Source organism: Argiope bruennichi, chromosome 11 (assembly GCF_947563725.1).
Source record: "Argiope bruennichi chromosome 11, qqArgBrue1.1, whole genome shotgun sequence".
Classification (NCBI taxonomy): Eukaryota; Metazoa; Arthropoda; class Arachnida; order Araneae; family Araneidae; genus Argiope; species Argiope bruennichi.
Genome location: NC_079161.1, coordinates 72,996,493 through 73,068,581, shown reverse-complemented (window position 1 = coordinate 73,068,581; position 72,089 = coordinate 72,996,493). Strand labels below are relative to the sequence as shown.

The 72,089-nt window shown below is 34.0% G+C and overlaps 3 protein-coding genes and 1 long non-coding RNA gene across 5 annotated transcripts; all 4 read left to right on the top strand.

Annotated features, from left to right (window-relative positions):
- The first annotated feature begins 17,338 nt into the window (after positions 1–17,338).
- On the top strand, positions 17,339–18,100 carry LOC129956662 (uncharacterized). The gene has a single exon (XM_056068593.1). It carries the CDS (start codon positions 17,339–17,341, stop codon positions 18,098–18,100), a length of 762 nt encoding a protein of 253 aa, XP_055924568.1.
- Positions 18,101–37,670: 19,570 nt separating this feature from the next.
- LOC129956661 (uncharacterized) lies at positions 37,671–38,930 on the top strand. The gene has a single exon (XM_056068592.1). It carries the CDS (start codon positions 37,671–37,673, stop codon positions 38,928–38,930), a length of 1,260 nt encoding a protein of 419 aa, XP_055924567.1.
- A 12,375-nt stretch (positions 38,931–51,305) lies between these two features.
- On the top strand, positions 51,306–52,577 carry LOC129956660 (uncharacterized). Its single transcript, XM_056068591.1, has one exon. It carries the CDS (start codon positions 51,306–51,308, stop codon positions 52,575–52,577), a length of 1,272 nt encoding a protein of 423 aa, XP_055924566.1.
- Positions 52,578–58,311: 5,734 nt separating this feature from the next.
- LOC129957607 (uncharacterized) lies at positions 58,312–62,585 on the top strand. Of its 2 annotated transcripts, none has more exons than XR_008782791.1 (3): positions 58,312–59,601; positions 61,956–62,152; positions 62,251–62,585. It is a non-coding gene; the product is annotated as an uncharacterized LOC129957607 (long non-coding RNA). The 2 variants fall into 2 exon arrangements; XR_008782792.1 differs by having other exon boundaries at positions 58,312–59,687.
- Positions 62,586–72,089: the final 9,504 nt, after the last annotated feature.

Below are 72,089 nucleotides of genomic sequence, written 5' to 3'. Positions count from 1 at the left end.
CAGAAAAACAAGAGTTAAATTTTAATTCTCAGACTACGTTGCCCTACAACTGCGATCTAACATTTTTGGAATTGCAATCATGTTTATCTAGTGTCCACAACTCTTCTCCAGGACCGGACAATATTAGCTACTCCATGATCAAACATTTAATAGTCGAGTCTCAAAAAGCCTTATTACTTTTCTACAATCGTATATGGCGCGAACAATACTTTCCTACTATTTGGCGAAACGCAATAATAATTCCTTTGTTGAAACCAGGAAAAGATCCTCAGAATCCATCAAACTATCGTCCCATTGCTTTAACCTGTTGCCTCTGTAAATTACTTGAGCGGATGATTAATCGCAGACTAATCTATTACCTGGAAAACAATAATATTCTTCATCCATCTCAGAGTGGATTTCGGAGGGGTCGTAGCACCACCGATAATCTTCTGGCACTTGAAACAGACATCCGCCTCTCTTTTTTACAAAGAAAACACTTAGTAGCCATATTTTTCGACATCGAAAAGGCATATGATTGGACCTGGCGATACGGGATTTTGAAAGATTTGCATGATCATGGACTAAGAGGAAACCTACCTATTTTTATAAGGAATTTTTTGAAACTCAGGAAATTTCAAGTTAAAGTGCATTCCGAATTTTCAGACTTCTTCATCCAAGAGGAAGGTGTCCCTCAGGGCAGCGTTTTAAGTGTGACGCTTTTCATTTTAAAAATGAATAGTATTCTAAGACAACTATCGCCTACTGTGAAGGGCCATTTATACGTTGACGACCTCTACATTTCATGTACGGGGATAAATATGAATTTTATACAACGACAGTTGCAGATTGCAGTTAATAGTATCACAGAATGGTGCAATAATAATGGTTTTAATATTTCTACATCAAAAACTGCGGGAGTTCACTTTTGCCGTAAAAGAAATTTACACTCTAACCCAGAAATCAAATTAAATGAGGAAATCATTCCATTTTTAGACGAGATCCGCTTCTTAGGTGTAATCTTTGACAAAAAGCTAACCTTTCTCCCTCATGTAAAATCATTACGGAAAAAATGCGAAAAATCTTTGAATATTGTAAAAGTCTTGTCATCTACATCTTGGGGAGCCGATAGAGACTCTTTGATAAAAATATATAAAGCCACGGTGCTGTCTAAGTTGGATTACGGCAGCGAAATTTATGGATCTGCCAGAAAAAGTGTTTTAATTAAACTGGACCCTGTTCATCACACAGCACTCAGACTTTGTTCTGGAGCATTTAGGACATCCCCTGTGAAAAGCCTTTATATCGAATGTTACGAACCTTCCCTTGATGTAAGAAGACGAATGCTGTCTTTGAATTATTATTTTAGAATTCAGTCAAACATGAATCATCCATTTTATGATTTTAAACTTCGCCCTTACTTAGTTAGACTGCAAGAGGCTAGAAAGTCGTCCGTACCAGTGTTTTTTACAAGAGTCCAAAACTTCCTTTCAGAAAATCTACTTAACCTACACGTTACCCCACAGATGGTAAACGACTTTCCACCTTGGAAAAATCTTAATATGCAATTTTTAAACCCATTCAACACTTTTAGCAAATCTGAGACAACAGAAGTTATTTATCAGCAAATTTTCCTTGAACACAGACAGCAATACAAAGACTTTCTTCCAATTTATACCGATGGGTCAAAATCGTCTAATCATGTCTCTTTCGCTGTTGTCTTACCAGATACAGTCATTTCTTTTACACTTCATTCCTTTTGTTCAATTTTTACGGCAGAAATAACTGCGGTTTTATATGCATTAGAAGAAATTTCAGAGAGACAAGCAAAAAAGTTTATTATTTATACCGACTCTCTATGTGTGTTACAATCGCTAAAATCATTTTATCTTCATCGTCATAATCATCCTTTGGTTTTCAAAATTCTAGATATTTTTAACAAACTGACTTCTCGGGATTTTATTATTCTATTCTGTTGGGTACCCTCTCATGTAGGAATTCTGGGCAATGAGGAGGCAGACAAGGCTGCTAAATTGGCAAGTATTCCAGCGGTCAAATCTATTCCTGTAAGCGACTTAAATAAACACACTAAAAGGCTTCTTTATTCCAAATGGCAAGCTCAGTGGGACCTTGAAACTAACAATAAACTACATACTATTAAACCTCATGTACAACCGTGGCCTTCATTACCTAATCGAAAAGCAGACACGGTATTAACTCGTTTACGCATTGGACATACGAGATTCACCCATCTCCACTTGTTACTAGGTGAACAACCACCTCTATGTTCCCAGTGTGACTGTCAAATGTCTGTCCAACATATATTGTCGGAATGTCCAAATTTCAATGCTCAACGATTGCACTTCTTTCAAAATACGAATACTCCATTACCTTTCTTGCTTGGTAAGACTCCACATGTTCAAATTTTTGCATTTTTGAAATCAATAGGTTTTTATCCACATATTTAAGTTTTCTTCATCTTTCTCAAAAGTTGTTTTTTTATAGCTGAAATTTTATAATTTAATCCTGAAAAACACAGTTTGGCGCAGTATAGCCAATATCATGGCTCTTGTGCCAATAAAATCCACAAAATCCACAAATCCAAGTGAAATTCTCAACACCAGGAACAAGTTGCTGCACATGGTTAGATATCAAATAGAACATTTTTTTGTTTCTATACTGACTTGATGGCCCATCACTCAACATATGAACATATTTAGGTTTCTTTGTAAATTTTTGAAGAATCCACTCAAAAATTGGTTTGAGATGTGCCCATATTGATGCTGAATCATGTCTGAGTGAAGGACTTATTGTAGCAAAGGGGTATGAAATTACATCATCATTTTCTTTGTTGTAGTAAACACCTGTATGAATTGTAACTTGTTGCCGACCACTTCCAAAATGAACTGACTGAACTTCTTGGTTATATTTGCACACATAATTTTCGCTAAAATCGATGTGTACTAATATCGAGTCTGTTGATAAATTGTTTTTCAAATTTTTCATTGCTTGATACTGATGTGATATGTTTGAAATGTGAGTCAGATATTTTGGTAAGCTGCCTTCTAATTCTTTAATTAAATCAGATGTAGTAGCTTCAACTTCTACCTTCACTGGTTTATTAGAAATTTTTGTTTGATTTTTAACAACATATGTATTTTTTTCAAAGATCCATTTTTTGTACTTCAGTGTTTCTTTCTCATCATGCACATTATACACAGGTAATTTGTTCTTACAGTCCTGGCATTTCCTTGACAAACAATCTTCGCTCTTGGAATCACAAGTTAGTGCTTTTATTAAACATGTAGGTGACTTGTAATCAGATACATTAACCTCATACAGCTTTGAGATGATCATCTCCATATTTGCATGTATTATACATTTACATGTATCTCTATCTTGAATTTTAGGTTGCTTAACCCAAAATGGACGCATTCTACAAAATGTGGAATAACTCATTCGGTAATTTGGATTTTCATTTAAAAATTTTCTATAAAGGTTTTTTAATGTATCAGTAAGCACTCTCTTTTGTTTCTTTATCTTTTCTTTTGTAATACATTCTTTTTTGCCAGCACACATTCTAGATACATCATCAGATTCAAAGAAAGCTACCACATCTTTTGATACAGTTTCAGAAATTAATTTGAATTTTTTCATATTTGATTCGCTTGACTCTTTAATTTTCTGATACTTCATAAACCGTTTTGCATAACACAATGCCCCTCAGGGGCTCACCTACTATAGGTGAGTACGGGTGTCCCAATCCCGAGGTTCCCAGGGACCTTTACTCCATTTATGTTTAATCTCCTCTACACCTTCTGCTGTCTGCTGTATCTCTTCTATCCCTCGACGGCAAGCGAGGGAGCTCTCCATGAGAAGCTGTCGCCACTCTGTTTGCCTCTTGCTTCTCATGGACAGCCAAAACCCCACGTGTTGGCCGTGCGTGGCGACCCATTAGACGGGTGGTACAATTTGGTCCCCGGTGTATCAATCGGCCGGTATCCTAGACATATGACTGGGCTGCTCAAGGGGATCAAGCGAAGGGGTCACTCCTTGGGCTTGGCGTTAAGGGTGGTCACTGTCCCCGGGGGTGACTCCGAGCGTATAGGTTCCGGCTAGCATTATGGCAAGTGCCGAGGTTGGGATTTTCCAGAGCCGGTAACTGCCATCCCTTGTTGGGCTCCGTGGTGGGCGATGCCGTCGGGCCCGAAATCTTATCTATATCGTATGGGTACTAATGTTCTTCACCACAGTAATGCATTTTTAAAATTTTTTGTTATTAATTCGGAAATATCTTCTTTAAAATTTGTGTCACCGATTCTGATTCATAAATCTGTACTTGGCGTTGTCGGCGAAGTCCAAAATATCAAAAAGTTAAATAACGGAAGCCTGCTTATTGAAGTAAAAAATAACCAACAGTCACAAAATATTACAAAATTAAAAAAGATAGGGGACATCGATGTCACTGTTTCTGCTCACCGTTTCCTTAACTACTCCAGAGGTGTCGTATCTGAAAAAGAATTTCAGAGAGATCTTGAAGAGGACCTGTTAGAAAATCTAAAAGATCAAAAAGTAATAGCAGTTCGCAGGATTACAATTAAAAAAAATAATCAAAATCTGCCTACTAAACATTTAATTCTAACATTCAATACTCCAGTTCTACCTAAATCAGTAAAAATAGCTTATATCAATTGCCCAGTTAAACCATACATTCCAGAACCACTCCGCTGCTTTAAATGCCAAAAATTTGGTCATTCTATTACAGCTTGCAGGGGAGATAAAGAAATTTGCGCTCGATGCTCCCTCCCGGACCACAATAGTAAAAACTGTACATCCACCACACCAAAATGTTATAACTGTCAAGGCGATCACCCATCTTACTTCCGTTCTTGCCCACGCTACAAACAAGAAAAAGAAATTCAAACCATAAAAATAACAAAAGGTATTTCCTTTTCAGAAGCACGCAAAATAGTAAGCGAAAGAACACCAAAACCAAATTTCTCATATTCATCAGCATTAAATTCAGCCGTTTCAACTTCAGAACCACGCAATTCACAAAACGAACCATTAAAAAATATAGAAACAAATTCCCCTGCAATCCGCACAGCAGATCCTGACACCATAACTATAAAAAAAACTGACTACCTTGCACTTCTGGAAATAAAAAAATCTTGGGAAGAAACTTCTTCCTCTTCTCTAAAAAAGCCAAAACGAAAAAAAGTTTTAATGAAGGAAAAAATGCTCAAAGACAAAAAGACACCCAGAACAAAAGAAACAAATAAAACTGAAGAAAAAGAAGAACATTTTAAAATTCATCCATCTGACGATAGCATAAGTGATATGGATGAGGACAGAGTGGATTCTGATCCCACTAATATTTCATCTGAATATTTTAAATCAAAATTTTTTAAAAAGCCTAAAGGTTGATGTTCTCTCACCTTCATCTTTTCTATTTACTAAAGGCAATCTCCTTTTTCCCTTGCTCTTTTTTTTTAATCTTTATGTCTACATTCGTCTCTTGGAACTGCCGAGGATATATGAATAAATCTTCAGAATTGAGAGACATTATAAACAAATACCATCCTGCCTGCATTGCACTCCAGGAAACCTACCTTAAAACCGACAAGCAGAATATACGGCATTACAAAAATTTCAGCAAGCACAATATTCAAAACCGATTTTCTGGGGGCGTAGCAATTCTTGTCGCTACGGATATTCCATCAATGCAAGTAAATCTGAACACTAATTTGCAAGCTGTAGCTGTACGAATTCAGATGAAAAATTTAATAACCGTATGTAGCCTCTATTTACCACCTAAACAACAAATCAGTCAAACGGACCTAAATAACTTGGTTTGCCAATTGCCTTCTCCATTCATTATTTTGGGAGATCTTAATGGTCATAGTCCTTTTTGGGGAAGCTCTGAATCAAATTCACGTGGTAAGCAAATTGAACAATTTCTTGCAGATCATAATTTATGCATTTTAAATTCTGACGAAAAAACGCATTTTCATTTACCAACACGAACTTTTCATTCTGTTGATCTCGCTATTTGCTCTCCGTCTTTATTGCCTTTTTTCAGTTTAACTGTGGACAACGATCTTTATAATAGCGACCATTTTCCTTTAATTTTGACCGACAGTAGGCACAATGCAGCTAGTTCTTTCCGACCATCCAAATATGTTTTAAATGCAGCGAACTGGCAAAAATTCACCTCTCTGGCTAATATCAATTCAGAAATAGTTAAATCTTCCACTATTGACGAAGCTCTGAAACATATTGTCAGTATTATAATTGAGGCAGCAGATAACACTATTCCAAAGAAATCTGGACTTCGTAGGAAGCAAAACAAGCCATGGTGGGATGCTAATTGCCAACAAGCATATAAAAAACAAAAAAAGGCGTGGAATATTTTTCGCCGTTATCCCTCTACTGAAAATTTTATCAAATTTAAAAAATCTAGAGCAGAATCCAGAAAAATCCAACGACGTAGTAGAAGAATTTCTTGGCAAAAATTTGTTTCTGGTATCACTTCAACAATATCTAGCCATCATTTGTGGAATAAAGTTAAAAAAGCTTCAGGTGCTTCTCATTCTAAGAATGTTTCAATCTTAATTGATAAAGGAAACACCATATCATCCACAAAAGATATTGCAAATTCCATAGCTTCAACATTAGCTCATACGTCCAGCAGTAAAAATTATCCTCCTGCGTTTTTGAAATACAAAGAGGAAGCAGAAAAGCAAAAACTAAATTTTAATTCTCAAACTAATCGGCCCTACAACAGCGATTTTACGTTTTTAGAACTCCAATCCTGTCTTGCCATTGTCCATGATTCTTCTCCCGGTCCTGACAACATTAGTTACGCTATGATAAAAAACTTAACAACAGAGTCGAAAAAAAACTTATTATATCTATATAACCGTATCTGGCAAGAACAATATTTTCCTACTTTCTGGCGACAAGCTATAATAATTCCTTTACTAAAACCAGGCAAAGATCCAACAAATCCATCAAATTATCGACCCATAGCTTTGACCTGTTGTCTTTGTAAATTGCTAGAAAAAATGATAAATCGAAGGCTAATTTTTTATCTGGAGACAAATAACTTACTTCACCTGTCGCAGAGTGGATTTCGAAGAGGGCGAAGCACTCTTGATAATCTTCTTGCTCTCGAATCCGACATTCGCCTCGCATTTTTACAAAGAAAGCACTTAGTTGCCATATTTTTCGACATCGAAAAGGCATACGACCGAACTTGGAGATATGGAATTTTAAAAGATTTATATGATCTAGGACTAAGAGGAAATCTTCCTGTTTTTATTCGAAATTTTCTAAATCTTAGGGAATTCCGTGTTAAGGTTGAATCTGAACTTTCAGATTCTTTTATACAAGAGGAAGGTGTTCCCCAAGGCAGCGTTTTAAGCGTCACTCTTTTTATTTTAAAAATAAATAACATTTTAAAACTACTTCCAATTTCTGTGAAGGGCTTTTTATATGTTGACGACCTGTATATCTCTTGTACAGGGATGCATATGAATTTTATACAAAGACAATTGCAGATCGCAATCAATAATATTACCCAATGGACGAACACTAATGGTTTTACCATCTCAACATTGAAAACGGCTGGTGTGCACTTCTGTCGGAAACGTAACCTTCATTTTGATCCTGATCTGAAACTGTATGAGCAGCCAGTACCATTTTTAAATGAAATTCGCTTTCTGGGCATTATATTTGATAAAAAACTCACCTTTCAGTCGCATATAAAACTTTTACGTAAAAAGTGTGAAAACTCTTTAAACATTTTAAAAGTCTTATCAACTACAGCATGGGGAGCCGACAGAAATTCTATGATGAAAATATACAAGGCCGTTGTACTTTCCAAGCTGGATTATGGATCCTCAATATACGGTTCTGCTAGGAAAAGCATTTTGCAAAAACTGGATCCTATTCACCACATAGCTCTCCGTCTTTGTTCAGGTGCTTTCAGGACATCCCCTGTTAAAAGCTTGTATGTTGAAACCTGTGAACCAGCCCTTGAATTAAGAAGACAATTTTCATCTCTTAATTATTATTTTAAAATTCAGTCGAACATTAATCATCCATTTTATGATTTTAAACTTCGCCCCTTTTTAGTTCGCTTGCAAGATGCCCGAAAATCATTCATCCCTGTCTTTTTTACGAGAGTTCATAATATTCTTTTAGACCTTAATGTACTGTATCTACATGCAGCTCCTCAACCAGAAAATACTTTTCCACCTTGGAAAATCCCTGAAGTACAATATTTAAATCCTTTTGAAACTTTTATCAAGTCTGATACAGCAAATATCATCTTTCAAAAAATTTTCTTAGAACACAGACAACAATATCAAAATTTTATTCCAGTTTTTACAGACGGGTCAAAATCAGCTGCTCATGTCTCTTTTGCGGTTGTTTTCCCTCACACAGTTTCTTCGTTTAAACTTCACCCTTCCTGTTCAGTTTTTACTGCAGAAATAAGTGCTCTTTTATATGCTTTAGAAGAAATTTCTAATAGCCGGGACAAAAACTTTATCATCTATACGGATTCTCTGAGTGTTTTAAATTCTCTAAAATCATGTAATCCTCATCCTTTGGTATTAAAAATCTTAGATACTCTTGATCAACTAACTTCTCGTAGTTACACAATTTTATTCTGTTGGGTACCCTCCCATGTGGGAATTTTGGGTAATGAAGAGGCAGATAAGGCTGCCAAATTGGCGACTACTTCAATGGCTACTAATATTCCTGTGAACGACATAAAGAAACATATTAAAAAGCTTCTATATTCTGGTTGGCAAAGACAGTGGGATCTGGAAACAAACAACAAACTTCATGTTATCAAACCCCATGTGCAACCCTGGCCCTCATTAGCGAACAGAAAAGCGGACACTGTCTTAACGCGATTACGAATTGGACACACTCGATTCACTCATATTCATTTGTTGTTAGGTGAACAACCACCACTGTGTTCACGATGCCATTGTCAAATGTCTGTTCAACATATTTTGTCAGAATGCCCAAATTTCAATGCTCAGCGTTTACAGTTTTTTCAAAAGTCCTGCCCTTCATTATCTTCCCTGCTTGATAAGACACCTCATGTCCAAATTTTTGCTTTTTTAAAGTCCATAAAGTTTTATCCGTTGATTTAAATCTTGTATACTTTTTAGCCTCTCATATTCCATTCGATTACTGGTTTAAATGATATAATTTTACCTATTGTTTGGCGCAGTATGGTCAAAATCATGGCCCTTGCGCCATAAAACCTCAAACAAACTCAAACTCAAACGCATAACACAATGCTCTATACTTCTTTAGAATTTTTCCATGCAATAGTCTATGAAACATCTGCTTTTCCCTGTGTGTCTTTCCTAAGGTTTTGAAATTACTACCTACTTGTAAACGCAGTGCTTCTCCAAATACCAACCTTTTGCGAACTGAGGGTGATACTATTTCTTTGCCTAAAAATTTATTTATTTGACTTCTTGGTGACATTCTGTTTTGGTTTTGGTTTTTAATTCTATAAAATCTCTTCTTGTAGCGTTCAGCTCGAGTTTTTTGGACAGAGATCTCATGTTCAAGATCCTTTATCTTTTTTTGCATTTTTGCTCTATTTTTGGAACGTATTTTCTTACCAATTTCTTTCCTTGAATTCTGAACTTCAGACAAAGACACGTTTTGTTTACTTGACTGTCCTGGAACATTCTCAGTTGATGGTGGCTCATTAGCATCATTTTCAATTGATTCTGTTGCAGCTTGTTTCTTCAATCTGTAGTTCCTAGAGTTATTCTTCCACTGCTTCCTCTTTATCCTTAAATTACGGTTGGTCATTTCAGAGACAGTTTTCACTTGCCCCTTTTCCTTTTTTCTTAAGTATTTCATTCGCTCTTTCTCCTTTAATATTAAACATGACTCTGGATTCATCTTGAGTCGTTCCCTTCTTTTCCGATCATATTCTTTTTTCTTTAAACGAGCTTCTTCTTTAGTCTTCCCCATAACAAAAATATCTGGACGATAAAAAAATAATATTATATAATGTTCTTAAAGCATACATTCTAAATTTACTAATTAGATTTTTACTTTGGTGAAAACTGCTTTTTATCTCTTGATTAATTTTATACCATAAAAAATTCATAAACAAATTAAATTTTAATATTTAAATTCACAAAATAATATACAAGTTTTATTAATTAGCACTGCTTAAAAAATAATATTGTTTATGGCTTCTCTAAACAGGATATAACTTCTTATAACATTCATAGAAATTAACCATATTTAATTCAAAAATCAGTTTAAGTTATATTTTATTACACTTAATTTCATTGGGTAGTATTAGATTTTACATATAATTGTATTTCATTACCAAATTCAGAATCAATCTTAAAAATAGACCAAAAACAGACTATTTATATTAAATGGAAAAAAGAACAAAATATAAAAATTAAGAACAAAAACACCAAAATGTATTTAAAATTAGAGAAGAAACTCATTTTTTGAATATTTAATACTTAAGAATCATTCCCTCACATTAGCATCATTCCCTCACTTTATACTTTGGTGAGGGAATGACAAATTTATTAAAATTTGTTAATGGTAGTTAGGCTTAACTACTGTCTGAGTTCCATCATGTACAAATGCATTCAAACAAGAAAGTAAATTATAATTATCCTCAATTTAGATATTATTTTGTTTTATTTTATTTTATAAAAAGACATGAGGGAATGATATATGTAAAAAAAATTACCTGTTTTGATGTATTCGAGTGGATTCCAGAGCCAAAGCTTCAGTAAGTTGAAGATGAAAACATGCTGCAATGTTGCTGGGTGTTGTCAATAATAAATCACTAAACTTTTTCTCAAAAATTTTTTACTCCATGATGACTGTGATAAATAAATGTACTGTTGTGAGGGAATGATGCAACACACTGGAGACAAACTTTAAAATAGTGCTGTGTCAATATTTATTGCTGAAATTAAATTTAAAATGGATTTTCTCCATTCTACATTTCATTATCCTGAAATAAAATATGCAACTCCATGAACTTCTTTCTTGTTTATCTAGAAACATTTTTTGTTTATTTTTGATCAGTAGTGGGGACAAGTGAGGGAATGATATTTTGGTACATTTAAGTTATATAAATTATATAAAAAATAAAAATTTAAAATTTTAATTTTGTTTTCATGTTAAACTGCATTCTTTAAGATATTCTATCCCCCCAAAATTTGTATAAATAAAATAAAAAATGATAAATTATAGTGGGGACATGAAAATGACTGTTTTCGTGAGAATGACCCATAAATAACATTATAATGTTTATGTTTTCAAAATAAATTTTTTTCTGAGAATCGCCAGTATTTCTTTTTTAATTCATACTCCTCTTGCTGTATTTTGATGCTCAGTAAATGCAATTCTTGTTGCTGGGTCATTTTTGCTTCATGTTCTGTCTTCATTTGTTCCACTAATAAAGCACTTTGAAGCTGACACTATTCTGCTTTGATTTTTTTGTTCTTCAGCAATTGCCATATCATCCATTGTAGTTGATGGTGTTCTTGCTCTATTTCTTGTAAGTTTCCATCTAGAAGTTGGCGTTTTGTTTTCGGTTGGTGCTTCAGTCATAACTTGATCATCTGAAGGACCTTCTTCTTCATTGACCAGAAATTTAAAGAAATATAAATATTTAAATTTTATTGTCAGAACAAATTATAAGACATATTTTTTTTCTACTGTTTATCAGTTGACCAAGTTAAAAAGGTGGATTATAGAAACTTAAGTTAAATTTCTGAAGAATAACTACTAAAAAAATTCTCCGTGGCAGCAATAAGTTCATTTTTATTAGCAGAAACATATTGAATGTGTTTGCACATATTCCACCTTATACTATTATCCATTTAAATAATATAAACATAATTTTTTTGTAAAAAATTATATAATATACGAGCTTTTATCTATAATATCCATATGGAAGTGGCGAATAATCCTAATGGTGTCCTAAACCATTCTGTAAATCATAGTTTCTTTATTATCTTCATTCTTTTGGAGGATTTTGAAGGTGAATTGTTCTTTTGTAATCTATATTACGAATTAATGCTTTCCTGGATTCAAAATTAATTTTTGTATACTTTTGAAATTTAAAGTGAAATCTGTGACTCGTACTTGATAGTAACTTGAACTCGTAGATTGTGTGAACATAGTTCGACTGCGTTCGGGAAGCTTTCATTATCTATCTGTTGAAAAAAAAATTAATATCAGTTTCAAAAAAAATACTCTGATGGTTCTTCATTTGAAAACAACAATAATGATTTAAAGCAAGTTTCGCAACTTGTCTTCGACGTGTATTTTTAGAAATATTTTGAGAATCCAATCTTCTTTATCTTCAGCAGATTCCTTATTCTTCTTCTTATTCCTGAACTTGTACTAAAGAAGAACAGAACGCCGCATAATTACTGGGTTATCCACTACGCTGTAGTTCAATTTTCAGAAAGATATCTATATACGTTCTAAACAGAGAGCTGGAAATTCTGGGGAAATTATATACCTCGTACAACTAAAAGTAAAAAAAAAAAAAAAAAAAAAAAAACCCAGATAGTACAGAAATTAAATTTTACGAATTTCGTATTTTTAAAATAGAAAACATAATTAAGCTTACATAAATAATACGATATCCTTTTTTCGCTAATTTTAACTCTTTACAGACCCATGTTACAACCATTGCTCTCTCGTTCTCGGTTTGAAAGCATTTCGTACAGTGGAAATATGAGTTTCTTTTATCATCTATAGCGGGATCGGGGAGAAACGAACCAAGCGGAGGTATAACTAAGAAGCGGATGATACCAAAATAGTTCTCGATCTCTCCATACTATTCTGTTATAATATGAGGATGTGCAGTTGGGTGCAAACAATAGTTGTTGACCTATAAGATGAAAGTGTCTATGAACTGAAAAAGGAAGTTATCAAAATGACCTTGTTTTGAATGAATGTAAAACATATGCTTATGGATAGAATTGAAATGAACATATCTGGAGTTCTCCTCGTGATGGAGTTTTATTGCATTTGTACGTCCCTCAAAGAATGAATCTCTATGATTCAAACGATCCTGCAATGAATGGGAAGTTTGGAAAGCAGTGATAATGGAATATTACTATTCATATATAAGATCATTCTTGATTTAAAGAAAGAAAGAAAGTACTTCATACAAGTTGTTTTCTTTCTTACTAATATATTTTAATTTATGCATCACATCTATATTTAAAAATAGCTAACTAGCTCATTTTCATAAGACATTTTTATGCTATTGTATACATATCAATGAGTTTTATCTTATACTTTTTATATTACAAAAGATGGTGGGAAATATATGAAACATTTCAATTTTAACTAAATGATGTATTTTACCAAAAAAAACTTGAATTATTAAAATAAACCACAAAAATACAAAAAACAAACCAGCAATTTAATAGTTGCATATTTCTCCCTTTTCATTCTCTATGCAAAAAACCATTCTGAAATTTTATTGATTTAAACAGATGCATAGACAACTTATAAGAAAATAACTAAAAAATCTGGGTTTTTTCTCCATGAAAAGTAAAATTTTATTCAGAAACAATTATAATAAATGCATTAAAAACTTTAGCATCATCAATAATCAACTGCTTTTTTTTTTTCAGACCTCAGACAATTTCTAGATAAAGAATATACATTTTTATCATAAAACTATGCATCATTATTTAATAGTTAGTAGTATGAAATTCATACACAATCTAGTGCATTAACTTTAAAGTCATTTCTGTTTAAAATAATTGTTTATGTGAAACAAAAGTTTGCATGACAAAAAATACAAAAGAGTGCTTTATTTGGAAATAAGTTGTACAGCATTTTTTTAAAAATGTTTTAGTGTTAGAAACATCAATCCCAGGCCGGAACATGGGTTTGCACTCTGATAAATAAGCAGGAGAGTATTTCTCTGATATCAATCAAAGGACAGAAGACTGGTTTCCACTGATAATATAAAGATATAACATGTGTAAATAATCTTTTAATAGTGAAATGAAATGGGATGAAAAATAAGCTATGATCATGAGCCATTTACACATGTTACGCAACGGTTTGTCAGTAGGTTTTAAAGCCTGCACCATCTGATATCTGTACGGCTTGAATTGGAGACGCTTCCGTAAAACACGCCACACCGTTGTCTGAGGGACAGCCAGTTCTGTACCTGCACGTCGCGTTGATTTTGAGGGATTCCGTAAAAACGAATCACGAATTCTTCAACCACTTTTAGTTTTGTTTCTTTTCGTCCTGGGCTTTTGTTCTTGCATAAGCAGCCGGTATACTGGAACTACTTTACCCACCTGCTCATGTTATGCCGATGCGGTGGGTCTTTACAAAATTCCGTGCGAAAATGTCCTTGCACAACAATTACCGAGGAGGTTTTGGCAGATTCGAAAACGCAGTACACTTTATCCTGCGTGGACGACATTTTGTTTAACAGCTACTCTAGCGGCGAGTTCGTCATTCGATGATTTTTCCCTTTTGCCACATAAAACTTGTATAATTGTAGTTGCATAAAAAATCCATTTTACCGTTTGATTGGCGCAGTATAACCAAATATGGTTCTTGTGCCATAAAACAACAAGCAAACAAACAAACAAGCAGAATGAATCCATTATGGCAGTCACACTGCGCTATTCTTTTAGGCCCATTCATTATGAATCACCCGGTATTATTTATTCCGTCTGGTCCTGGTGCTTTACCCTTATGCAACGTTTTAATTATTGTAACTATTTCTTATAGAACGGGCTGTCATCTGGTGCTACTGAAGTGATTGTAGGGAGATCCCCATTTTCTTCGGAGTTGAGGAAAATCTCTTCTAGGAGCTTCTCAGCAGTTTTCAATTGACCTACTGTTGGATCTTTATTTTTGAGGGTTATTAATTGGACTGGTGGAATTGTTTTTCTGAAGGCGGCCTTATATTGCTTGCCAAATAGATAGGAAGCATTTCTACGGAATACGGAATTTGTTGCAAAACGGAAGCAAATGAAATAAAAATTATTGTTAGTTTTATTCTACTTGCCATTTAGGTTTAAAATGTTTTTTTATTTTTTTTTATTTTGCTATAAGCTTTTATGATGTTTTTTTCCTCGGTGGATCAAATACATCTAAAGTTAGGAAAAAAAAAGTCTAAAACGATGAGTTGAGTGGGCCTAAAAACGATGAATTGACGAAATAGAATACAATACTATAAATAATGCAAAAAAAAAAAGGATAAAGATACAGATTTTGTGATAAGTTTATAGACTATAAAAGTGAGGCAAATAGTAGCCTGGTTCATAAACACAGCAGTCAGCACAATTCGAATTAGAATCCATTATAATCTAGATGCACGAGAGTTGTTCTTCAAAACCGTAAGAACTCTCAAAAAAGGGGAAACTGAAAATGTTACTCGAAATTTCGATCCCTCAGAAATGTAAATATAAATCTTTCGCAGCCTGGTGAATGGGCAGAAACACAGGTGGCCTCTGCTTTAGGATCGTTTGGTTTTGAAAGTCAGTAAATGACTTTCATTAGTTCTCTTCATATATTTTCCAAGAGGAGAAGAATTTTTTTTAATTGTCTGTTAAAGTAAGTTCAAGTTTTTTTCTGGAAACTATGGCCTTCCACCAGAAATTTTTTTGAAAGGTTTACTATTGTCATCTAATTTCTCATAACCCTTTTCGAGGGCGTTTTATTCCACCATTTGTTGATTATTTCAGTGAACGCAATGGTTCATCGTAAGCCAAGTCATTCAATCTTTAAAGCTTTTGCATTTTTTTAAATATAAATAAAAATTTTACCTCTCAATATTACCTGGATATAAGGATTTAAAAGTTTAATTTTTTAGCATATTTTATAACGGATTGTGACTTTTTTTTTCTTTGTAAATTTCTCTTTGATGCCCTCAAGATGCATGTTTAATTTTACCAAAATTATTAAAAGAGGAAAATTGAAAAATACTACTTGCTGTTTGCTGGTTTAGCCAATTATTTCAAATGCACTTGATAATATGCACCGAATCAAATTAAATAAAAAAAAATATTTCATTCTTAAGATATGAATTGGGTATGCAGCATTTTAATTCTCCTCCACTTAGACTGGTGAGCATATTTTTTTTTATTATCTGAAATAATTGATATTTTATATCCACATTCTTGTATTAATAAAACAAATGAAATCATAAATGTTTGCATACTTGAAGCTTTTTCTAATCTTCTCTTTACACTCAATCCAGTTAGTGAGTTCGAATGATATCTATTGTGTGGTCTGATTATTATTTCATGTAGAAGCAAGTTTACAGTCCTTTCAAGTACACTCGGCTTCAAGCATTTTTCTGATTTTTTTTTTTTTTTTGTATTCTGTACATTTCTTACTTGCCTTTAAAGATTATAGAGAAGATATAATTGGGCGAAGGCAACTGAGATTTAATTAATTTTCTTGCTTCTGAAAATAAAATCTGTTTTTTAACTTTGATGGCAATAACTTCCTTTTCGAGTACATTAGGTGCCTTCATGACCCTTTTCTACACAGCGGGCGAAAGTGAGTTTCTTGCAGCAGGCAGCTTTAGAGTGTCCGAAGTGCTGCCATTGATAGCATCAAAGATAATTTCTGTATATATTCTCCGACTGAGCCGCGAATTTATTCAATTTTTACAAATAATGATAATTTGGATGAGCTGAAAATTAAATTTAGGTACTTATTGTTTAAGAGTTGAGCATCTTTACATAAAGTTGACTATAGTTACATACATCGGATCACTCTCTGTTCACGGAAATCTTCAGTAATTTGCTCGCCCCTGAGGGGCTCACCTACTATAGATGAGTACGTGTGTCCCAATCCCGAGGTACCCAGGGATCTATGCTCCTTTTATGTTTCCACTCCCCTACGCCTTCTGCTGTCTGCTTAATTTTTTCTTTTCCTCGACGGCAAGCGAGGGAGCTCTCCATGAGAAGCTGTCGCCGCTCTGTTTGCTTCTTGCTTCGCGCTTCTCATGGACAGCCAAAACCCCCACGTGTTGGCCGTGCGTGGTGACCCATTAGACGGGCGGTGCACTGTGGTCCCCGGTGTATCAATCGGCTGGTACCTAGTCACCTGAATGGCTAGTCAGCTAGGGATCAAGCGAAGGGGTTACTCCTTGGGCTTGGCGTTAAGGGTGGTCACTGTCCCCGGGGGTAACTCCGAGTGTATAGGTTCCGGCTAGCACCAAGGTAAGCAACGAGGCTGGGAATGGCCAGAGCCGGTGGCTGCCTTCCCTTGTTGATCTCCGTGGTGGGCGGTGCCGTCGGGCCCGAATCTTATGTAATGTCGTATGGCTCCTCCCAAGAAGGGTCCCTTCAGTGGGCATCGTAAAGTACAACTGCAATCTGTTGAAAAACCATTTGATCATTTTTTTGTCGTACAGCGTGTTTCCGATACAAAAGAAAACTTTCATAATGTGTCTCCTTTTCTTGTTGAAAAGGCTTTCGTTGCAACGATTGGTGATGTCTCATCTATTCGTAAACTTCGCTCCGGCGATTTGGTAGTGGAGGTTAGTTCCCGCCAACAAGCACAGAAAATTCTGAAACTTAAAGCCTTAGCAACTATTCCCATCACTGTTAGTGCTCATAAATCTCTGAATTCCTCCAAGGGTGTAATCACTTGCGGAGAGTTATATAATGTCCCTATTGAGATTATTACAAAAGAATTGAGCGGTCAAGGAGTGACTCAAGTACGTGAAATAACAATTAGACGGAACGGGGAACTTCTAAATACTAAATACTATATTTTAACATTCAATAACCCAAAACTGCCAGAATCTATTAAAGCTGGGTATATAAATTTACCTGTCCGTCCTTATATACCAAACCCTCTACGTTGTTTTCAGTGCCATTGTTTTGGACATGCAAAATCAAACTGCCGTGGAACTCTAACTTGCGCACGTTGTTCGGAAAAGGGCCAAGACAGTCAGCAGTGTGCCGCATCTGAAAAGTGCATTAACTGCAGTGGCGATCACACTGCATATTCTCGACTCTGCCCACGTTGGCAATTAGAAAAACAAATTGTAACTGTTAAATGGGGTCAATTCATGTGACGTAAAAGTCACATGTCATGAGCTATCCGCGCATGGCATTTAAGTTTCATCCGCACCGCTTTCGTCGATTAGTCTGCCATTAACGTTCTCCGCCGAGTATGAAGCGGATTTTTTTTTGTTTACATTAGAAGGTATAATTTTTGAGTCATTTTCTTTCCTCTTATTATGTGTTAAAAGAGGAAATACTGGTGTGCTGATGGATGCATGCTTTGATACGAAACACAAGAGTGACTGTCATGATAAAATGTTTTCTTATTTTCCTTTCAACAATCCTGACTAGGTTTGGTACCTTTGGTATAGATTTTTTCAAGCCTTCGAAGTCGGTGATAAGCTTCGATCATTTTGAAGAATTCATTCAGTGTGTGTTCATTTATTAAATCATAAATGGAATTCGAGTAATCTCAAATGTTTCAGTAATTTTTTAGAAAAATTCTTCGAAAAAAAAATTTGGTAAGCGATTTACCAACAAAAACGATCAAACAAAATCGTGAGAGCATTTCTAATTCACTTTATTCACATTTGATGAAATTTCTGATAATTTTGAATATGCTTAGAAGGTTTTAAAATGTTTACATGAATATTACATTGCATTTTCTAAAAAATCTTATCTAAATTTAATTAATGTAAGTAAACAAACTCCTGCTTCAAAAATAACAACTGCTATAATGCTAAATTTAGGTGGAAGTGAATAAATTTCTTAAAGATTTATTTAATAAGTGAAATCTTTACTAACTACTGAAAATTGAATTTTCTTACTGACTGTTATAATATATATATAATTGATGTATTTTATTAAATGTGCTCTTAATTTAATAAATTAAATGCTATATATAAGAAATATATATATATATAAAGTTTTGAAAACACATGTCATTTAATTAAGTATATAAATTAGTTAAGTATAAAAAGTATTAATTAACGTCAAATAATTTTTGCATTTAATTTTTAGTTTTTGGCATTATAATAAAATGCATTATGAGGTTTTACTTTTTTATTATGAACCTTAAAGTTTTCTTTATCTTTTAGTAATTCATGTTATTCAGTTATTGCTGGGTAATAATGTCTAATAACAAAATGGATGGCTCCAGAAAGCATTATTACTAGTTTTCTAATTACATTTGCAGATTTGTGATAGATTCAAAGTGAATTTATATCAAACAACTTTTCTATTGTTAAAAATGAAATGTCAATAGTTTATTGTATTTAAACTGAAATTGACTGTTATCATAATATCATGTTATACCATTGTGCACCTCAGTGCTTTCTGTTTTAATAATTACAGGTCTTTTCATTGAAAATCAATTTCCATATCAGCATTTATTATATAATTTTGTCCAAAGTAAAGTTTAAGGTACGGCGCCAAATTTCAATTTTGAAATAAAATTCTGTAAAAGCATAAAAGTGTTTCTTCTAACTCATCTTTATATCCCTATTTAACTTCTCTCTCTCTCTCTCTCTCTCTGTATATATATATATATATACACAAAAGTATTAGAATCAAGTTAATAGGAAAAACAAAAATCAAATAAATATTAAACCAAAAAAATTATTAAAAAAATATATAAAAATATAAAAAAAGAATCCGGCCTGAAGACTTTTTCAAGGGTCACCCTCAGGCAGGGATTCAAAGAAAGGGATTTTTTCTGTGAGGACATACAGACATTGTCTAATAATGATTCCTCGTGACCCGAAAATCCCCTGAAATTATGCTCAAGAGAAATACCATTTTAACAGAAAGGAAATACAAAATACCAAATTAGAAGAAAATAACCACAACAAAGTAAAAATACATTTTTGGTCTTAGAAATAATAAAATGAAATGGTTTTTAAATAATAAATTCGGGGAATTAGAGTTTGAAAATTCGTACACTAAATGTATTATTCTAGATCTTATTAAATGTAAACTTAACATTGGAAAAAACGATTTACTTTTTAATAATAAAAATAATGTTTACAAAGAATACTGTGTGATTAAATTCTTGGATATTTACTTCGAATATCTAAAATTACCCAAAATTATACATAATAATAATATATTTTTTCCTCTTGCAGATAAAACTACTGTATCAATAGCGTTTAGTTACACTTCAACTTTAAAGAAAAAAATTTGTAATTATAATTACTATAGCAAAAATTTAGATAAAATAAATAAAACAGATTGTTACTGTAACAAAGAAAAATATAAAGATTTTATAGATATTGATAAAGGTCATATTATTACAGGTAATTTAAAAATTATTGAATCCAACTCTTTAAGAGATTTGATGGGAAGAGGAACAAAATTTAGATTAAGAGAAAAAATAAACCATAACAAAATTTTGATTTCTATTGGTAATGATTTGGATGTTTTTATTGCCAAATTATCTAAAAAATACCATTGGCCTGCGGAAGGTTTCGGGGAATAGAAAGGGAGAATTTTAAAGGAAATTAAAATAAAAATGAATACTGATTTTGACAGATCTAAAGAACGTGGGATTTATTTTAGTAAAACATTAAAAAACGAAATAAAAAATTTAAAAGAAAAATTTGTTATTACAGTAATAGATAAATCAGAAATAATTTCTGTTTAATTTGTAAATATTATTATAAAGAACTGTTAATTAATGAATATAGTTCTAATGCAACTTATATGTTAAAGAACACCGGGAAAAAGGAATTAGATAAAAGAATGCTAGCTTTCGCAAAAAAAAACCAAAACTAAGACTTGCTCTCTTAACTATCCTTATTTAGTCCCAACAGTTAAATTTCATAAAAATCCATTAAAATTCAGATTCGTAACCTGTAGCACTGGCAGTTATAATTACTATACGGGTAAACATTTCTTTAAATACTTAAAAATTATCCTGGACAAAATAAAAAATGAAGACAAATTTATTATTTCTAGTAACAAAGAAGTATTGGATTTTCTTAAAGATGTTCTCACATTAATAAACTTAATACTTTTGATTTCGAAAATTTATACACTAATCTACCTCATGAAAAATTAATAAAGGTCTGCACTTTTATATATGACGAATATTTAAATGAAAATATCATTCCTAAAAATAACTGGCTTGAGTTATGCAATTTTAATATTACTGAAAATTACGTGTTTAATGGTATTAATTTTTATAAACAAGTCAAGGGCATTCCAATGGGAACAGCTTTCTCAAGTGCTTTAGCTAATATTTTCCTGCATTACTATGAGAAAAAATAATTAAATATAATTTAATAAACGGGTGGAGATATATTGATGACCTACTTTTGATTAACTTCGACAATACTAATATTATTACTAATTGCTATCCAAAAGATTTAATTCTAAAAGATACAAATAAAAATCAACTTGAGGCTACCTTTCTGGATTTAAAAATCGAAATTGCTAATGATAAAACAATAGTTGGTATACAAGATAAAAGGGATGATTTCAACTTTAAAATAACAAAACTATGTAACTACCATTCCAATCTAAACTCTAAAATTTTCAAAAATCTAATTTTCTCAGAAGTTAACAGGATCAAAAGGGTTTGCAATAATAAAAATTCTTATATTGAAGCATCAAACATCCTCCTTAAAAATTTAATTAAAAATGAATTTCCTAGAAATTATTGTAATGTCAATTTTTTAATTAAACAATGTATGGTTTGGGATTAATCCTTTGGCTTAAATAAAAATAGAACTTTCCTTGCATATTGGATCACTCAATAGATGGCGCTGGGAGCCTACCTCTGTTTACATAATTTACCGTTAAATTTTTTAAAAACAGGGAATCACAATCGATTGTTTAAAGTTTCCTTGACTGTTGGATGGTATGTACTGGCCTTTTCGTTTTTAATTTTAATTTTAGTGCTAGTTTTTGTTTTTATTGTTATTTTTGTTATTGTATTTTTACTTTGTTGTGGTTATTTTCTTCTAATTTGGTATTTTGTATTTTCTTTCTGTTAAAATGGTATATCTCTTGAGCATAATTTCTGGGGATTTTCGGGTCACGAGGAATCATTTTTAGACAATGTCTGTATGTCCTCACAGAAAAAATCCCTTTCTTTCAATCCCTGCCTGAGGGGTGACCCTTGAAAAAGTCTTCAGGCCGGATTCTTTTTTTTATATTTTTTTAATAATTTTTTTGGTTTAATTTTTATTTGATTTTTGTTTTTCCTATTAACCTGATTCTAATACTTTTGTATCAATTCATCTGTATTTTAGAAGTAGCTGCAATTGCGCTCTCTAAATACTATGAAGTTGTTTTTTGGTTTTAGTTTAAATAGGTAATAAATTTTAGTTGCGATTTCGAAACTGTTTTGTTTCGTTTTCATTTTAGTTTCGTTTTCAAACTTTTTCTTACTTTAGATTGGTTATATATATATATATATGTAGTGTACGGAGCGTCTCCCTGGCGGCGTTAGCGGTACGGAGCGTCATCCTAGCGGCGTTCGCGGTACGGAGTGTCATCCTAACGGCGCTCGCGTCGTCTCTCAACAGCCAATAAGAAGCTATCTGATTCCCGCTCTAAGAACTGTGTTCGGTACTGTACTAGCGTCCCTCGATGTAAAGCGGTCCAGCCGTTCGTCTAGTTCATTAAATTTGTTTATGTTTAATTAGTGTGTGATTCTCTTAATATGAGCCATCTCTACGCATTAATCTCAATCGGGCTTTCCCCTAGGGCCCGTGAGAGATATTTAATTTGATATATTATCCGATTAGTAGAGGCATGTTTTTCGAGCCAGAGTTAACATACCTCTACATTATATATATATATATATATATATATATATATATATATATATATATATATATATATATATATATATATATATATATATATATATATATATATATATATATATGTAGGATCGTGTCCTCAATCGAAAGAAGACTGCACGTTTGTCTTTTCCATATTTTAATAAACGAACACAGGACTACACGAACATTAAGCAAAAGAACAAAAGTATAGGGTTGATTGCAGTTCAGGCGAACATAGCATGGCTATTATCCTTCAACTTAGAAGCTCACACACTCTCGCACCCCGTGTCTTTCTTCTGCCGTTTGCCTCACTTATACTTCTAGTTGGAACACTACTGCCATCTGCCGGCGAGGTACAGGGAGTAGCATAGGGGCTCATACTACAGGCCGTCCTGACACTTCCAGCTGCCCACAGCGGAGAGGGAATTTGAAGAAAAACCTGAAAGGAACAAAAAAAAACCAAAACAGACAAAGTACGTAGACAATAACATGGAGAAAAAAAAACACAAATGCTTCTTGTTTAGTGCAGTAAGTCGGTGTTTCAAGTGTCTCTGCACCAAATTTTCATGTTGTCGGCTGCAGTGGAGGTAGAGTTTGGTCCGTCGTGCTGACCAACTTTTTTAACATCATAGCGGTCATTAGGCTTGACTTGTAGCACTTCATACGGGCCAAAAAACTTTGGTCGCAGTTTTAAGCCAGTACCAAACTGGGTCCTTCGTATTGCCACCAAATCACCTTTTTTATACTGATGAGCAGTTTTTCGGTTCTTATTGTAAGTACGTCGATTCTCCTCTTGAATTTTTAGGATGTTCTTTTTGGCTTCATCTCGGATATTCTCACGATCAGTTATAAAAGCGTTGATGTTCTCCTGTTCGAGAAGCTCAAGGATTTGTAAATCTTGTTTGGTTCTGAGCTTTACTCCTGTTAAAAGCTCAAAAGGTGTTCTTTGTGTACTCCTTGAAACTGTGGAGTTAAGTGTCTTTTGGACTGCGGGGACGAATTTGAACCATTTGGTGGGGTCATCAATAGAAAGTTTGGCTAAAACTGGAATAATTGTACCATGAATTTTTTCCACTTGTCCATTACCGCGGGGAATTCCGGTTGTAATACTTAAATGTTGGATTTTTTCAGTGTCACAATATTCTTGAAACTCTTTAGATGTGAATGCACTGCCTTTATCTGTTATGATCCGATTTGGGTTTCCGAATGTTATTTCTTGTTGTTTGAGTTTCTCTATGGCGTTTTGTGAAGATGTAGATTTAACAGGATAGATCCAAGTAAATTTTGTGAATGCATCGACTACTGTAAGAATGTGGTTGTATTTTTTATTAGTCGAAGGCAGGGGTCCTAAAAAGTCAACGTGGTATGTACTGAAAGGTACATCGTCTTTTGGAATGGGGTTTAATAATCCTTCACTTTTACCTCGCTTTTTGTTCACGAGAATACATTCAATGCAATTCGATATGACATCTTCTTTAGAAGTCAAGTCATCATGTATTATCATCATAATAGGATATCGGCTTAAACAATCTACATGCTTCATTTGCTTCCCTGGGCGATGTACAATTTCATAATGAAAATCTTCCAAAAACAATGCCCATCTAGCAATTTTGGGTGTGAGCTGTGCTTTGCTCATAGTTTTTTGAAAAGCTGAACAGTCTGTTACAATTTTAAATTTAGTGCCTATCAAATAGTTGCGGAATTTTTTTAAAGCTTCAATAATCGCCAAAACTTCAAGTTCGTAACTTGAGTTAGTTTCTTCTTGGGGGGATGTTTTTTTGCTCATATAGTGAATTGGGTGAAACTTATTATCGTCAGATCGCTGCAAGAGAATTGCGCCGTAGCCAAATTTACTTGCGTCAGTATGCAATTCTAATTCTGCACCCTGTCTGTAAATATGCAATACAGGATTTTCAGAAAGCTTTTGCTTTAAAGTTATGAATGCTGATTGTTGTTCGGGACCAAAATAGAATACTGTGTTGGCGCGAAGTAAGTCGCTTAATGGCTTGGCTATTAGTGCGTAATCTTTGATAAATTTTCGGAAGTAGCCAGTGAGTCCGAGAAAACTTTGAATTTGTTTGACGTTTTTGGGCTGTGGAAAATTTTGAACAGCGGCGGTTTTATCCAAAGAGGGAGTGATTTTGCCGTTTTCTATTATATAGCCAAGGAAGTCAATTTTTGATTTTAAGAATTTACATTTCTTCAAATTTAGTTCCAATCCATATTCAGATGCAGTTTTTAATACCATGGCTAAGTGCTGTATACCTTCCAACTCATTGGAACTGGGTATAATGATGTCATCCATAAAGATAATAACAATGCCTTCCTTAAGGAGATCACGGAACACATTGTTAATGTATCTTTGAAAAATACTTGGGCTGTTGCAAAGGCCAAATGGTACTTTGTTAAATTCGTACTGACCATCATGTGTGACAAATGAGGTATATTTCTTACTGTCTTCCTCCATTTCCACGTGGAAGAATCCATTTTTTAGATCAATGGTGGAGAAAAATTTTCCGGCATGTAATTGATCAAGAACTTCCTCAATCAACGGTAACGGATACCTATCTTTAATTGTTTTAGCATTCAATTTACGATAATCTATGCACAATCTTAAGTTGCCATCCTTTTTTTTACATAACACTAGTGGAGAACAGTAATCGGAACAACTGTTCCTAATAATTCCTTTATCTAACCATTCGGTGATTTGTTCGTTTACCTTTTGTTTTTCAGGGAAAGAGAGTCGCCTAGCCCTTTGACAAACGGGAATGTCATCTTGCAAAACAATTTTCATTTTCAATTTAGTGTCCTTAATTTTGTTAGGTTTGTAACTATTTATCAAGTTTTGAACATCATCACGAATTTTGTTATTAATAATGTGGGAAAGATCAACAACAGATGCTGAATCTTCATAGACATTAGCGATAGCAATTAACATGTCATCCGTACTCTTGTTACATAGACGTATGCCCTGTTTACCAAATGTAAACTCGGTTTGTTGCAAAAAGTCCATGCCAATGATGACATCAAGGGGAATTGAAGTGTCGCTAACAACATAAATTTTGGCAGGGAGTGTTGTGTCTTCAATTGTAATAAAATCTTGAAAAAATCCAATGCTGTGTATTTTGTCTCGACCAATTCCTGAGAATGTTATGTATGAAGGATGCAATGGTGGGGATCCAATGCTTCGATATGTTTTGTCGTTAATTATAGTGGCTTGTGAACCGGTGTCACAAAGAGCAGTAAATTGAATTTTGGCAAGAGTTATGGGAATATGCATCGGATTTGCGGAAATTTGTCCAGACGATTCAGAAATTGGGTGAACAGTTCTATCCGAAGGGGTGGAGGTGTTGCGATTAGCTGTTGATATAGAATTGGTAGAATTTTTGGGGCAATTAGCATGTATATGGCCGAAGTTTTTGCATCCATAACATTTCTTACCACGTTCTTTATTTGTGCACGAGGTACTTTTGTGACCTTTAAGTCCACATGAGTAACAAGTGGGTTGTGGTTGCGTGATACGTTTGTGGTCAAGCCTTGCATCATGTGTGTGATCATCATTTTTCCTATCTACATGTTGTTTAAAAGTTTTTGAAGCATAAAAGAGTTTTTCATAAATTTTCAATTTTTCTTTAAATTCAGAAATGGATTTACAGCCATATAAAATAATTTTGTTGTTTGAAGAATCAGGAATGCCATTTATAACATAATCTATTAAGGACGATTCATCAAGAGAGCCTTTATGTGCTAAATCTCTCATGGCCAAAAAGTATTCCTGCAAAGTTTCGGTAGGTTTCAAACGTCTAGCTTGCATCAAATTATGTAATTGAAGACCATTAATTTTTTGAGAAAATTCTTCTATCAAGTGTTTTTTCATTTGTTCCCAATTATTAATTCCGCGAATAGACCTTATTAGAGTTAAAGCTGGGCCAGTTAAGCATTTCTTTACAAAAATAACTTGATGAATTGGATTTTTTATTTGGTATAAATCAAAAATATCCTCCACATCAGAAATGAAAGTTTCCACACTATAGTTATCACGAGACGAAAAAGGTTTTATTAATTCGACAATATCTTTCAAGCTAAAAGCAGAAAAAGTGTTGTTAGTTTTTTCGGAATAACTCTCAGAAGTATTCAAGGAAAGGGGAAAGTTCTGAGTCAGCGCATCTAAATCAATCGGCGATTTCCGGTGTTCAGAGTGAAGTTCTTTCGATGCATCAGGAATTTCGTTATGGCTAGGATTTTGTTGTGGCTCCGTTTCAAGGTCATTGTCAGTGCTCAAATCGGAAACTTCCGTTTTCAGCAATGAGATATCACATAAATTAGTAAGGATAACATCACAACATTTTTCCAAATCAGTAAAGAATTCTAAATGGAGTATATTACAAATCGCGATTAAATCTTTAAGGGAGAAATCTTGGAGTATTTTTTGTTTTGTTTCCTCTAGATTGAAAGGAGTTGGAAATCCCGAAAATTTTCTTAATCTTGATCGATTTTGTCTATCGCCGTCTTCACCAAAAACGAGACGATGCAGAAGTTTTATGTTATTCGTACTACTAGTTTTTAAAGACTTTGCAATTTGTGGATAATCGTTAAGAGTAGCCATTATTCTATGTTTTTAGACAATTTTCACAGAATTATTCAAAAATTTATGCGATTCCTATACACTCAAAATGAAGACACCAAATATTCAATCAGAATATGCTATCAACAAATGTTAAGAAAATATGCAAGATAAATTCAAAAATGAAAAAATAATATTTTGATGCAATGTATTAATTCGAAATTTCGTTCAAAGAATATTCATTCCAGTAATCTTAAGAAATGAATTCAAATAAGCATCAACTTCATTATAAGCAGCAATATTATTTTAAATATTCTAGAAAACTTTTTAATTAATCATCACATAGTAATTCTAAATTTGTTACGAAATCTTCCAATTATAAATTCACAATTTTCTTCTAAACAAATTTTTTAATACAACATCAAATAGTAATTCAAAATTTGTTAGGAAATCTTCAAATTAGTAATTCAAAATTATCTTCAAAAATGAAATAACCGTGGAAGAAAACAGAAGAATTAAATTCAGCATCAAAGGAACATCAAATAGGCGATTAATATCAACAAATTTCTTCAAAGAACATTTGTTTCTTCAATATCAAATAACTTCACGAATTATTCCTCAATTTTCCTACACTTGTAATTTTCATCAAATTTAAGAGTTTGTATTACATCAAAATTCTAGATTAAGCATCAAATATTTTTTTTCGAATAAAATGATCAATTAAAGTTTTACTCACAGTTTGCCGTTGTGGAAGATACTACTTTTGTATGATCATCATCCTTGTCTAGGGTATTGAGTGGCCAAAATCCAACCGGCCAGAGCTCCCATGTAGGATCGTGTCCTCAATCGAAAGAAGACTGCACGTTTGTCTTTTCCATATTTTAATAAACGAACACAGGACTACACGAACATTAAGCAAAAGAACAAAAGTATAGGGTTGATTGCAGTTCAGGCGAACATAGCATGGCTATTATCCTTCAACTTAGAAGCTCACACACTCTCGCACCCCGTGTCTTTCTTCTGCCGTTTGCCTCACTTATACTTCTAGTTGGAACACTACTGCCATCTGCCGGCGAGGTACAGGGAGTAGCATAGGGGCTCATACTACATATATATTATTTGTTGTGAAGCATGATGCAGTTTGAAGACAATGAAAATACTTTTAATTTTGTGACGTCGTTTTATTTCATTTTGAAGAAGCAAGCATATGTACAAGCGACGAGCACACAGAACGACACAGAAAGGAATGAGGGAAGAGCTCTGGGACATTTTATCCCTGGTCTTATATACCCTATGATTTTGATAGGGAAAATACTTCTTCACAGCGCTAATGTATTATGAGATTTCGATAGGGATTTTCATTACAGGCGCGGAGGAGGTAGGGGAAACACAGGGAGATTTTAAAAAAGAATTTGCATGATCAGCGGTATGTTATCTCTTCACGCGTAGTGTGGGAAAGTTAGATTTTAGCTGATTCAACAATTTAACAAAGCTTCTCTTGAATTAATTAAGTAGAGACAGTGGAATTGGATCACGAAATAAGAGAATATTTTAGAATGAAGTTACTATGGGCTAAATTAAGATGAAGTTACTATGAAAATTAATTAAATTGAAATTAGAGTTAAAATATCATTACAATTTTCCCCCCACTGCAAGACGCAGAAGTATGCCGGGGCCCTCGACATACAGCCTTACCTTACAGTGGTGGTCAAGTAGGAAACTAAAATTTAAAAGTCAAAATCAAAAATTGGTCCAGTAAGAAACTAGAATTTAAAAGCATATTAAAAGTGATACCCGAGTTTCCCTTACCTTTACAATAATATAAAAATGATTTTTAACAAGATTATATAAAGCACAAAAAAGATAATATGATATCTGTGAATATATTGGATAATATTCAACAACACCAAAAATAATAATATTAAAATATGCAATATACAAATGATTTTCTGCAGAAACTCAGTCTATTGTCTCTCAATCTGTAAGATTGTCTCTATTTGATGAGGAATGCCTCTAAAGAATGTTTGCATACAGTGTTCTTTAAATAGTAGAAGGCTCACCAAAATTATCAGATTGAATGTAAAATTTTGGAATAACAAATTGAACTTATATAATAGTAATATATCAACACTGTTCTAATTTTTGTATATAACACTTGAATCTGAAAATAATAATATGAGATTCAGAATATTCTTATTATAGCATAAATATTTAAAACAAATGACATAAAAATGTGTATTTATGAAAGAAAAACTTTAACCCACTAGTTAGCCAATTAGTGGTGAATAGTAAAACCTTGTCCACCAATTTCTAGTAGTGGGTGAAACTTAATGACCCAAAAGTAGGACATCAAGAAAAGGGGACGTAATTCTTATTCTCTCTCTACTCTCATCCAGGAATATTTATTTCCAAAGTGGAGAACAACATATCCAGGATAAAAACAGAAAAAGATAGAAATTAATTGTAAGGTTGACCCTATACTCACATCTCAATAAGACTGAGGTATTTGAATGTATGTTGTGATGGCGCCTATCACATCATCATCATGAAGAAAAGAAAAACTAACTCTTACGAGTGGAGACAACGGGCCAACCTAAGTGGGGTTATGTGGAAGAAACATGAGAAATAAAAGGATTTTTTTTTTAATTTAAATTATTTTTCATGACTTAATTTTTCTGGTGGATAATATGTTCTTAATTTTGATACATGGACAATATCAGTAGCTTTGTTTGTTAATGCGTTTGGTTTAGTTATTTCATAATTTACATCTGAAATTTTAGTTACTATTTCATATGGACCTGAAAATACTGGAGATAATTTTCTACGATTTGGATAATTAAATTCCTCATACATTACAATGTCACCAGGTTTGAATGGAGAATCTATAAATCTAGCATTATATCTTATTTTATTTTTATCATGATATTTTGTTGTATTATCTTTAGCTAATTTCCTGGCTTCTTCTATTGGAGGATAGAATTGATTTTGAGTTAAGGGAGGAGGATAAGGTAAAGTGCCAAATAACAAATATGCAGGAGGAAATTTTGTAACTGAATGGGGTGTTAAATTATATTCATTGATTACTTGTTCCAAAAGTTTAGTCCAAGGAATTTTAGTAGAAGAAGAATTAACTTTGCACTTTAATTTAGTGACTATTGATTGGTTAACTCTTTCACATTTCCCATTAGTTTGTGGATGATGTGAAGATGTTAACAGATGCTTGACACTGTAATTTCTGAGGAAATGTTTGAATTTAGATGAGGTAAAAGCACCATTTCTATCAGTTAATAATTTGGAAGGAACCTGAATTTGGAAAACTTGCTTTAATATATTAATATAAGTTTCAGAATTTTCATTTTTGGAAGGAAAGGCCCAAACATATCTAGTCGTATGATCAATTACTATATGAAGAAATTTTTTAGTTGAATTATAATAGTTAAATCCACCAACAGTATCGACAGAAAGACATTCAAAAGGACGATCTGTGGGGGGCACAGCCTGTAAAAGAACAAATCTTTTTTGCTTTTTTTTTATTTAATTGACAAATATCACAATGTTTAACAAAAAGTGCAATATCTTTAGTAATATGGGGCCAATAATACTGAGGAGTAATTAAATTTATCATTTTTTGAGTGCCTGGATGCCCAAATTGTTCATGAGCTGTTTGCAAAACTTTTCTCCTAAGAGAAAAAGGTACAACTATTTTAAATAAATTTTTCTTTTTAACTACAAGTACATCATTAATATTCTTATATTTAGTATCATCTAAATTGTCTAAACTTTGATAGTATTTTATCTCATCTAATTCCAATAAATGCACAGAATGTTGGAGATATTGAGCAGTAGGATGCCTTGATAACATATCAGCTTCAACATTAGCTGTTCCCTTTAAATATTTAACTTCATAATCAAACATGCTTAGTTTTAAAGACCAACGAAATAATCTTCCCCTTAAATTTTTTACATTTTTAAGCCAAACAAGAGCAGCATGATCAGTATGAATTATAAATTTTTTCCCATGTAAATAATAATAAAATTTATCAAGGGCATCTACTATTGCTAAACATTCCAACTCAGTTATACAATAATTTTTTTCATAAGATCGTAAAGTTCTTGAATGATAAGATACAGGATGTAATTTACCAGAACAGTCAGGTTGTTTTAGAACAGCTCCAATGGCTACCTGAGATGCATCACAAAAAACATGAAGAGGTAAATTAGGGTTATATAGTTGTAGCACTGGTTTAGTTATCTATTTATTTTTTAACATTTCAAAAGCTTTTTGACAGTCTTCTGTTCATTGACATGATGTATCTTTTTTAAGGAGATTATTTAAGGGTTCTCTTATTTTAGCATAAGAATCAATAAACTTATTATAAACATTTACAGAGCCAAGAAAACCTTGAAGTTGCTTGATATTTTTTGGAGGTTGTAATTTTTTAATACTTTCAATATTATGATTATCAGGAGAAATGCATCCTTCTTTGACTTCATACCCCAAGAAATTAATTTTATCTTGAGCAAACACACATTTAGAAAATTTTAATTTAATGTTTTCTTTTTCACACATTTGAAAAATCTGTTTTAAATGATCATAGTGTTCCTCTAATGAGTTAGAGAAAACTACTATGTCATCAAAATAGTGACATGCAAAATTTGAAAATTTATGTTTATTTAAAATTCTACGAATAGTTCTATTGAATATTGCAGGTGCATTTTTAAAGCCAAAAGGTAGGACTTGAAATTCATATAAACCTTCAGTAGTTACAAATGCCAATTTATGTTTATCTTGTTCATGCAAGGGTATGTGCCAATATCCAGATGCAAGATCCAAAGTTGAAAAAACTTTAGCAGTACTTAATTTATCTAATAAGGTATCTATTCTAGGGAGAGGCTCTGCCTCAGATTTACAAAGGGAATTAATTTTACGATAATCAATACAAAGTCTACTTTTTCTATTTTCATCTCTTTTATATGCTAATGTTACAGGGGAGGAATAATTACTAGTAGATTCTTTTATTAAACCTGCATCTAACAAATTTTTAATTTGCTTGTTTATTTCAATTTCATCAGTAGCAGAGGTTCTATAAGCCCTTTGTGAAACTGGTAAATCAGATGTTAAATTTATTCTAGGAGGTTCCATTCTTATTTTACCAACATCATATTTATTTTTTGCAAACACATGAGAATATTCTGACACCAGAGACAATACAGGTTCAGATAGTTTATTTACAGTCAGAGGTGGGAAAATTTCCTCTGAGGTATTCACTACCCTGACCTTATTATCACTAGTGTTATCATTTTCAACAATATGTAAAGACATATAATTATTATTGGTATGCAAATTGGTAATAATTTGTCCATTTTGAAATATTTTATTTTTGTCACAATCTATAATTAATTTATATAAACTACAATCTGGTAGTCCTAAGATAATATATGGTAAAGGATTGTCCATAATATATAATTTGATTTTCTTATTTATTTCGCCAATTTTTAAATATATGTCACAAATTTGGGTTAATTGGAACGTTCCATGGGCTTGTTTGACTCGAATAGGGTATACATCTTTTCTTTTCAAATGAAGTTTTTTTACAGTATCTGCAGATATAATTGAAAGAGTGGATCCTGTGTCAATAACAACATTTATATTACTATGTGGGTTATAAACATTGTCCAAGTTAGCTAGACTTGGTCAAGTTGAGATGTGTCCGGACACTAATAATTGTAACTGTGCTGGGCGAGGGGCCTCCTTAGAAGAATTTGGTCTCCTTTGAGAATTTTGTAAACAGCCAAGAGGGACTTCTGTGCACGGGGAAGTCACATTGACTGTTATTGGAGTATTGGTCATTAAGTGAGGTTGATAAAAAGGACATGCTTGTGTCCAATGATAAACATTTGGAATACCTATTTCAGTGCAAATTCTACAGGGAGAAGGTGGTAATCTTTGTTGAAAATGCAAAGTATGATTATAGTTATTGTAATTGGGATGTGGCCTTATTGAATTATGAAAATTTTGTCTAAAATTATTGGGAGCTTGAGGAGTAAAAGAATTTCGAAATTTATAATTAAAGTTATGCCTAGGTGTAAAAGGTTCTGGTTGTCTTATTCTGATTTTAGTTTCATCACACCTGCCTGGGTTTGGTTCTGAAGATTCTTCCATTTTTAATAGTTTAGCTGTTATTGCAAGCCATTCTATTGGGGTATTAGGAGCTTTTATGCTAACTAATTGTTTTAGTTGAGTTGGCAGCCCATCAGTAAGACCTTCTGAAATCAGTTGTGGATTAAGGCCTAAATGTCTGCCATAATTTAATTTTTGATGAAAATAATCAACTAATTTACCATTTTTTGAATTAAATTTCAGTTGTGAAAAATCAGAAAAATTAACAATATTGGGTTGGATAAATTGTTCAGTTAATATACAATATAAATCATCAAAATTATCAATATTTAAACAACTATTTATATAATGTGTTAAAGCTGACCCTTTTAGAAATTTAGCTATATTTTTAATTTTCCACAAATCATTTTTGTTATTCTCTTGACAAATTTTGTTAAAATATCCCAACCATAAATCCACTTTCATCCCATTTTCAGGATCAAAAGGGATTATGGAGGGTTCTTGGGCTATTTGATCATTTTCTTTATCAATTTTATTTTCTTTACTTTGAGGGCTAGACACATTTATTTTTTCTGGGTCAGTCATTTTTCCAGCTCTTAACACATTAAAGTATTTTTCAAATAAAAAACATTATAAATTTATGCATAAAATTTTAAAAAATAGGCTTCATAAAAGACTAAAAATTCAATATTTTAAATAATACTATAAAAATATAACTTGCAATAATTCTAAAATTCAAAAATGAAAATCAAAAGAAAAGAAAAACACACAATATAAATCTTGATTTTTCACTGTTGAGTCGGGAAACACTAAACACTTTTTTGATGAAATTTCACTTTTTAATTAATCACAAAAATGCAATTTTGAGCACTGGAACTGGTGACTGAAGACTACGGCAGGTGACTATTATTTTGGTGATGACGTAAAGCACAAGTTATATTTTGAAAATCTGGTTGATTCAATTTAGCACTGGAGACCACTGGCGAGTATTATATTGTGGTGATGATATAAAATGGAAATGACGTCGAGATCGGGATTATTCAGCACAGGTAAGGAGCAAGAAAATTTTTATGATGACAAGGAGCCCCAACTTCTTGAGGATATAAGGAGCACTCACATGACGATATGGAGCACAAACACAAGCAGTGTCGGATGAAGTCACTGGTTGTGGAAGGCATAGGATTCGGTTTGTGTGAACTACGGTTTGGCCGGCGGCAGCCGAAGGAGACGGCGGTTAAAACATCGCAGCTGGGCGAACCTGGACCGAAGTCATCTTTGGAGCACGGCGAGCGCATTGCAACGTTGAAATCTGGCCAGCGAATTTAATTTTAATTCTTTTAGTTCATTTCATAATTTTTCACAGGAAACTATCCTTGTCGACTTTTTAATATGTAATATTATTTGTTGTGAAGCATGATGCAGTTTGAAGACAATGAAGATACTTTTAATTTTGTGACGTCGTTTTATTTCATTTTGAAGAAGCAAGCATATGTACAAGCGACGAGCACACAGAACGACACAGAAAGGAATGAGGGAAGAGCTCTCGGACATTTTATCCCTGGTCTTATATACCCTATGATTTTGATAGGGAAAATACTTCTTCACAGCGCTAATGTATTATGAGATTTCGATAGGGATTTTCATTACAGGCGCGGAGGAGGTAGGGGAAACACAGGGAGATTTTAAAAAAGAATTTGCATGATCAGCGGTATGTTATCTTCAGCAGATTCATATAGTCCTGCTTTCATAGCGACTAAGAATCGTGTAGAAAATTTACGTTTGGATTTTTTTGCTCAAAATTTTCTTTCTTATAATACAGAATTTAGGTTGAATGAATTCAAAAATGCTTTATCTAAGACACACGATACCAGTCCCGGTCCAGATGGAATCGCTTACAGCATGCTTCGCCACTTAAATGCTGCATCGCTCTCCAACCTGTTATGTTTATTTAATAGAATATGGATTGAGCATCAATTCCCTTCTCAGTGGCAAGAAGCTCTGGTGATTCCAATATTAAAGCCTGGTAAGGATACATCTAATCCTCTTAGCTATCGACCTATTGCACTGACGAGTTGTTTATGCAAAACGCTCGAGCGCATGGTAAATGCTCGCTTGGTCTACGAACTGGAGAAACAAGGCTGCATACCGCAATTGCAGAGTGGTTTCCGTAGAGGAAGATCAACCTCTGATAATATAATCCTACTGGAAACCGAAATTCGTAATGCTTTCGTTCATCGTAACCACCTTGTCTCCATTTTCTTTGATTTGGAAAAGGCTTATGATCGCACATCTTGCTATGGCATTATCCAAATGCTTTTTAATCTTAATTTTAGAGGCCATTTACCTATATTTTTAAAGAACTTTTTATCCTTTCGAACATTTCGTGTTCGTTTGGGAAATTGTTATTCTGATTATTTTAATCAAGCTGAGGGTGTTCCGCAGGGAAGCGTCCTTAACTTAACTCTTTTTATCGTTTATCTTAGCCAAATACTACATCAGTTACCATCATCTGTTAGAGGAACCTTATACGTTGATGACTTACAAATATCCTGCCTAGGATCTGATATGAACTTTATTGAGCAGCAGTTGCAAAACGCAGTGGATAAGCTAATAGCGTGGTGCGAGGATAATGGACACACATTTTCTCCTGAGAAAAGTCGTTGTGTGCACTTCTGCAGGAAGCGAAATCTGCACCCAGATCCAATTATCTATATTAAAAACATTACCATTCCGGTGGTGAATGACGTGAAGTTTTTGGGAATGATTCTCGACAGAAAATTGAGTTTTCTTCCACATATACTATATCTTCGGAAGAAATGCGAGAAATCTTTGAACATCCTCAAGGTATTATCTAATACGTCTTGGGGAGCCAATCGCACCACCTTACTTCATGTGTATACTGCAATCATTTTATCTCGCATAGATTGTGGATGCATGGTGTATGGATTTGCTCGGTCTGCTGTTTTACGCAGACTAGATACCATACATCATTCGGCTCTGAGGGTATGCTCTGGGGCTTTCCGTACTTCCCCTGTCGAAAGCCTTTATGTAATTTGTAATCAACTGCCTCTCGATTTGCGTCGAAAGAAAGTCTCAGCACAGTACTATTTTCGTACATTATCAGTCCCCCGGCACCCTATTTGTCAAAGTTCTATTTCCTCGTCTCTCCTCCGACTCTATAATGCTCGGCACTCTCACATCCTCCCTTTCAGTATTAGAGTTAAAAAAATAATTCATGACTCTGGGTTTGATAATATAACTCTTCTGACTAATGATCCATTAGCGTTTCCACCTTGGGATCTGCCGCAATTTACTTTCCTTAACCCATTTTCTGGATTTGACAAATCTAAAACTCCACCAGTTATTTTCCAACAAATGTTTTACTTTCACCGCTATCAGTATGGATCTTACACCCCAGTTTATACTGATGGCTCAAAATCAGACGAACATGTTGGCAGTGGAGTAGTAATTGGATCTGATATCCACAGTTATCGTCTGGAGAGCTCTTGCTCTATATTTACTGCTGAGCTCACAGCTATCCTCTGTAGTCTACAGAAAATATCACTTTCCACTCACAGCAAATTTTGCATTTATAGCGACAGCATGAGTTCATTGCAAACGCTCTCTAATTTCCAATGTCGGATACACCCAGTTGCCCCTCAGGGGCTCACCTACTATAGGTGAGTACGGGTGTCCCAATCCCGAGGTACCCAGGGATCTTTACTCCCTTTACGTTTCCACTCCCCTACGCCTTCTGCTATCTGCTGTGTTTTTCCTTCCCTCGACGGCAAGCGAGGGAGCTCTCCATGAGAAGCTGTCGCCGCTCTGTTTGCTTCTTGCTTCTCATGGACAGCCAAAGTCCCACGTGTTGGCCGTGCGTGGCAACCCATTTGAAAGACGGGTGGTGCACTGTGGTCCCCGGTGTATCAATCGGCTGGTAGCTAGTCACCTGAGTGGCTAGTCTGCTAAGGATCAAGCGAAGGGGTTACTCCTTGGGCTTGGCGTTAAGGATGGTCACTGTCCCCGAGGGTAACTCCCAGCGTATAGGTTCCGGCTAGCACTGAGGTGTATGCCGAGGCTGGAAAAAACCAGAGCCGGTAATTGCCTTCCCTTTTAGGGCTCCGTGGTGGGCGGTGCCGTCGGGCCCGAATCTCCTTCAATATCATATGGCTCCTCCCAAGAAAGGTCCCTTTAGTGGGCGTCACATTATTCCTCAACAAGTTAATTTTGAAAACCATTTTGACAAGTTTTTCGTCATCAAACGTATTTCCGAAAATAATGAAACGTTTGAAACCGTTTCGCCATTTTTAGTGCAAAAGGCTATCGCTGCAACTGTTGGTGACATTACATCTATTCGCAAGATGCGTTCTGGTGACTTGCTTGTCGAGGTAAATTCCCGAAAGCAAGCCCAGCAAATTCAAAAATTGAAAGCGTTATCTACAATACCTGTCAGTGTCAGCCCTCACCACTCGCTAAATATTTCTAAGGGTGTCATAACTTGTGGTGAAATACTGAATCTTCCTGTAGACTTAATTACAAAGGAATTGAAGTCTCAAGGTGTCACAGATGTCCGCCGTATTACCATCCGGAGAGACGGCAATATAATTGAGACAAAACACCATATCTTAACTTTTAAGTCGCGAAAATTACCTGAATTTATATATGTGGGATATATAAGGCGACCTGTCAGACCATACATACCTAATCCCCTGAGGTGTTTTAATTGCCAGCGTTTTGGCCACTCGAAGGCGAACTGCCGCGGGACCCTCACTTGCGCCCGCTGTGCAGGAAAAGAACATGATAGCCAGCAGTGTACCGCACAAGAAAAGTGCGTGAACTGCGGGGGAAATAATACATCCTTCTCTCGATCGTGTGAACGTTGGATTTTAGAAAAGAAAATAACAACAATTAAAATCAAGGAAAACATCTCATATCCTGAGGCTAGGCGGAAAATCGCAATACAAACGCCTAAGCCTGGTGTAAGTTATGCGTCTGCTGTCCAAAAATCTTTTTGTGCAAATTGTACATGTCCCAGTTGTACGAAATCTGTCAAAGCAGGAAAGAAAACCTCTGAATCGGATACAAAACAATCCATAAACAGTGCTTCTGACACTGACAAACAAGTAAAACCTCAAACCAAATCTAGACCTCAAAAGTCAATGAAATTAAAACTTGCAAAGCGTGGCCAAACGCAGAAAGATCTATCTGCGAAACTTAAGAAATCTATTAGGAAAAATTCTGTCGCTTTGGGACTAGCGGCACAAGGTTTAGCACATAAGGACTTGACGTCCGTATTCGGTGGTAAACGTAATAGTCCCGACCTTAAACTGCACCCATCGGAAGATGAGAATGATTTTGATATGAGTTGCGACGTTTCTGCAACTCCTACTGTTGCTCCTTATAATTCTGTGACACATCTCTCTTAATGGGTACCTTCCTTTCGTGGAATTGTCGCGGCATTCGGTCCAAACTTCAGGACATGAAGACCATTATCAACACCTTTCATCTTGTTTGTTTTGGTGTTCAAGAGACCTTCTTGACACCCAACATTCCATTAAAACTACGAGGCTATAATTGTGTTCGGAAAGATGCAGGCACCGGAGTGCACAATTCTGGAGGTGTCTGTATTTTGACATCAAATCTATACCCAAGCACACCGTTAAATTTACATACACCTCTACCGGCTGTGGCTGTACAAGTTCATATCAGAACACTGGTTACAGTCTGTAGTATCTACTTACCACCTCATGATGTCATTAACTTACAAGCACTTAACAACTTGGTGGACCAGCTTCCAACACCATTTTTGATCATTGGAGATTTCAATGCACATATTTCCTTGTGGGGTTCAGGAAATGCAAACATTCGTGGGCGACAGATTGAAAAGTTTTTAACTGATAACTGTCTCTGTCTGCTCAATAAGGATGATAAAACGTATTTCCATGAACCCACTCGTACCTTCCATAATCTCGATTTGGCCATATGTTCCCCCGAGCTATTACCATTTTTGAATTTGAAAGTTGGGAATGATCTTCATAATAGTGATCATTTTCCTCTAATTGTCTCTCATGCTGATAGAGGCTGTGGAACCTGTCTGCCACAGCGTTATCTATTCCAGCGAGAGGATTGGGAGACTTTCAGACAATTGGCAAAAATTACAAAGTCTATGGTCAATACTACATGCGTCACGGAAGCAGTACGAAACGTCATTAAATGTTTAATTAGTGCCGCTGAAAAAACAATTCCTAAAACTTCACCACGCCTACGGAAATTCCGAAAACCCTGGTGGAATGAAGCCTGTCGTGACAGCCACAAACAGCAGAAAAAGCTGTGGAACATCTTCCGAAGGTACCCCACCACAGAAAATCTCGTCGCATTCAAACGTGCCAAAGCCATTGCTCGTCACATTCGTCGTCAAAGTCAGAGGGATTCCTGGAGAAAATATGTATCTTCGATTACATCTTGTACTACAAGTAAACAGTTGTGGAAGAAGGTAGAGGCAGCAAATGGTGTCTATCAGGAATTTTCTTTTCCTGTTCTTAAAACTGGAAGTACGACTCACTCTGCTCCATTGGATATCGTTAATATTTTTGGGCAGACATTTGCAAAAAATTCCTCTATTGATTGCTATAGTTCTTCATTCATAGCAACTAAGAATCGCGCGGAAAAACAGTCTTTGAAATTTCATACTCGAAAACCTGTTCCGTACAACTGTGAGTTCAAGATGATCGAATTAATTTCAGCTTTATCTCAAACTCATGATACCAGCCCTGGCCCAGACGGAATAACATATAATATGCTTCGCCATTTAGATGAGGAATCGCTCTCTAGTCTCTTATATTTGTTTAACAGAGTCTGGAGTGAGCAAAATTTCCCATACCAGTGGCAAGAAGCTTTTGTGATTCCCATTCTGAAACCGGGCAAAGATCCTGCTAACCCTCTGAACTACAGACCGATTGCTCTAACTAGTGTCCTTTGTAAGACTCTTGAGCGTATGGTCAATGCCCGACTTGTCTTTGAATTGGAGAAAAAAGCTTGCATTCCGCCCCAACAAAGTGGTTTTCGTAAAGGACGTTCAACTATTGATAACATTGTTCAATTAGAAACCCAAATTCGTAATGCGTTTGTCCGTAGAAATCACCTTGTCTCCATTTTCTTTGACATAGAAAAGGCATATGACCGTACTTGGCGTTATGGAATTTTAAAAACACTTTTCGACTTTGGTTTTAAAGGAAACCTCCCAATTTTTATTGAACGTTTCTTGTCGACTCGTACGTTTCGAGTACGCCTGGGAAATTTTTATTCTGATGCTTTTATTCAAGCTGAGGGTGTTCCGCAAGGAAGTGTCCTCAGCGTAACACTTTTTATCCTACATTTTAGTGAAATTTTAAATATTTTGCCACCATCTGTCAACGGAACTTTATATGTCGATGATTTGCCGATCTCTTGTCAAGGGAGTAACATGCACTTAATTGAACGGCAATTACAAAATGCTATCAACAAATTGTTGAGTTGGTGCGATGACAATGGACATAAACTTTCAGCTGAAAAGAGCAAGTGTGTCCATTTCTGTAGAAAAAGGAGCATTCATCTTGACCCTATCCTGTCAATAAGAAATATTACTATTCCTGTTGTTGATGAAATGCGGTTTTTAGGAGTGGTTTTCGACAAGAAACTCACTTTCCTCCCGCATATCTTGCAATTACGGAAGAAGTGTGAGAAGTCATTAAATATCGTTAAGGTGCTTTCCTGTACATCTTGGGGTGCTGATCGCGCATCCCTTCTTCGTATCCCCTCAGGGGCTCACCTACTATAGGTGAGTACGGGTGTCCCAATCCCGAGGTACCCAGGGATCTATACTCCCTTTAAGTTTCCACTCCTCTACGCCTTCTGCTTTCTGCTGTTTTTTCTTTCCCTCGACGGCAAGCGAGGGAGCTCTCCATGAGAAGCTGTCGCCGCTCTGTTTGCTTCTTGCTTCTCATGGACAGCCAAAACCCCACGTGTTTGCCGTGCGTGGCGACCCATTAGAAAGACGGGCGGTGCACTGTGGTCCCCTGTGCATCAATCGGCTGGTAGCTAGTCACCTGAGTGGCTAGTCTGCTAGGGATCAAGCGAAGGGGTTACTCCTTGGGCTTGGCGTTAAGGGTGGTCACTGTCCCCGGGGGTAACTCCGAGCGTCGTATAGGTTCCGGCTAGCGCTAGGGCAAGCGCCGAGGCTGGGATTGGCCAGAGCCGGTGGCTGCCTTCCCTTGTTGGACTCCGTGGTGGGTGGTGCCGTCGGGCCCGAATCCCCATCAATATCGTATGGGCTCTTCTCGAAAATCTCCCTTCAGTGGGCGTAAAGTATTCAAAGTTCCTAATGTTGATCATTTTGATACTTTCTTCATTATAAAACGAATATCTGAAGGCAATGAAACTTTCCATAACGTATCTCCTTTCCTAGTTCAGAAAGCAATTTTTGCGACCGTAGGCGAGGTGAAATCTGTTAAAAAAATGCGTTCTGGGGACTTGTTATTGGAGATAGATTCCAAAAAGCAATCCCAACAACTTATGAAATTGAAAGCTCTTGCTAATATACCGATATCGGTGAGTCCTCACTCATCTCTCAACTTCCCCAAAGGCGTTATAACCTGCGGAGAATTATTTAATGTTCCTCTTGAAGAGACATCTGCTGAACTTAAAAAGCAAGGAGTGACTCATGTTCGGCAAATATCAATACGACGTGATGGGCAACTCCTCCCCACAAAACATTTCGTACTCACTTTTCATACTCCTAATCTGCCTGAATATATTTATGCAGGGTATATCAAGTTACCAGTTCGCCAATTTATACCAAATCCATTGAGGTGCTTTCAGTGCCAGCGATTTGGCCACTCGAAAATTAATTGCCGCGGGACACTCGCATGTGCCCGTTGTGCTGAAAAAGGGCATGATAGCCAGCAATGTAACGCAAAAGAAAAGTGCGTGAACTGCGGCGGAGATCACCCTTCGTATGCTCGATCTTGCCCACGCTGGCACTTAGAAAAACAGGTCACAACTTTAAAAATAAAAGAAAATATAACTTATCCTGAAGCCAGACGTAAAATTGAATCCCAGACCCCTACTCCTGGTGTCAGTTATGCCTCGGCTGTGCTAAAAAATTTTTGCTCAAACTGTTCTTGTGAAAATTGCTTGAAACGAACTGTTAAAACTAATAGCCCTGCAAATATATCAGAGTCTGATTCTGAGGAATCTATAAAAAGTAATCCAACTCCAGAATTGGAACCCCCGAAATCAAAAAGAGCACCAAAGAAAAGAACAAAGAACTCGCAGAAGTTAAAGCTTGCGAAAAATGGCATTTCAAAATCAGAACTCCCATTAAAACTTAAAAGATCTTCTTCAAAAAATTCTGTCGCCTTAGGGCTAGCGAAAAAAGGTGTTGTCCACAAGGACTTATCATCAATTTTTGGTGGCACTTTAAATAGCCCAGATATTATATTGCATCCATCGAAGGATGATGATGACCTGGAGATGAGTTGCGAAATCCAAGCAACTCCAACTAATGCCTGTAATCGTTCTCCGCCAAATTCTATTTCTTAATGGGTACCTTCCTTTCTTGGAATTGTCGCGGCATTCGGTCCAAACTTCCTGACATTAAGTACATCTTAAACAATTTTCATCCTGTCTGTTTCGGTGTTCAGGAAACCTTCTTGACACCCAACATTCCACTAAAATTACGCGGATATAATTGTGTTCGGAAAGAGGCAGGCACTGGATCTCATGGTTCTGGAGGAGTCTGCATCTTCACTTCAAACCTTTATCCGAGCACTCCTCTTATTTTACATACATCTCTTCAGGCTGTGGCTGTGCAGGTCCATATACGGTCTTTGGTCACAGTCTGCTGCATCTATCTTCCGCCTCACGGTGTCATCCATCAGCAAGACCTGGACAATCTAGTAGACCAACTTCCGTCACCCTTCATTTTATTTGGCGACTTCAATGGACATAGTACTTTGTGGGGCTCGGATAGTACCAACTCCCGTGGGCAGCAGATCGAACAGTTTATTGCTAACAACTGTCTCTGTCTGCTCAATAATGACGAGCAAACGTACTTCCATGCGCCCACACGTAGCTTCCACTGTCTTGACCTAGCCTTATGCTCTCCCGAACTACTACCGATGTTGAATTTGACAGTAGGGGAGGATCTGCACAATAGCGATCATTTCCCCCTAATAATCTCCCACGCTGATAGTGGCGGTGCGGCTATATGTCCCCCGCGTTTTCTATTCCAGCGGGCAGATTGGACTGCATTCTCACAATTAGCAGTTATCAATGAAGCTATGGTCAGTGATGCAGATATTTCGAAAGCAGTACAAAATGTCATTGATAAGATAATGAACGTCGCGAACACCACCATTCCGAAAACATCCCCACGTCTAAGAAAATTTCGTAGACAGTGGTGGAATGAAGCTTGTCGCGACAGTCATAAAAATCAGAAGAAATTCTGGAATCGATTTAGAAGGTACCCTACGACTGAGAATTTTATCGCTTTTAAAAGAGCCAAAGCGCTAGCTCGCTGCATTCGGTGCCGCAGTCAGAGAGAATCATGGACAAAATTTGTCTCATCCATCACATCCACTACTTCCAGTAAACTTTTATGGAAAAAGGTAAAGGCCGCTAATGGTATCTATAACGAAACTTCTATTCCTGTTTTACAAACCGGTAATATGATGTATTCGAACCCATTAGACGTTGCTAACATTCTCGGCAAAGCGTTTGCACAGGTTTCCGCAGCTGATTCTTACAGCCCTGAATTTCTGGTAATTAAGAATCGCGAGGAAAAGTTGCGTTTGAACTTTAAAGCACGAGGTACCATTCCATATAATTGTGAATTCCGGATGATTGAATTGGAAATGGCCTTGTCTCAAGTCCATGATACCAGTCCTGGGCCAGATGGAATCACATATAACATGCTCCGCCATTTGAATACCATTTCCCTTTCCAATCTGTTGCTGCTTTTTAACAGAATATGGACTGAACAGAAATACCCTTCACAATGGCGTGAAGCTATTGTGATTCCTATCTTAAAGCCCAGCAAAGAACCATCTGTCCCTCTGAACTACAGACCGATTGCTCTTACAAACTGCCTCTGTAAGACCTTCGAGCGCATGGTCAATTCTCGTTTAACTTTCGAACTAGAGAAACAAGGATGCATCTCCCCGTTGCAGAGTGGTTTCCGTAGAGGTCGCTCTACTTTTGACAACCTAGTATTACTGGAAACCCAAATACGCAATGCCTTTGTGAGAAGAAACCACCTAGTTTCCGTATTTTTTGACATTGAGAAGGCATACGACCGTACATGGCGCTACGGCATACTTTCAACCCTTTTTAATCTAGGTTTTAGGGGTAACTTGCCCATATTTTTACAAAACGTTTTATCAAGACGTACTTTTCGTGTTCGAATTGGCAACTTTTACTCTAATCATTTTATTCAAGCTGAGGGAGTTCCACAAGGAAGTGTCCTCAGTGTCACACTTTTTATTATTCATCTGAGCCAGATTTTAAATCATTTGCCTTCGTCTATTAATGGTACTCTTTATGTTGATGATCTGCAGATCTCATGTCAAGGTAGCAACATGAATCTCATAGAACGACAATTGCAAAGTGCAGTTAATAAGGTTGTAGCTTGGTGCAACAACAATGGACACGCAATCTCACCTGAGAAGAGTAGATGCGTTCACTTCTGCCGGAAGAGAATCATTCACCCGGATCCGAATATTTACATTAGAAATATACCTATCCCAGTGGTGAGTGAAATACGGTTCTTGGGCGTAATTTTCGATCGGAAGCTCACGTTCCTTCCGCACATTTTACACTTGCGGATGAGGTGTGAGAAAATGTTAAATATTTTAAAGGTACTTTCCAGAACATCCAGGGGTGCCGATCGGACCTCCCTACTCCGTATTTATGATGCAATCGTCCTTTCACGCATTGACTACGGGTGTATGGTGTATGGTTCAGCACGATCATCTGTCTTACGGCGGCTGGATACTGTACACCATTCTGCTTTAAGGATTTGTTCCGGCGCCTTCCGTACTTCCCCTATTGAAAGCCTTTATGTTATTTGTCACCAGTTGCCCCTTTATTTAAGACGCCAGAAAATTTCTGCTTCATATTATTTCAGAACAAAATCTATTTCTAAACACCCTTTAAGACAAATGACATTCACGAGTAGACTTCGTAGACTGTACGATGCCAGTCCCTCTCACATTCTACCATTCTGTGCGAGAGCCAAAATGCTCATAAGTGACTCGGATCTCAATACTGTTAATGTTAAAACTGTTGACTCTTTTATTTTTCCACCTTGGGATACCCCTAAATTCTCTTTTGTGAATCCTTTTAAAGGCTTCGACAAATCCTCAACTGCACCTGCTGTCTTCCAACAGCTTTTTTTCTATCATCGCCATCGGTATTCCTCTTTTAATCCAATTTTCACAGATGGCTCGAAATCGGATGATCATGTCGGTTATGGCATAGTATTTCTATCTGATACAGTGAGCCATCGGGTTCATAATTGTTGCTCAGTATTTACTGCTGAGTTGCTTGCTATATTCTGCGCTCTACAGAAGATCTCATCTTTGCCACAGCGCAAATTTATAATTTATACTGATAGCATGAGTGCGTTGGAAACACTTTCTCACTACCATAATCGCATGCACCCAACAGCAATACGAATTTTATCCCTTTTGCGCCTCTTGCAAAACGAGGATTTCCAAATAATTTTTTGTTGGGTTCCGAGTCATGTCGGCATTCATGGAAATGAAATGGCTGATTCTGCAGCAAAATCTGCATTGTCGTATTTGAACCAAGCACTTCCCTATAATGATATTAGGAGGTCTTTCAATAATCACATCTATTCAACTTGGCAAAATAAATGGGATCTACAGATCCATAACAAACTGCATGAAGTGAAGAATGACATTGGCCCGTGGCCTGTCCTCTCTATTCGTAGAGCTGATGTCAGGTTGACTCGCCTCCGTGTGGGCCATACCCGTTTCACGCACAGGTACCTTATTTTTGGAGAAAGGGCACCAAATTGTCCGGCGTGCCATGTTGATTTTAGTGTAAAATACATCTTGATTGAATGTCCTACTTTTAATTCACATCGTCTCCTATATTTTCATATGTCATTAGTAAGTTTGAAGGACCTGGTGGGTGAGAAATACCACCCAAATATTTTTAACTTTCTGAGAGCCATTGGCTTTTTAAATCATATTTAATGTTTCCGCAAATTTCTTTTGCCTTATCTTTTTAAAAATTTTAACGACTTTCCATCATTTGTTTCCTTTTTACTTCCTTTTCAAAATGTTATTTTGTTGTTTACTTTTAACATATATAAATGTTATGCAATTATGTTTTATGAAATTTTTATCCTCGTTTTGTGCTGTAAGTAATTTTAATGATAAGTGAAGCCTATTTTACCTTTTGCTTGGCGCAGTATGGCCAGATATGGCTCTTGCGCCATAAAACTCCAACTAACCAACCAACCAACCCTTCTTCGTATCTACAATGCTGTTATTTTATCTCGGATGGATTATGCATGTATGGTTTATGGTTCTGCCAGATCTTCTGTTTTACACAGGTTAGATACTATTCATCATGCAACTCTAAGAATTTGCTCTGGTGCTTTCCGCACTTCACCTGTGAAGAGCCTTTATGTTTTATGCCATCAGTTACCTCTCGAATTACGCAGAAAGAAAATCTCTATTCAATACTATTTTCGAACACTTTGTGTCCCACAACATCCGATTTCTCATATTCAATTTCCTGCTTCTCTCCGCAGACTTTATGAAGCTCGCCCTTCTCACATACTACCTTTCAGTGAGAGAATCAAAGGTATTGTACACGAATCGAACCTGAACAACGTTACCTTACAAACTTCTGACCCTTCGGTTTTTCCACCTTGGGATATACCAGTTTTTTCCTTCTTGAATCCTTTTTCCGGCTTTGACAAATCCACAACAGCTCCGATTGTTTTTCAGCAAATTTTTAATTCTCATCGCAACCATTATCATTCCTACACACCTATTTACACCGACGGTTCAAAAACAGATGAACATGTTGGCTGTGGAATAGTATTTGGATCTACTATTCACAGTCATCGCCTGCATAACTCTTGTTCAGTCTTTACTGCTGAACTAACAGCCATTTTTTGTGCACTTCAGCAGATTAGAGTTTCTACCCAGCGTAAATTTTGTATATACTCTGATAGCATGAGTGCCTTGAAACCCCTTTCTAATTTTAGCAACCGAATTCACCCGGTTGCTGTTGATATTTTATCCTCTCTACATACGCTTAATAATAATGGTTTTAATATAATTTTCTGTTGGGTTCCTAGCCATGTTGGTGTCTTTGGAAATGAGTTGGCGGATAAAGCTGCAAAAGAAGCTTCTTTGTTTCTGCAACAATCTCTTGTATATACGGATGCGAAGAGAGCATTCTCTTATTTTATTAATCAGTTATGGCAGAATGACTGGGATACACAGGTCCATAATAAGCTTCATTCAATAAAAATGTCTGTTAATTTGTGGCCTGCTCTACCTATGCGAGAGATTGATGTGAAACTGACTCGTCTTCGCATAGGGCACACCCGTTTTACTCATAAACATTTGTTGTTTGGAGATGAAGCACCGAAATGTCCGACATGCCGTGTAGACTTCACTGTTTTACACATTTTAATACAATGTCCCTCCTTTAATCATCATCGCAATCATTTGTTTACTTCGCCATTATCATTAACACTTCTAGACTTAGTGGGTGAACATCCCCACAAAAATATTTTTCGCTTCTTAAAAACCATTTTTTTTATAATTCTATTTAGTTTTTATTGCCTTTTAAATCGTCTCTGCTCCAGTTTTTGTTTTACTTTTTAAATTTACTTGTGGATTTTAAAAACATTGGTCAGATCAACTTAATTCTTATAACGCTTTTAAATTGTTATGGAAAATATTTTAATCGTATGCCTGGCGCAGTTTTAGCCAAAACATGGCTCTTGCGCCAATAAATTTCAACCAACAACAACAACGATACACCCAGTTGTTCATGAAATATTCATCCTTTTGCGCACTATCCAGAATCAAGGTTTTTCAATTCTTTTCTGTTGGGTTCCCAGCCATGTCGGTATTCTTGGCAATGAACTGGCAGACAAAGCTGCTAGAGATGCCACCTTGCTTTTGCAGCTCCCTCTTGCTTATTGTGATGTCAAGAGGTCCTTTACTAATTTCGTACATGGATTATGGCAGGAAACCTGGGATCAAAAAACCAATAACAAGCTGCATGCCGTTAAACCTTCAATAGGTCTGTGGCCAGTTCTACCTTTGCGAAGAGATGATGTGAGATTGACTCGTCTGCTTGTAAGACACACGCGTTTTACGCACAAATATTTACTATTCGGAGAAAGGGCACCTACATGTCCTACTTGCAATATTATTTTTAGTGTTAGTCATATATTGATTGAGTGCCCAAAATTTAATACTCAGCGTATTCATTTTTTCAAAACTTCATCACTAACAATGTCAGACATAGTGGGAGTAAATCCCCATGATAATCTTTTTCAGTTTTTAAGGTCCATTGGCTTTTGCGAATGTATCTAGGTTTTACTATTTTATCTAATAACATTTTTTAACTTTTTACCGTGTGGAATTTAATATTTTAAAGTAATTCTTTTACAAATCTTTTGATACAATTATTTTAACGTTGTTTTTATTTCACGATCGTCAATAATCTAACCATACGACTGACGCAATTTAGCCAAGGTTGGCTCTTGCGCCACTAAAACTCACAACCAACCAACCAACCAACCCAGAATCTAATATAAGTTCATCTGATTGCTCTGATTTTAAAAAAGTTAATAACAGGAAAAAGCTAAAAAAAAGACTATAGGATTAATAAACTAAATATTGATAAAGTATCGAAACATTATAAAACCTCGCAGCTTTCAGAGTCTCACAAGATGAATTTAGATAAACAGAGCGCAAAGTTTCTTAAAACTTCCCATTCCGCTTCCGCAGAGGGCAATTCTGGAATGAATGATGCAACAGGTGCGGATTTGATTAGAAACTCTCCAGGCCCTGTTTGTTCTGCTGATTCTGGGCCTAAAATATTGGATGTCCTCCCTTTGGGAAACTCCAGCGAATCTGACACTGACGCAGAAATGTGTTCTAGTGCATTGGAAGGTGATACACTGGAATATAATATGTCCGAAAACTTTGCAGGTATCCACTGAAGAGCACAGGTTTTGTTTAAATCCCGAAGATCATGAAGATTTTAGATGGTTTCTGGGTGATAAAAGAGTCTCCTTTTAAAATTGCTTGGAGGGCAGCTTTCGAGTCGCGGAAAATAACAAGGCCATTTGCTAGCTCAGAGGTGGGAAGGGCCTTTATACATATTAAGGGCCTCCAAAATTGCCCGTTGCTCGCAGGTGAAGTTAGAGGCTATAGTTCCTGCTCCAAATTTACCTTGTTGAGGGGTATTACTTAAAGTAGTTAAAAACACTCCAGAGCCCCCATTGGTGATAGTTTTATCAGAGGAACCATTTGTATATGCATGTACAAAGTTATCTTTTGGAAGTTGTTCAATGGTAATCATTGTAAACTGAAAATAATCTAAAATTCAGAAAAAATTTTATGATATTTTCTGTATGAAGTATTTTTTAAAAAAACAGAAGCAAATTTTTTAAATAACTTATTTTTATCTATTAAAACTTTTGATTTTCATTTTCTGATGCACTAGTCTGCGCCTGTAAAAAGTTTGTGATTGAAAATATTTTTGGCTGTTGCTTCGTTTTCTTCACATTATACATCAAGTTATTTATTTCGTGAATTGCTGTTTCTCTCGTCTCAGAAACTAAAGCTCTGAGTTGACAGCACATCAACTCACAAAACAAAAATCTTTCATCTTTGATGGCTTTTAGCTTTGCAGCAACTTCCTTCATAAAGTGAAAAGCCTGGTCCATCCGTTTTTCGATGTTCTCTGCTTTTCTCTTTTTCCCTCTTGGCGGCCCACCTTGAACAGCACCATTCCCTGATGAGAATTCCTCATCCTGAGATGTGCTGGGATGAGCTAGGAATTGATGAGTGTGACTAGATGGTGTTTCCTTATCAATATCCTCTTCAGAAATATTTTCTAGTCTCTGAAAATAAAGCGTAATTTTTAGCCTTATTGAAATCACGCTGTTTATTACATTTGCATTATTTGTTATTTATTACATTTGTAATAACTTTATATTTGTGTTGTATTATATGTTAATTTTCCCCTCAGGGGCTCACCTACTATAGGTGAGTACGGGTGTCCCAATCCCGAGGTTCCCAGGGATCTTTACTCCCTTTCAGTTCTCTCTCCACTACGCCTTCTGCTGTCTGCTTTGTCCTTCTATCCCTCGACGGCAAGCGAGGGAGCTCTCCATGAGAAGCTGTCGCCGCTCTGTTTGCTTCTTGCTTCTCATGGACAGCCAAAACCCCACGTGTTTGCCGTGCGTGGCGACCCATTTGAAAGACGGGTGGTGCACTGTGGTCCCCGGTGTATCAATCGGCTGGTAGCTAGTCACCTGAGTGGCTAGTCTGCTAGGGATCAAGCGAAGGGGCTACTCCTTGGGCTTGGCGTTAAGGGTGGTCACTGTCCCCGGGGGTAGCTCCCAGCGTATAGGTACCGATTAGCACTAGGGTAAGTACCGAGGTTGGAAATATCCAGAGCCGGTGGCTGCCTTCCCTTGTTGGGCTCCGTGGTGGGCGGTGCCGTCGGACCCGAATCACTTATCATATCGTATGGGGCCTAAAAACTTAAATCAACAAACGACACGAAAAAATACAGAAAAATATTACGATCATTTTTTTGTTATCAAAAGACTTTCTGAAGATAAGGAGACATTTCACACGGTCTCTCCGTTCCTTGTAGAAAAAGCCGTTTCTGGAACACTTGGGGAAGTTTCTGCCATACGCAAACTTCGTTCGGGAGATTTGTTGGTGGAAGTTAATTCTCGAAAACAATCTAATCAAATTCTCAAACTGAAAGCATTGGCTACAATTCCCATTTCTGTAAGCGCGCATACATCTCTTAATTCTTCTAAAGGTGTTATTACATGTGGGGAGTTATTTCATACATCAATTGAAGAAATTACAAATGACCTAAAACCTGAAGGAGTGATACATGTACGCCGTATCTCAATTCGGCGGGATGGACAACTCCTCCCTACAAAGCACCTCGTTCTTACGTTCCAAATGCCTACTTTGCCAGAAGTAGTTAAAATAGGATATATGAGATTGAAAGTGCGTCCTTTTATACCTAACCCTCTGAGATGCTTTCAATGCCAACGTTTTGGGCACTCTAAGATCGCCTGCCGCGGGACACTTACTTGCGCCCGTTGTGCAGAGAAAGGACATGATAGCCAGCAGTGCACCTCATCTGAAAAGTGCGTCAACTGTGATGGCGAACATACTTCCTTTTCCAGATCATGTCCACGTTGGAGGTTGGAAAAAGAAATTATAACTTTGAAAACAAAAGAGCAAATTTCTTATCCAGAAGCGAAAAGAAGAATCGAGGCACAGACACCTTCCCCTGGGGTCAGCTATGCATCAGCTGTTAAAAAATCATATTGTAAAAACTGTTCATGTAAAAATTGTGTGCAGATTGTTGCTGAAAAAGTTCCTCCCGCAAAAACATCCGAATCTGATACAGAACCTTCCACAAACAGTGCTCCTGAATCTCACGATCCACCGAAACGTAAACCAAAACCAAAGCCTCCACGTGCTCTTAAATTAAAGCTTTCGAAACACGGCCTTTCACAAGAAATGATTTCGGAAAAATTTAAATCAAAATTGAAAAAATCCAATATTCGAAATTCGGTTGCTCTGGGACTTGCAACTACGGGGACAGTCCAAAAGGATTTACCTACTATTTTTGGAGGATTGTCCAAAAGTCCCGATTCAATTGCTCTCCATCCATCCGACGAAGAGGAGGATGACCTTGAAATGAGTTGCGAAATAACGCCAACTCAAACTAACGCCCTTTATAATTCCCACGTTAAAAAACTTTCTTAATGGGTACCTTTCTCTCGTGGAATTGTCGCGGCATTCGGACAAAGCTAACTGACATCAAAGCTCTCATTAATAAATCAAATCCTGTTTGCGTAGCTCTTCAAGAGACATTTTTGAAACCAAATATTCACTTCAAATTAAGAGGTTATAATTGTGCAAGGAAGGATAACGAAACTGGTGCATCATTCTCTGGTGGAGTGTGCATTTTAACCTCCAACTTTTATCCCAGTACTATCCTTAATCTACGCACTAACTTGCAAGCTGTGGCTGTGCAGATTCATGTCAAATCCTTAGTCACGGTCTGTTGCCTTTACTTGCCTCCAAATGAGGTTATTTCGCAGGACGATTTGAATACTTTGGTTGATCAGCTTCCAACTCCTTTCATTTTGCTTGGTGATTTTAACGGGCATAGTACTTTGTGGGGTTCGGATAGCACTAACTCCCGTGGGCGACAGATAGAACAATTCATTTCTGATAACTGTCTCTGTCTGCTCAATAACAACGAAAAGACATACTTCCATGAACCCACTCGTACTTTCCATTCCCTTGACCTCGCTATTTCCTCTCCGGCAATTTTTCCATTATTGAATTTGGCAGTTGAAAGCGATTTACATAATAGTGATCATTTTCCTCTTGTCATCTCTCATGATGATAATAGTAATTTGGTGCAAAGCCCACCTACATACATTTTCCAAAAAGCAGATTGGGCTACATTTACTAAGCTTGCATTGATTACAGAAGAAATGATTTCATCTGCCGATATTAGTGAGGCTGTCCAAAATGTCACTGATTGCATTATTAAGGCCGCTGATGCTTCAATTCCAAAGCGTACCCCTCTTCCACGCAAATTTCGCAAACCATGGTGGAATGATGAATGTCGTATTGCTTATAAGGAACAAAGAAAATGTTGGGGTATTTTCCGCAGGTATCCTACCACGGAAAATCTTGTTGCATTTAAAAGAGCAAGAGCAAATGCTCGCCGAATTCGGCGCCGCAGTCAAAAAGAATCTTGGCAAAGTTTTATATCCACCATCACTTCCAATACATCTAGTGCACAGTTGTGGAAGAAAGTTAAAGCGGCAAACGGAATTTATAAAGAATTCGCTTTCCCCATCTTAAATACAGAAACGGCTTCATATTCCTCGCCACTTGATATTGTAAATGTTATTGGAGAAACTTTCGCTGATGTTTCAAGCTCTGTTCCTAATAATCCGACTTTTCGTGCGATTAAGAGACAAGCTGAACAAGTGCCTTTGAAGTTTAGAACCCGCAGGGTCCTCTCTTATAACTATAACTTTAAGATAGTGGAATTAAGGAACGCTCTTTCTCATTCTCGAGATACTAGCCCAGGTGTCGACGGGATTACCTACAGTATGCTTCGACATTTAGACGAAACCTCTCTTTTGCACCTCCTGCACTTGTTTAACAGAATCTGAAGTGAGCAAACTTTTCCTGAACAATGGTATGAAGCCATTGTGATACCTATCCTTAAACCTGGAAAGGTTCCTACCAATCCCTCAAACTATAGGCCAATTGCTTTAACTAGTTGTCTCTGTAAAACGCTCGAACGCATGGTAAATGCCCGTTTACTCTATGAACTGGAGAAAAATGGGTATATCTCACCTTTCCAAAGTGGTTTCCGTCGAGGACGTTCTACCAATGACAACTTGGTTATGCTTGAATCTCAAATTCGAAATGCATTCGTCCGGAGAAACCATCTAGTTTCTATATTCTTCGATATAGAAAAGGCGTACGATCGTACGTGGCGGTATGGCATCCTCCGTACTTTAGGAGATTTTGGTTTTAAAGGTAACTTGCCAGTTTTTATTCAAAATTTTTTAAAATTTCGGACATTTCGAGTCCGTATTGGTAATACATTTTCTCATCATTTTATTCAAAGTGAGGGTGTTCCTCAAGGAAGTGTTTTGAGTGTCACCCTTTTTATTCTCCATATAAGCCAAATTATTCATGTTTTACCATCATCCGTTTGTGGAACACTATATGTGGATGATCTACAAGTCTCCTGCCAGGGGTCTAATATGATTTTAATAGAGCGACAACTTCAGAGGGCTGTTAACAAACTCATTTCATGGTGTGATGAGAATGGACACACGCTTTCCCCTGAAAAGAGCCGCTGTGTACACTTTTGTCGGAAACGGAGTCTCCATCCTGATCCTGTAATACAAATTCGAGGTGTTGATATTCCAGTCGTTGAGGAAGTACGTTTCTTAGGGGTCATATTTGACCGGAAACTCACTTTCCTTTCGCATGTTCTTCATCTGCGAAAGAGGTGTGAAAAATCCCTCAACATCCTAAAAGTTCTCTCGATTACAAGATGGGGGGCAGATCGAACATCTTTACTTCGTATCTATCAGTCTGTTATTCTGTCGAGAATAGATTATGGATGCGAAATATATGGTACAGCTCGTTCTGGTGTTCTCCGAAATTTAGACACAGTACACAACAGTGCTTTACGTATCTGTTCTGGAGCTTTTCGTACATCACCAGTTCATAGTTTGAATGTGATCTGTCATCAACTTCCACTTTATCTGAGACGGAAAAAATTATCTGAACTATATTTTTTCCGTATTGAATCTTCTATAAATCACCCTATTCGTAGAATTAATTTACCCATTGGCCTGGGACGATTATATAATGCACGTCCTTCTAATATCCTACCCTTTCGTGAAAGGGTAAAAAGAGCTTTTGCTGATGTAAATATTTTAAATCTGCAGATTCATGATACTACTGCTCTTGCTTTGCCACCCTGGGATGTCCCAGAAATATCATATCTTAAGCCTTTTCTCACCTATGACAAGTCTACCACTTCATCTATTGTCTTTCAACAACTTTTTTTATATCACCGCAATGAATACTCTACGCACATTCCTGTTTTTACGGATGGCTCAAAGACAGCTTATCATGTGGGTTGTGCTGTCGTCATTGCTGAGGACACAAGCAGTTTTCAATTGAGTACTTTGTGTTCGGTTTTAACTGCTGAACTAATGGCAATTATGATTGCTCTTGAAAAAATTTCTAATCTTAGTGACTATAAATTCTGCATTTATTCTGATAGTATGAGTGCTCTGGAGGCCCTCAGCCATCCTCATACTAAAACACATCCAATAGCTATAGATATCCTACATCTTTGGAGAAATTTGCAAACTCGGAATTACCAAATTTTATTTTGTTGGTTGCCAGGCCACGCTGGCATTTTTGGCAATGAATCTGCCGATGCTGCAGCAAAGGCAGCATCCACTTCTCTACAACGAGCTATTCCATACAGAGATTTAAAAAAATATATTTCTCAACGTATTTTTTATTTATGGAAAGAATCATGGGATTTGCAGATTTCTAATAAGCTGCATTCTATTCAGCCTGACATCACTTTGTGGCCGGTAGTTCCAGTACGCGAGTTGGACGTCAAATTGACTCGGCTTCGCATTGGCCATACTCGCCTCACACATAAACATCTTCTATTTGGTGAGCGATGTCCAGTCTGTAATGCGTGTGATGTTAATTTAACTGTCACTCATATTTTATCAGAATGTACAATTTTTAATTCTCATCGATTACATTTATTCGGTACATCATCTTCAAACATTCGTGACTTGGTGGGAGAACATCCCCATCCAAATATTTTTACTTTCTTGAAAGAAATTGGTTTTTTCCATTTTATTTAACTAGGAAAATTTTATCTCCACATTTCTTGGTTTTGCAAATTTTAGTTTAACTTTTTATAACTCCACTGAATTTTTTTTATATTTGACCATATGTTTGGCGCAGCTTAGCCAGATTTGGCTCTTGTGCCACAAAATCCAAAATAACAACAACAACAAATATATGTTAATTTTTTTTTTTTTTTCAGTTGCCAGAAAATGAAGATGAGTGGCTGTGCATAGCACAGCAATTTGAAAATCAGTGGAACTTTCCGAACGGTTTGGGAGCGATTGACGGGAAACACGTTGTGATATAGTGCCCAAATAATACATCAACAAAGTTTTTTTTAACTATAAAGGGACTTTCAGCGTGGTACTACTGGCTCTAGTAGATGCACGCTATTGTTTTACGTTTGTGGACATTGGATGTCAAGGACAGATAAGTGATGGGGGAGTTTTTAATAATTGAGTTTTGTTAACGAAATTGAAAATGGAACAACTGAAATTTCCGCACAATAGAAAATTGCAGCCATTAGGTAAAAAATTGCCGTATGTCTTCCTTGGCGATTCAGCATTCGTCTTAAGTCGTCGCATGATGAAGCCATATCCTGGTAATTTTGAAAAAGGGAGCACACAGAGAATCTTCAATTACAGTTTATCTCGTGCACGCCGTGTAGTTGAGAATGTTTTCGGCATAATGGCATCAGTTTTTCGAGTTTTCAGCAAACCGATGGCATTACAACTGGACAAAGTGAGCGATGTCATTCTAGCGTGTGTCTTTTTGCATAATTTCATGCGGAAAAGTGCTTCATCATCATCATCTTATTCCCCACCGGGTACATTTGATACCGAAGCAGATGGGGAAGTTGTTCCCGGATCGTGGAGAAATGATCAAAGCGGAATGGCTTCCTTCATGCCCTTAAAGAAAGCACCTAGAAAATCGGTAGAAGTAGCCAAAGCTACTCGCAACTGCTTTGCTGAGTATTTCTCAACAAGTGAGAAATTATCTTGGCAAGATAAATATTGTTAAAGATTAACTATTGTTATTATTTTTTGTGTGCTTTTTATTTGATATTTATCAATTTAAATTTAATTGTGAATATATATTTTTGGCATTTTAGTTAGATATTTCTTATTCTTAATTGATATTTTGTATTAAATTGAACTGGTTTCTATTTTTTATTATTTATATATATATAAGATATAATTTAGATATTTCGTAATAAATATGTCATAAATTGCATTTTTAATATTATAAATATTTAAACTTACCCAAAACATTAATAAAAATCTTTATTAACCTAAAATATTCATAATTACTGCAATTATGATAAGAAATTTGTGCAAAATTTTAATGACCGTCCCTGAAAAGGTTAAATTTCCATTTCTTTTCTTAGACATTAAAGTATGCTAATATTGTTACAACATTTTTGAATAATGACTTGAAAAATTTATACTAATAGTGAAGGAAAATGCCATATTTTCTGTTATACTAATTTAGCTGTCACTTAATTTTTTTCTCTAATCTTAATCGTTCGACTCATTACATAGGTTCATACAAATAGTAGCTACTTTCTAATCTTAATTTAAATTTAAAATTTCTAAGTTGAGATAATTAGTAATTATCTTTATAATTAAATTACTAAACAAATATTAAATAATAGTCACTTCAAATATTTAAAAAAAAAACTGAACTAAGTTAATAAGAAAAGACAATGAATTTCTTACCTCAGATGTTTTGGTACTCGTTGGCGTACACACGGAATGAAGAAACGATTGCATTTTTTGGTACGCAAACCATTCCGGCTTGTAAATTTCATCAGTTGCAGACCCTGTTTTAACGCTCTCTCTCACTTTCATTGCCAGCTTTCTGAAAGCGGACATTAAATGTTACCTTTTTTTTTTTTTTTTTTTTTTTTTGTTAAGGTAGCAACGTAACCGATTTATTACTGCATGCTACAATCGGGATACTTGAGTAAACATAAGAGTTGAGTTGTCGCTTCTCTGATACAAAGTTGAGTTGTTACTACAATATTTTTTAATAAATTTAAAGGGCATTCAATGCTCATACTGCCCTGAATTCACCTCCTGACATCATGTACCTGGCCCCGATCTTTGTGATGTTGATGTTGTGGATTCCATAATATGCATAATATGGATTCTGATTCATACTGATCCAAAAATTCGATTACAATTTCATTGCTCCACTCCATTGTTATAAACCGCTAGAAAAACGATGGACACAACTGCTTCGGATGGCTGCTCAAAACAAATTGACCCTCAGTTTCTTTGACCCCCACCCCCCGTAGCCCAAATGTTGAAAGGCTAGTGTGATGTCATCAAAATATAGCCGAGTGACTACACCAAATTTGTCTTTTTCTCTTTTTTTTTTATTTACAACCATCAGAGTCTGACAAAACACACTACATAAAAACATTCACAAACATGTAAACAATTGGAAAATTTATACATTACAACATTTGTAATCCAACTCCCATGGCCATCATCCCAATTCACTAGATATAATATTATCACCATGCACAAATGCCTTTCATTTTTAACACAAAAAAACACAACATAACATCACGTCAACTCATGCCAAAGAGCGACTCTGTCTGCAAACGTACTACCGGAATGTCAGACATATTTTTAATCTAAATCTATACTATGCTGACATCTATCAACCATTCTCGCAATTACCAGTTTTTAACCATTCACTTTTAAAATGTTGATAGGTTGTTCGCCCCTTGATGGAATTATTCCATTTCCTCCTGCCAATCTTTAATTATTAGTTTTATTTCTGAGTTGGATTTTGGACTCATGGAAAGATATTTCTTGGGTTTCTAAGTTTAAAGCCTCCTTGGCTAGTGTATGTGCTTTTTCATTTCCAATATACCCCTGATGAGCTCTGATCCGGATCATTTCAACACCAAGTTCAGCAGTTTTTTCTTTTATATCCAGTATTATTATTTTGTTTCACCTATGAAATCTAATGCCATTAAAGCCGATCATGAATTAGAAATCTTTGCCCCTTTTATATTTCGTTGAGCGACAAACTAAGGCTCTTCATGCATCTAATTCAAACAAATCTCCACTAGGCCCAGACTTCATCCACTCCAGCGAATTTAAACAACCCACAACTTAACATTACTTATCGTGGGTAACAGCGCTTCTCGCTCGATACCACAGCATCTTTCGTCTACATCGTATTACTGGTACTACTGATCAGATAAACTGCAACAAGGAAGAAGAGTTCATGCCAGCCACTAAAAGCAATGGGCTAGCATCTGCAAACTCGCAGCCACTACAGGAGGTACCTTCCAAGTGGAAGCGGGAGCTCCTTCAACAGCAAAAGAATGGTTTTACTGGTACTGTATAATTGTTTACTGCTAACTTGCTCTATTTTTGTGTTACTCGCCAATTCTCTATAATGCTGATTTCTGGTAATTTGTAGGTAAGTGAGAATTATTTATTCAATGTAGTAAAATTTTTCTTTTATTGATTGCGGTGGACTGCATTAAGTTCTCCGCCCTCCAAAAATCATTGACAATGAAATTTTGCATATCCACAGGTTAATCCGCATATCTACTATGGATTTGTATTTCACCTTATTCTACCTCATGTCTGTATGGGTAAAAAAACCCACCTCTTCTATATTAAATAAATTATTTTACAAATTTTTTTAAAAATAACAAAATACTGTATGTGTTTTAAAATTTACATTTGGAACAAATCCTTGTATTGTTCTGTAATTTCATGTAAAATTTATTCCGGAGATTTTTTTTTTTTTATGCAAGTGTATAGCATTTTTATTAGATTTCTTTTTCTTTCTTTTTTTTTTTTAAAAAAAACTAATATTGACATTTTAATTTTTGAAAAGAAACCTAAATGTAAAACGATGCATGAATTTCTTTTAGTGTGTAACTAGATTTCTCAGAGATCCTGCAGAATTTTCAAAAAATTAATATGAATGGGGCATTTTAAATAACATTTAATTGTATTATAATGATACATAATATTTTAACTTATTAATTATTCATCATTTCAACTGCATAAAAATAATTTGTATTGAAAAAATGCTATTATTTTCTAAAAATATTATTTATATATCTTGAATATAAAATATCAAAACAGCTATTTTATACTTAGGACTTTTAACTTTCTTTTCATTATTCAAATGAATGTAAAATTTTTTATCACATTTTAAATCTATAAATCAAAAGCAATGTTTTAATTAATATTAGCAAATCTATTTATCTTCAGGCAGATTTTTCATTGCCCATTTCAAGTAGATAAAAATATTTGTGCTGTCTCTGAACATAGATTTTATTATTTTTAAAGTTAAAAAGATGTTAAATTATATATAAAATGATATAACATATTTTTGCAAATTGAAGGAAGGATTATAGATTAAAGGAGAAAACTATTAAAGACTAGCCGCCTTTGGAGATCAATTGGTTTGCTAGGATTAATAGTAGCTAAAATTTACAGTTAAATACTTTATGTAACTTAGTTTTAATAACAATTGTAGCTGTATTTTTAAGCTTTACATTTTGATAATTTTATAGTTTTAATAACAATTGTAGCTGTATTTTTAAACTTTACATTTTGATAATTTTATAGTTTTAATAACAATTGTAGCTGTATTTTTAAGCTTTACATTTTGATAATTTTATAACTCATAAGATTTTAGAAATTTTGCACCTTCCACACTCTAAATCTTTTGAATATTTTCGCCAGCTTCTTTAAAATGTGAGGCTTTAATTTGAAACGGAAATCAGCAAACTTCAAAGTAATACAAAAAAATTTTGCCGAAATTAAAAATATTCTTTTAAAGCTATGAGTATAAAAGATGGAATCGTTCAGCATTAAAGTCTTATGCAAATTATAGAATAGTTTTTTTTTTTTTTATTATTATTATTATTTATCAGTATTCAATAAAAGTATCTGTGATTCTACGTGAAATTGAGTTGACTATGTTAAGAAACAATTTAGTAAATACTAGCTGTTCCTCCTATAAAATTGATTTCCTTTCTTTATTCTGAATGTTATAAATTGTGAAAAAAAATTGAATGTGATTGTTTAATGTAAATAATAATAATAAAAGTATTATTGTCAAAGATCCTTTAATTTAAAATGTGAACAATAAAAAAAGTGCCGAAAATTTTGTATCAAAACTATTTTGTAATTGAATGTCATATTACTACATAACTTTATGTTTTAAAGCATTAAACACAAACTATATAAAAAAATTCGATAGAACATAAAAATAACTACAATTAAGATATAATAAAACTTTAAAAAATGTTGTATATAAATAGTAATAGAAGAATCCAATAGATTTCGATATTATTTTGAAACTTAAATTAAAAGATTTATAATCAAGGAAAGCAAGCTAAAATAGTTTAAGAAAAGTTAGATTAAATTTATGAATTGTATGAGTGCTACTTTGGAAAAAGAATTGGAAAAGAACTTTTCTTATCTTAAATAATTAAAAGCTTTTATCAGTACATATCCAAAACATTAGTAAAAAAAGATATTTTGTATGTTTAAGGAGAAATTGCTAAAAAAATACTAAGATTGTGAATTAACTATACCAACTTAATGTACTGCTTTTTAATTCTAATTTTTGTTTGCATACATTTAAAATTTAAAATCGTTCAAATTTTATTTTATATAATCACATTAAATTTTTATTGATATTTTATAATTTTTGATATAGCTGGTTTAGATCCAAACCATTATTACATCTTATAGCGATAAGAAGAACCGAGCAAGGATCCCCAACAAAATTGCCCTTTTGTTCTGTAGACAGTAAATAATCTGGACCTCTGATACACCTTGTTCATTTTCGTGAATCGTGCAAAGGTTATCTGCCTTCTCCTTTAACAAAACAGACAAAATCGTTTTCTGCTAGAGGTAAGTCAGATGTATTTCCATGTCTTTTGATGAAATGTACTCTTTATCTGCACTTAGAATTGATACTAAAATTTAAATAATTTTTGAAACATTTTCAGGTCATGCAAATGGAGACATTTTTGAAAATAACAAAAAAGTGTGTGCAATACATGTAATAAGTCATACTCCTCTACTGGATGTTATTTTTAAAAAAATATGTTATCGAAAGATAAAACAATATATCCAAGACAATGCGAAAAATGTGCCAAAGCAAATCCTCTTTTTGTCACCATAAAGTGAAAAGCAGCTTAAAATTCTTAAATGATTTCAATGTAATCCAAATTCGAAAAGATTGGCCTCATAAATGTAATAAATCTGGTCATTTTTTCAGTAAACAAATAAAATTTTAACACATGTGAAAAAAGTACAGTTAAAGATAAAATTGAAGTGTATTATTGTACAATCTGCAATGAATCATTTTCTTTCATTGGATATTTAAATAAATATGTATGAGATAAACATAATGTACAAAAATTGAAAATATTATCTTTCGACATTAAAAACTTCTATAAATGGTTAGAGCAAAAAACCTTATCAACATTCATGTTTAAAGAAAACAACTGAAAAGAAACAAATGGACAAAAATATTTCAATATTATGCGTGCCTGTTTTACTCAAAAATAGAAGTGAATAGAAAGCAAGTAACCAAAACCAAGCACTTAAACCAAAAGGGCAAAATCCCTTATTCAAGAAGTCTTTCTAGCATTTCCATAAGCGAAGAAATAACAGTTGAAATCACAAAATTACTCAGAAATGAAGTTGGTTCCAGAGAAATCAGAAATTTTGCCCCATTATAAAAAATGTACATTTCACAAAAAACATTTCGGGCAAATGAATCATGAATAAATATTCTCTTGTACTCTAATAATGATGCTAATTCAGCATTCACAACAGTCAAAATATTACAAGAAGAAAAATATAATCTTGAACTTATTTTTAAACCACCTGGTTTCGGACCAAATGATTTAGATGAAATATTTAAAAATGATTCAATTTTTGCCTTAGGACTGAAAATAGAAACATACACATAAAAGAAAAGAAGAAAAAAAAAAATGATCGAGTGCGAAAATAAAGTTTTCTGTATAGATGCAACATATTGAACTAATATTTATGACTTTTATTTGTTAAATGTAATTGCTTCCTATGAATTTGACCAAGGCTATCCTGTTTGCCATTTTATTGTCAACAATTTAGGAATGGAAACTATTACTGCACTTTTTCAAAGTTTGAAACATCAATCTTAATGTTGTCATTACAGCTGATGGCCCGGTGATTTCTGCAGCATTTAGGAAAGTATTTGGCAATAATATTAAGCACTTACTTTGCAAACGGCATATTTTATAAGCATGGAGCAAGCAACTTAATGCAAAAATTTTAACCAAAGAAAAGAAAAAGTAAACCAATTGCTTCATTGAAGAAATAAGATGAGGATACCTTTCAAAAGTTTTAGGAAGCTTTCTTCTGTTAAAAAAACAAAATTTGGAAGAAAAAAAAAATTCAGACAAAATTATCTAGATAGGCAAAAATTATGGGCAACTTTGCTATAGGCATTTCGTGTATTCTATAATAACAAATAATTATTGCAAATCTTTTCATAACCGATTAAAAACAGTTTATTTTAAGAGAAAATTTAATATGTGAATAGATAATTTAGTCAATAAATTAATGCAAATGGAAAAAGATAGACATCTAACACATGCTTATAAATTATAAATGGATTTTCCATTCAAAACTCAGTCATACAAGGATTGAAGTAAATCTCAAAACAGGAATATGGTTTTAGCGCCAGTAAACTCCATCAAACTCAAACTCAAAAAAGGAATCAGAATTGATACAGAAGGCATTGATCAAGATTCAGAAAATACTTGGAGTATGTCACCAAAAGAAGATAAAAACAAAGAATATAAAACGGTAAAAATTCAGGAAAATTGGCCAATACCAGAGCATTGTTTGCAGAAATGTACGAAATATGGCATGCAACTCATTATGCGGTCACCTTTATAAATATCCTTGCCCAGATGATCATTTGTACAAACAAATTCAACAAAATACATTCGACCTTTTTTACAAATAAATAAATTTTGAAATCAAATATCTTTTCAATAGAAGAAACTAATACCAATGAAGATAATATGGCCATTTTTTTGCAAAAGAAATAAATATAAAATCTACAGAAGAACAAATTATTCAATGCTAAAATCTTTTGTTCTGCATTAACAAAATTAATTGTAAATCCAGATACTTTAGAACTAATGCTTAACAATATTATATCGACATTGAAATTTTTAGTAGAAGGATACCATGAAGCTACAAAAATGAAAAGCAGCCTGAAGAAATGCTGCTCAATGCCATCGAATAAGAAGAATGACAAAATGAAATTTTATAGAATTTCTCAAAAGAAAAAATGTTTACAAAAAGAAAATAAAAACAAACTTCTAAAAAAAAGGATGAATACTGATGATTTGATAATTAGTAATAAGAAAATATGAATATCGAATGAAAGTAGTAAGGGAAATGAAATGTCTAATTCCATAGAAAATTTTCCAATTAGAAATAAGAATCAACCAATTTTGGAAGAAGATAGCAATACTTCCCCTAACACATTTACAAGTCATGTTTCAAGCAAAAAAAAAAAAAAAAAGTTTTTTTAAACTGAACAAAAAAGAAAAGAATCCATATGAAACAATTATCAAAATCAATTATGTAAATATATTTCCATTTACATGATGAAATAGCTTCATTTAAGTATAACAGCAGAAGAAGATAAATCTTTTTCATTTTTTATGATAGGATAGTCCTATGATGGAATCATTGATGCCTTTTTTTAATATTTACTAAAGATTCAGAATCGTATAAAGCAACAGATTAATTCATTTGACTTCACTCTTCTATAAAAACAATATCCTGAACTTTCCTGTGATTCAGAATATACAGAAAATGAATTTTTTATTAATTCTGGCAAAATTAAACAATTGCTGGATTCTTTTAATATTTAATGTCAAAGAAAAAAGAAATGTTTGAGTTGTATGATCTATTAAGTCCAAATGTAAATAAAGATGCCTGCATATTAATTTGTGAATGGAATACATTAATTAAAAAACCATTGAACTTGAGGTACTGGAAATTGATTACTCCACATCATATGTTACAAAAAGATAACTATAATTGCAGAGTGGTTTTTTTTTTTTTTCTTCTTCATATCAACAGTGCAATAATTTAGAATTCAATGAAAATTTTGATGCAACTAATTTCAGAGAACTCATCTTTGAAACTCTTACAGAAAACTTATAATTTGAATTTATGTTTATGTGATAAAATTTGCATATCTGTGCAAATAATGGGGACTAGGCCTGATTAGATTTCTAATTGGGGACACTTCTGTCATGAATTTTGAAATTTTATGACAATTTATCAGAAAAGAAAAAAAGTGAACCAGAGTTTTCCACTGCCTGTATCTGGTATGGAAGAGAAAGCAATTCATTTTATCTATCAAATATACCTATATCTATTTATCTCTCTGTCTATATATATATAATAACAAAGAGGAATGTGATGCGTGGGTACTTACTCTCTATAGGCCAGGCCGTTTCACCTAGAACTACTTAACTTGGAGAAGTGTTTTGAACAAGTGAAACCTTAGGAGTGTTTTCTCACCCTTAGAAATTTTTATTCAAACAAAATTTTGGTGTTTTTCTGAAATAATTTGGGAAAATATTACAGTACAAAAATAATTTTTGTATCATAATAAAATTCTTTAAAATTATCTTTTCAATAATACCTTTTGTTGTAATATTTTTGTTTTATTTCTTAAATCATTTTCATCCTTTTTTTTTTCATTGTTAATGATCAAAATATGGAAGGTTTGGCTTACATGGACATATAAAATATATTTAATTGAAATTCCTAGCAATCATTAGCGAACCAATTGGTCACCAAAATAGTCTCTCTCTTTCCATCTCTATCTCTATACACATTACACAAAATTAATTTCTATTAATCATATTTAAAGAAAAAAATTTAAATGTTATAAAGTAATTCTAAATTGATTGTTAGTATATTTCATTTTTTATAATTCGAATTAATTATTACTTTATTGTGAAAATGGGTCATTGTAATATGTAAATAATAATAATTAATATTTGAAAAAAGGAAAATAATAAAAGTAATTATATTTTCTTTCATTGTTTATATGATTCAAAAGATGTGGAGTGACAATTACATTAATTTGAACCAGCAAAAGAAAAGAAGTTCATTGCTTTTGAATAGCTTTTCCAAAAGTGTTGATAAATTATTTTTTGAAAATTTTATTACTTTTTCATGACATTGCCATGAAAGAAAGGTTCTAAAATATTCCAGCTATCATTGTTGAGAGTTATATAGGTGTGTATAAGGACTGTTGTTAAAAAATGATAATCATAAAAATAAAAGCAACTTATTTTGTTTGATCAAACTGCAAATTAAAGTTGTGGTAATAGGTAGGGTCAACTATAAGAAGTTTGAGGTCCTTTTGGAAACAATATTAGTAAGTTGCCTTGGCTTTATCAAACTTGCACTACAGGAGTTTTTTTCTCTCATCCTTCTTTTCAAATTCACTAATCTGGAGAGAATTGTAATAATAATAATTTTAAAAAAATAATAAGTAAACAAAATTTAGAAAAAAAAAATAAATGTGCTCTAAAAAATTTTTGATATATACATATATTGGATTTTTTTAAAATGGATCTAGATTTTATTAATTGTAATCTGTTGGTGCAAAATTTTGTCTTTTCTATTAATGGGGCAAAAATTTATTTAAATAGGAAAAAAAATAAATACATGAGGATGTAGAATGTAATTCCAACCAAGATCCAAATTGTAAAAAGAAAAGAAAAAAAAAAAATGCATTAATTTTTTCAAGATTTGATTCGAACCATTTTTTCAAGAAAGATTTTGAGTGAAGATTTAGATTTTAAAGATTTAGAGTGAAGAGGAAAAGAAAGTTAGTTTTCTTAACAATTTGGAGTCTCTTGTAGTGATGCCTAGACCAAATGTAGTTGCACCACTGAATTGAGATAAGAGTAGACTGCATTCTGATGTGGAGCTCAATTGGAAATAATATATCAAAATAAAGGCCTACATTAGTTGAAGAAAGATTAGAAAACTAAATAGCACTTCATTTTAAATATGTTAAATGTATATCTTTGTATAAACATATAATCTTCTTAAAGAAATGAAATAATTATTAATTGACAAAATTCCCTTAGAAATTTAACAGCAATATATATATATATATATATACATTTTAGCTCTAAGTTTATGATGAATAATATGCTTTTCTAGCCATACAAATACTCCTTCATGCCATATTGAGATTGGAATCATTCCGCAACTGTTTCAAAACCAAATTCCAACTCTGTCACTTAGGTATCCTTTTCATCTTCCGCATTTTGTTTAAATAAATGACAGAAAAAAAATTGTATACGTAAAGAACAGATAAATTAAGCATATATAAATGAAAACATAGACAGCCAACTGCCTAACATGGAAATTGAATATATTGAAAATAGTTACGATTCTCTACCAATTGAATATAGTTTTTAAGTACATATTTATGGCAGGTGTAATTTTTAAGAACGTAGAACTTTGGTATAAAACTCTTGACATTAAATAAAAACTGAATGTATAAAATATATTTCTTAAGAAAGTGGAAATACATTAAATTTCCATGGATTTTGAAGGAATTTCTCTTAAGATCTGTTAATTTTTCTGATGCAACATTTCCGTTTTGCCAAGTTTCGGATAGCTATCAATTTTTAAAAAAAAAAACGTAAATAGATGCTATCTGAGCAGGCAATTCATTCTCAAAATTTTCAAATGACAGCAGTGGGTTTTGACTACAATATTTGTCTATGTTGCAATTCAGTTATATCCCCCCCCTTGAATTGCAATAGTTATGCAGACAAAAAAAGATCTTAATAGATTATTTTTCTTAGAAAATAGATATTATTGTAAGAATCTATTTCAGCAGTTGCACTAATGAATGATTGTGGGAAGAAGTTCAGCATAAAAATACACAGATTTCAAGTTTGATATTAAAAGAAAGATCTCAAAGTAATGTGCAATATGAATAAAATAATATAGACAAGATCAATTCATGAAGGATATGAAAAACATCTTTTATGAATATTTTAAACAATATATAATTTCTTGTTACTATTTATGGATTATATTTAATATAGTAGGAAGATTGTATTAAATTTTAAAACTAACTGAAAAATATTATTCAATTAGGCAAAGAAGTATATTATTTTGATAAAGTTAATTTTTTTCCTCATACAGGTGAAAGAAAAAGTAAATATAACATTAGCAAAACACATCATTATTTCACTGATTGCATCATATTTCAACAATTAAATTTTATTCCATAACTCTTCACAAACAAATTTTAGTAAAAATAGTTGAAGCGGTATGTGATGTGCTAGGATAGAACCTAGGACCTTGTGGTTTGCAGTCCAGTAACTAAGCCATTATACCAAAACAATTGTTCAGGTAGAAGAGCTGTTAACTGGCTTATATGCTATTCACTACATAGTAATCATTGATTACACCTTGATTATATTATTTTCTTTTCCAATTCTCTACAATAGTTTTTTAATCATTCACTCCAAGATTATTTTAACCGTTATCAGATACATTCAAATGATATGAGATTATAAATAAAATTGAAAAATTTAGAATGTAAAGGAAATCAGTAAAATTTTTATTAATAAAATGAGTTATTAATAAATTTTTAAAACATATAGATGCAATAAAAGAAAAATATATAAAATTTCAGCAACAAAATTCTAAATAATTCAGTTACATTTTTAAAATGTAAATGTCTTTTACAGTATTGGAAAAAAAAAATCAATTCTGAAAGTTTATATAATTGTGAAAATGAATCAAAAAATATTTATCACTTCAATATGACTTATTAAAAAAATTTTTAGTATATTAAATTGCTAATCTTGTTTCTTTAAAAAAGGATATATATATAATATTTAAAAATATAAATATTATAATTTTTGGAGGAAAAAAAATGGCTTGACTAGCTGGGATAACAGGCAGGGACAAATCAATAAGTAGACAACTTAGGGGCTCCACAGCTTTAGGAAACTTCAAGATCTGCTACTTAAAAAAAAAAAAAAAAAAAAAAAATCCCCTTTAAGTATTTTCAGAAAAATTTAATTTAAAAGAGTCATGCATTTGAACTTGTTGAATAAAATTAGAGCTTGTTCAAATTTTTGAATATCGTCCTCACAATATTTGTATTTCTTTTTGCAAATCTTTTTATATTTTGTTGATTTATAATTTTCGCAAGATAAGTTGTTTTAAAATTTAAAAATCTTTAAAATTTAAATTTTATCAGATCCTATAATTAAACAATACTTGGGCTGTATTGAAATGTTTAGTCAATTTACTATTTTACTTAAAATTACTTTTAAATGTAAATTTTGAATTTTTTTTAAAAGGAGAGATAATGAAACCAACTTTTTTGAAAGTGACCCAAAATTAAAAGTTTTGTCAATTTCGCAAAATTTACTACTTAAAACTGCTTATATAGAGACTAAAATTAAAACCAATAAAAAATAAATATCTGGTGTTGGAAATTAGACAGGGAAAAAGGCTGCATTTGAACTTGCATTGTCTACGATCACATAGAGAATTTAATATGTCTCTGATCAGAGTAAAATCAGAATTGCATATAATACATGTGTTGTGGTAATATTGCTTTTAATACGAGTAGTTTTGTATTCTTAGCAAATACATCTCTGCAAAAGACATTAACGCACAGGAATTAGACCATTTGCAGATATGACAAATTATTATCTAATTATATATATCTAAATATCTAAGTTCAATACTAACAATTAGATAAACAGTAATTCAGATAAAATAAAAAAAAATACATAAAACAACTTGTGTTGGTTAAAAGGAAGTTAAGAGAATTAAAAAGAATGAGTGAATTGTTTGTAAAAAAATTAAATAACTTTAAAACAGGCACAAATTTAATGGAAAAATTTTAAATTACTAAACTGTATTATATTTTACTTAATAAATAATTGTAATCGTTTTCTGAAAACTTTCTTGAAAGCTAGGAATACAATAGCATTCAATACTTATTCTTAACTTACTGTTATTTATATTCACTAAAAGATTTCTAAAAATGTCATAAACAATATGAAAATAATTTTAAAAGTGCATGTTATGAGATAAAAAATATGAAAGTATGAGGGAAATAACATTTTCATGCCTCATTTTACACTTATCTAGATAAACAGTAATTTTATAATACGAATTCAGCTCTTTATCTTTCATCTATAATGTAAATAAACACATAATCCTGTAATCAATCACAATCTAGTAAGCAACAAACCACATAAACGGAGAACGAAAGCCTATGATTGCACTGAAAAAGGTTGACATACAGAGTCTATTAAGTTTACTGAATAATCAATTAAAGGTACTTCTACAAGAAATAGAGTGTTTGGAGTTTAACTGTCATTTTGAGGATATATATACACTTTAGTTCTGACAAATCTGATTAAAAAAGAAATAATTAATCATTGGGATACTTCATGCATTTTAAAAATAATTATTATCTTTGCTTGGAATAAATGCTTGATTTCTGAATTTTAAGCATCAAGAATTTTGCAAAGAAACCATGCATAATCTACAGTTAGTAAGCAATATTTAAAAAGAAAATTGAAATTTATTTTAACTTATGAAACTTAACTCTTCCAATACCAATATATAATTTGAATACTAAATCAATATATGCATATACTTTTATGCTAAGACTGAGAGTTTGAACTTATCTTAAATAAAATTTATTTCATTTTCATCATCCATAAGCCACTTATAATATTTGAAACTGTCTAGAAAATAAAATATATTGCAATTGTTTCAGCTCAATTATCATTAAAAATGTAGATTTCTCTTGTTAATCTTTGATATTTCAAAAACAAAATTTTCAAATTAATTTTTGATAGGTTCACATTAAAATTGTTCTACTTAAAGAATATATGCTGTTTTTCATAAAATTATCAAACAATAATGCTTATATTTGTTCACACTCAAGAGTTCTCCACTGTGATTTGTTACAGTAAGAATTCTTTAGTTTAACATCATTTAAAACACGGCAGTGTTTTTGGTTTACGTAACAAATTATTTTGAGTTTTCAATTTTTTTTTTTAAACAACAGTAGAAGTTTTAATTTGAAATATTGTTACAAAATATAAAATTTTATGATAACTTACTTTGATTTAATAAAATGTTATACTATTAAATTCAAACTATCTCAAATTTCTATTCATGCTCATTTGCCTACTTCATTTTCATTGAACCATTAATATTTTATTTTATATAGATTATCACAAATAAAGAATTTATCTTTTAAATTCTTTTTTCCTGTAAACATGAAATTTATTTCTTTTTTGATTTCTAATCACTGTTATATAGCATTACAAGGAAGTTTTGATATCTCTCTACTGATGAGCAATAGTGACAACACCTTTATACTGCAGTAACTGAACTTTGCTGAACTTTTTTATTTAACTTTAACGAGAAGAAAAAAATTAATATATAACAAATGCACATGCCTTATTTCATAATGGTATATTATCTCATATTGTGGTATTTTATGCTATAGTTCAAAACACATCTCTAGTTAAAAGTTCTGAGCCAAATAATGGTTTCAATCATATATGAACAACAGGTTCATGGTCTGATTGCCAAGAATAACAATGAAATTACATTTTTTTTCATTGCAATTTAGAATATATGGAACCATATTCTGCCTTAATATTTTAATACAAATATCATGCTTTTGATTGGGTTATTTTTAAAAATTTAGCAAATCAAGTTTATGTAAAGGCAA

What these genes read in the sequence shown, in the direction of transcription:
- LOC129956662 (XM_056068593.1), top strand. Translation starts at nt 17,339, where the DNA reads ATGGCTCCTCCCAAGAAGGGTCCCTTCAGTGGGCATCGTAAAGTACAA.
- LOC129956661 (XM_056068592.1), top strand. Translation starts at nt 37,671, where the DNA reads ATGGCTCCTCCCAAGAAAGGTCCCTTTAGTGGGCGTCACATTATTCCT.
- LOC129956660 (XM_056068591.1), top strand. Translation starts at nt 51,306, where the DNA reads ATGGGGCCTAAAAACTTAAATCAACAAACGACACGAAAAAATACAGAA.